This window comes from Salmo trutta, chromosome 3, assembly GCF_901001165.1.
Source record: "Salmo trutta chromosome 3, fSalTru1.1, whole genome shotgun sequence".
In the NCBI taxonomy this organism is placed as follows: domain Eukaryota; kingdom Metazoa; phylum Chordata; class Actinopteri; order Salmoniformes; family Salmonidae; genus Salmo; species Salmo trutta.
The window spans coordinates 54,092,280-54,164,368 of NC_042959.1; the positions used below are offsets into that span (position 1 = coordinate 54,092,280).

The 72,089-nt window shown below is 41.6% G+C and overlaps 4 protein-coding genes across 8 annotated transcripts in view; 2 read left to right on the forward strand and 2 right to left on the reverse strand.

Annotated features, from left to right (window-relative positions):
• The window catches only part of LOC115178891 (hepatocyte nuclear factor 6-like), an 8,680-nt gene extending 5,160 nt beyond the window's left edge, over positions 1–3,520 (reverse strand). The window contains exon 1 of the mRNA XM_029740301.1: positions 2,290–3,520. Within this exon, the coding sequence (XP_029596161.1) occupies positions 2,290–3,325 (1,036 nt within the window). The 5' untranslated portion in view covers positions 3,326–3,520. The remainder of the gene's footprint in view (positions 1–2,289) is intronic.
• Positions 3,521–26,057: 22,537 nt separating this feature from the next.
• Positions 26,058–35,040, reverse strand: LOC115178906 (HORMA domain-containing protein 1). 5 transcript variants are annotated; one of them, XM_029740342.1, is made up of 16 exons: positions 34,950–35,040; positions 34,410–34,473; positions 34,094–34,238; positions 33,919–33,982; positions 33,747–33,783; positions 33,632–33,652; positions 33,514–33,540; positions 33,303–33,370; positions 29,694–29,836; positions 28,163–28,320; positions 27,967–28,056; positions 27,757–27,814; positions 27,551–27,612; positions 27,285–27,368; positions 26,900–26,968; positions 26,058–26,662 (listed from the first exon to the last, which is right to left on the reverse strand). In XM_029740342.1, the coding sequence occupies exons 2-16, from the start codon at positions 34,440–34,442 to the stop codon at positions 26,573–26,575; spliced, it is 1,149 nt and encodes a 382-aa protein (XP_029596202.1). In that variant the 5' UTR covers positions 34,443–34,473; positions 34,950–35,040; the 3' UTR covers positions 26,058–26,572. The 5 variants fall into 5 exon arrangements, with proteins under 5 accessions (XP_029596202.1, XP_029596186.1, XP_029596195.1 ...); XM_029740326.1 differs by having other exon boundaries at positions 26,058–26,665; XM_029740335.1 differs by lacking the exon at positions 34,950–35,040 and adding an exon at positions 34,736–34,942 and having other exon boundaries at positions 26,058–26,665.
• A 220-nt stretch (positions 35,041–35,260) lies between these two features.
• On the forward strand, positions 35,261–50,028 carry LOC115178926 (alpha-endosulfine). Its single transcript, XM_029740367.1, has 3 exons — positions 35,261–35,453; positions 45,053–45,175; positions 47,848–50,028. The coding sequence occupies exons 1-3, from the start codon at positions 35,400–35,402 to the stop codon at positions 48,016–48,018; spliced, it is 348 nt and encodes a 115-aa protein (XP_029596227.1). The 5' UTR covers positions 35,261–35,399; the 3' UTR covers positions 48,019–50,028.
• Positions 50,029–52,868: 2,840 nt separating this feature from the next.
• LOC115178942 (induced myeloid leukemia cell differentiation protein Mcl-1 homolog) lies at positions 52,869–56,804 on the forward strand. Its single transcript, XM_029740368.1, has 3 exons — positions 52,869–53,524; positions 53,701–53,951; positions 54,079–56,804. Exons 1-3 carry the CDS (start codon positions 53,035–53,037, stop codon positions 54,193–54,195), a joined length of 858 nt encoding a protein of 285 aa, XP_029596228.1. The 5' UTR covers positions 52,869–53,034; the 3' UTR covers positions 54,196–56,804.
• Positions 56,805–72,089: the final 15,285 nt, after the last annotated feature.

The window sequence follows — 72,089 nt, forward strand, 5'->3', positions numbered from 1 at the left end:
TCTCTGACTAAAGCCTGATTGCCTCCTCCACAGCCTGAGGTTGGCCTGAAGATCAGGGGCGGTTCTGGGGGGGGGGGGGGGGGCAGTGCCCCTGTGACAACAATTTTGGACCCCCTTGTGGCCACCCTAAATGTGGAGTATGAAATAATTTTTACATTACTAATTTTTGCTATCGTTCTTTTTTTACATCCGTTATTAGACAGTGGCAACGCGGAACACTAATGATAATGAACATGGTCATTTGCCTGCTAATGCCTGCAATGCAATGAAGAAAACGATATGACAACAATAACGTCTAATGTAACTGGCCCCTCTAACAGTACAACTGGCCCCAGCTTGGCCCCCCCAGTTGAAATGGTCTAGAACCGCCACTGCTGAAGATGCATTTAATATACAGTGCCAGAGAGCATAACCACTAAACAGGAGAAAGAAAAAATAACCTTCTCGGTGTAAGCGCTTCAGAATGTCTCCACATGAAGAGGAATATTAAAAGACGAGGAAATTACATAATCAGGTCCACCATTTATCCTAAAGCTTTGCATAATAAAACATTTTCTCGAGGGAAGATAACTGGCATGATAAAAATAAACATGGAGAGCTGGCTGAGACACTGACATGCTGAAGGACCTGATGGGTATTTAAGGAAGTGCTGCATTAAGGTAGATCATCTTAAAACTTGAGGCGTGACGGAAAGAACACTTGAGCTATCTTCAGAATAGGGAGCACAGGGCACTGTGCATTCTAATTCCTGTCTCGATCTGCCGATGCGGTCGAGGTATGTGTGGGCATGGCGTGCTGCTCTTTCCCATGGAAATCAATAGAGGCTTGTAATTAAACAAAAGGGGGTTGGCTGGGAAGGGAAAAACAACCCCTTCAGAAAGTAGGTTATTTAGAAAAGTGCAGAGCTGTCCAAATTGTGCCTTTGCCAATAACTAAATATGCAAGTTTACATTGTCAAATGTTAGTACGCTTGCAATACATCCCCCATGTAAGCTCCTTAATTTTTTATGACTAGGATTGATCTGCTCCTTGAATTTTGAGCAGTGAGTCGTGAAAAAAAAAAATCTATGACCGTTGAGGTAAAATAACAAGAATACTGCAAGATAATCCAAATTGTTGGTTCATCTATCATAAAAAGGCGGCGTTTCCACAAAATGAAAAAAAAGATCATGTTTACAGATGGCACAACACCTCAGTGGCAGGGGGACAACATTTCCTCCTTGCACAATAACACTGCTTCAAGTAAAGATTGGATGCATCGAAGATATACTGTAGACAGCAAAGCTGTCACATAACAGAAACTCTGCAAATCTAAACAAGATAATTCATCACTTGTAACTGGGCTGAGTGTGATTAGTGTAAAATGTTGTCAAACTGAGGATGTACACGTGTGTTCAGAGAGCTAAACAATCAAAGATCAATAATTGTAAGAGGATTGCAAGAGTGCACAATCATTACTTATGAGCCCTATTGTGCTTTTGGGCTTAATCAGTTGGGCTGCTGACAGATAGTGAAAAGCTGTGATCAACTGTGCTTGCTTACACAGCTCACAGACCCCTGCCAACATATACACACTCCGCTCAGCCCATATCATATTACTGTGTTCACTTGGATCTCTTTCTGTGCTTCGTGTATCAGATGGGTTCTCAGTCTCTATGGAGCGACAACACTGTAACACAGCGCTGTACATTGTGCTATCTTCTTCAGTGCATATCCGCAAAGAATATCAAATGTCAACCAAATCATGTCCTGCCTTTTAAAAATACAGATTTTTTTTTCATAATGTTGTTTTATCTTGTACTCCCATTTCACAAATATTCATTTTAATTTTCTAAGATATGGGGATTTCATATGAAGTGTGGGTGAAAGCACAGGTGTATATTTCCACAACAGAAACAACATTTCCTAACTATCTCCCCAACTCTTAACTTCAGCCATGCAGAAACAAATAGTATTTTATGGCGGATTTATGGCGGTATCACCAACAATAATCCTTGTAATTATGATCTCCATGGTTCATTTAAGAAGGGAAAATGTCCATTCTAATGGTTAACTAGATCACAATACATTGTGTACCCTGCTCCTTGAATGCTTTGTAACATGTATTTTGTGAGAGGCCTAAATGTGAAAGACATGACTGTACAAACTATGGACCTATCATTGAAATCTATCCTTTAGGAACATAGGAAAGGCACAACTAGTTTTTCATTCCTCTGAGCAGCATACAGATCTTGTTGGATTTTTGGAGAAAAACATGGAGAGGTGGAGAGAAATGGAAAGAGATCTTACCCTCCAGCCGCAGTGAGGCCATCCTTTGAAACTCGGGCTCCTGCAGCCAGCGGGACATCCTCTTGAAGGTCTCGCGGCCAGACTTGAGCTTGCCCCAGGGCTTGGGGTTCCTTAGGAGGTCAGACAGAGTGCCCTGTGACCTACACAGCACCCTCTCTGCAAAGATGGCCTGGGGGATGCTGTACCTCTTCAGCTCAGTGATGATCCTCTGGGCCACGTCCCTGGTGTCGATCTCCTCTCCAGCCCCTCCACCTCCACAGCCCTGGGAGCTGGGCAGCATGCCCTCACTGCTGGGCGAAGAGGACGAGGAGTGGGGGAGCTCCCCGGCCTTTGAGGACTGTTGGCTGGGGTGGTGGTGTTGGTAGTGCTGGCTGTAGATGTGAGGATGGTGGCTGGGCGCGTGTTGGTGAGCCTCCATCTTGTTCAACTGATGGCTGACCGACGAGTCGCCGCCCAGCCCTGGAGGGGACATCTCCCTGCTGAAGTCCGCCGTCCTGCAGAAGATGTTGCCTCCATGGACCTCGTAACCACTTGGAAGCATCTGGCCACCATTGCCGTTGGGGCTGTTTCCCAGGCTCCCGTAACCGTGCATGGGTGTCCCCAAGCCAGAGCCTGTAGAAGGTGGCGAAAGGCTCTGTGTCATCCCCAGATCTTTGCCGTAAGGGTTGTAGAAGTTGCCACCCAGGCCTCTGTCCTCACGCATGAGAGTAAAGCTCCCGATGACATTGCTGACCGGCAGGCAGGGATGGTGGTGGTGATGGTGGTGGTGAAATTTGTCATCGAAGGGCTGCAGGGGGGTTAGTGTGGTGTACGTGCTGCCACAGCTAGATGGAGCATCTCCTCCATAGCCCAGGGCTGACATGGAGTGGTCGAAACCTGGAGGTCGGTGCTCAGGCTCCAGGGACATGGAGTGCCCCCCAAGGGAGGGCCTGGGGAAAGCAGCTGAAAGGTCCCGTGAATGCAGCATCGCTCTGCCATCCTGACTGTGGAGCTCAGAGTGGATTTGGACAGACATCTCCCCTAGGCTTCCATCCATTTTGAATTCAGTGAATTTACCTTTTTTCTATCTTGATGGTGTTGTTTCAGTAGCCTAGTTGTTGTTTAACAGTAGCCTAACAGTCTGAATGGCCCTTCTCCTGTTGCACAATACTATGGATTTATTGATTTCTGAATGGATTGATTTATGAGCTTCTATACTGTCTAATTAATTATCTGATAACAACTTAAGTAGTCTCTTTAAACTCCTTCAAACTCCAGGAAATTAAGTGTGAAGCAGCTTCAGTAAGATTAACTATCACATTATTTGGATTTGAGCTACGACACTCTTCTCATCCGTTCTTTGGGGCTCAACTGTGTTCCTCCGCAGAATCGTCGCTCTTTTGCCTGCGGGAGATCAAATGTTTACTCGTCTGTATTTTAGTTAGAGCCTGCTCATGCAATAGTGACGTCTAAGCTATTGTAGACTATAACCACAGTCACAAGCATTTCAAACATTAAGAGTATTTTTTAATTCCTACGAGAGCCGATCAATGCATATGTAACACAAAAAAAAGACATCGAGATGTCTTCACAGGCAAATCCACTCTTACAAATCACATTACTGCCTCTCATGCAAAGTTCTGAATACTCAATGAGCGCGCACACGAATATTTGGACATTAACGTGCGTCATGCTTGCATATTTCTCAACACAACACGGACAACAAATGGTGGTATTATGTTCTATTTAGGAAATGTCTGAGAATTTAAGTTGTTTTGAGATATAACGACACCAGAAATAAACAGATATGTGGCCTCTTAATTGTATTATTCCTACCTTATTCCGTTATATGAGCGCATCTGCGTCTGTTGTCGGTCCTCTGCATCTCTCCGATTGTGTCGCTTGTCTCTTGTCTTCCTGCCTGTCGGCGCAGATTCACACAATTAGTCAGATGCACGGAGGGATGCTTCACACAATAAAACAAGAGGCCAAACAATTGGCGGTTAGGTATACGTCGTCTTTTCCCTGTCCTTTCGTATTTTTTTAAGTCAAACGTCCAACTGTAGCCTCGCTCTTCTCTACCTAGCAGCTCTCCTCTTTTTCTTTCATTATCTCGTGAGATTTTCCTCCTCCTCTTCCCTCAGCCTGCTACTTCATCGATTTCAGCCCCACCAACTCTTTCGCTTCTCTTCCTCCCCCCGCTCACACTCGCTTCTTTCAGTAGGCTACGTCACAGTCTTAAAAATCTGACAGATGTGCAATGAAATTCCAACTCCAATTAACCCTTTCGCTTCGGCCAACGTCTCCAGGGAGGGGGCAGGGTTTGACCAACTAGGTGAAGACGAACCCTTTCTCACAACCCCCAAGTTAAGCCTTTTGTATCTAATAGCATGCAGAGCTTATGAATTTTGCGAACATCCTGACCATGGCTCAGCTATTTAATTCACCTGATCCTGGACTGCAACGGTTAGGCTACTGTAGCTCACTGAGATAGCTTACTGTGTTGTGCTTTTGTGTCCATCCATGCTACACAAACCTATTATTATCTTTAGCCTGATGCCGGACTGCAGATATAACTGTAAACAATTGTTTGTGTCCATATTTTCCTTTATTATTATTATTATTATTATTGCTAGTAGTGGTAGTAGTAGTAGTAGTAGTAGTGGTTGAATTCTTATTATTATTTTGTGATTATTATAATAGTACCCTGTTACTATTATTATTAGGCATTGTGGCCTATTAATAATAACAAAAGTTATTAGTCATGAATATGCAATTATAAGAATCGCATTACAGTCTTATTGACTATTGAAAATATATTTATATTGACTACATGGTGTAGACTCTCACCACCCATTTTGGGATACCTAAATCTGCATCTCTCCATAGGGCTCATCTGAATTATATTATAATGTCCTCCTGCTTTAAAGCTTCTTTTTTTAATCTTATTTTGGAGATTTGAGGAAAATGTGAATTCAACCACTTACAAATAAACGTTGTCAAGTGACACGCTTGTAGCTGATTCATTTAGGGAACCTGTTATTCAGCACTCAAACCACGGTTGAGCTGGCCCATTGACACCAGATTGCGTACTTCAATCTGTAGTTCTAAACAAGATCAATGAGGCCATTCGTTTAAATGCGACCTTTTTACATAAGATACTCGACCTATAGCAGATATTGCTCTGGCTTTTCATTTAACACAGCACATATTTGGTGAGGCCACTGTGTGTGTGTATGTGTCTGTCTGTATTGTGTGTGTGTGTGTGTGTGTGTGTGTGTGTGTGTGTGTGTGTGTGTGTGTGTGAGTGTGTGTGTGTGTGTGTGTGTGTGTGTGTGTGTGTGTGTGTGTGTGTGTGTGTGTGTGTGTGTGTGTGTCAGATAGAGAGATTTGGGAGTTGAGAGAAGGAGATGTGGTTGATACTAGGCATACTAATCATATCTAACTGTCAGTTTAATTTTCAGAGATGAGCAATTCTGGCGTTTGAAAAAATTCCGTGTGCGGTGGGACCGATGCCTTCCCGGAGCAGATGCTGCCCTATCGATCCGCGCAGAGAAAGCCTGGATGGTGAGATACATGTATGGATAGCAAGTAGCTGGAGGTAAAACGGTCATCAGCTATAGAGCGAAAATAAAAAGGTCTTTTAGGAGGTCGGGGTGAAAGTTCACCTTCTGTGGCTGGAAAACTCGAGTAGGCATGCTGACACCCGAGCTTCAGCACTCAGACGCTGGCCTGGAGTATGTGGCCCTCAACTCCGCGTCTTATCCGTATTAACAATATATGTCATTGACAGAAAGACAAACAGTAGGCTACTGTTTTTATTTTTGTCAAATCCGCACATTGATTAAGATTATACAAAAACAACACCAGGCTATTCTCGACGAAATCAAAAAGAGACTGTCCGGTTATTTCTCTCTTTGCCAAAAAGCAAATCAATAGCCTATATATCGTCATATGGACATTGTTTTGTTTTTGACCTATGCTGCTATCTGACTAAAACGCAAGTCTACTGTCATTTTCTTTAATGATTTTGTCAAGGCTACTGCTCACATAAAATGCTAAACTCATAGATTTTTCTCAAAATCTATCCACTTCCCTTACCTAAATTGTATTAGCATAATAATCACATAGCCTATATGTTTCACAGACGGAGCTCTTGCTTTGAAGGCCTACCAAACTGGATGCCACTTTCACCTCAAATAGCACACAATCATACAACATTTAGCCAGTTGTCTAAGACAATATATTATGTTATAGGCCTATTGTAGGATACACAGGCCTATTGCCGGCTACATATGGCTATTTCCATTATAATACCAACAATGACAAGCATCGTGATGACAATAATAAACGTGGGGATTAAAAAGATGTCACTGTATTATATTTGTTGCACATTCAAATATCGTACCTGACGCAAAGATCTGATGAGTTTAATCAGGCTATGTTGAGGCACAGATACATATTTTAAAAAACAAATGTTTACTCTTATCATACATTGTCATTGTATCACAGATTTTAAGTTGACCTTTTTCAGCACCACTAAAGGAGAACAGTTCCTCAATGGCTGCATGAAATCTGCGAGGAAGGAAACTAGGCCACAACTCCCTTGCTGATCTATATCTGTAAGATTTTCAATCTTAGAACTAGCTTCAAATCGCTCTAGACCTTCATACAAATCAGTTTTTGCTTTGCATTTTTTTTATTTTTTAAGGACTATGTGATGCATAGCCTACAGGAAAAGACATAAGCTTTTCCTACCCATGAAGAGTTTCAGTTTTCTTTAGGATTTATTTATATTTCCTAATGTAGGCTAGTCAACATATCTGGCATTTTTCAAATAATTGTTTGAAGCATAGGCCTATATGCTTCTATATTACACAATAGCCTACTGAGTTTGATATGAGTCTTGGGGATTGTAGCATTATGATCTTATTTGATGGTGCTTTCATCTTGAGATGATGCATTATTAAATCCGGCATGATTTCACTTGAAAACAGAGGCATTTTTCTGCGCAAATGATGGAACACGTGAAACCTGAAAGCGAAACCGTGTCCAGTGCCTTGGTTGTTTGCCTTCCAGCCCATAAGGGACAGGGCTTTGAGACCATGTCTGTTTCCTCTGCTTTAACCATTAAGCAAAGACTCCTTACCAGACTAACTTTTCCTCGAATCCATTGAAGATAAGGATAAATAAGTAAGCTACAGGCCAAGTGGATGAAGATTAAATATCACACACACAAACATGTACACGCACACGCACGGCTTACACTTACATATTTACTTTTAAGCTAACCTCAAGTTTCGTACACGCACAGTGAAGATGTTATGTGTGGAAATATTAAGGCTGAACATGTGATCTGTAGGCATATTGTCTCAGAGTTATCAGATTCCCTTTTTTTATTGAGAAAACATCATTTACAATATGTATGTACTGAATAGACTAGTTGAGTCGAATACCTAATAGGCAAACCATAAAACAAAAATGAAACACAAGGCCTTGCACTATACTTCTGCCGATCCCTGAACACTCAGTTAGGCCTATTCTGCAAGAGAAACACAGAGGAACACATTCGAGGTTATTACATTTATTAACGTTTTACTCTGTATTATGAACTTTATTTATTTCATCATTATTTATGCATACCCTACTTCTCGTTTATTCGTAAATGCAGCCAAACCACACAAACGTTACATGCTCTCCTGTAACAGCTTGTGATTGTTCAACAAAACCTTGCATCCAAAAGTTACTTTCCATTTTCGTTGTGTCAGTATAGGCTTATGTAGGCCTATCTCACCATGTGCATGGGACAGACTAACTTTTATTTTAACGAGTTAACAAACCATACGCTAATAAACTGAAAGATCTTGACATTTTTACATTGTAAAAACTATTCCAAACGTTCATTGTGCAGTCCATTGGATATATATTTTGATAGGCACAACAAATATATTTTTTCTGTTGTCTATTCTCTTACTAAATTATCACTTTCATTACACCAATCCCATTTACACGAACTTCAGCATTTCCACTTTATATAAGGTCATTAACATGTCTGCTACTTGAAATAGGCCAGAGCATGTCAAAAGTTGAAATAGTTTCAATAGTTTAAATCAAGAAAATGTCGCCAGTTTGTTGGTCTGTTTAGGCATTATGCGGTGACGTAGAGGTGTATGGATGGCATTTGGAGTTGAGTTTGGGATTTGCATAACAAACTGTAGGCTTCCTTTTACATTATGTTTATTCCAAGTATATCATAAATGTTCGTATATTTGGTCACATATGGGAGTGCATTTGGCCTATAAATGGTAGACTATAGGCCTATTGGAAAAGTATAAACTGCTAATGCCATAAATAGACAAAAGTTAGGCTATAAAGGTGATAGGCCAACTTGTAAATTGTAAATATCTATTTATTTGTATTGTTGTGCAATGTGTTTGTCAGTTTCAAGATAAAATGTAAATAAAGATAGCTGAATAAAAAGGTATTACGAAGTAGCCTTCATTGTAACCACATTGCTGAGTGTTTTTTAAACCACAGAATCATTTTAAAGCAATTATCTAATCTAATTATTTCTGAAATGATTAGGACTACCTCATGCAACATTTTTTAAAGTAAGAAAATACTCATTTGTCTCTAAAATATATATATTTTTTCGTGGTCTTTTTCTCCCCCCGAAACTGTAGGACCTAATTTTATTGTGTTTATTTCATTAGGCCTATATATTAATTCCTTAAAGGAAAACACACCCATCAACCAATCAATAAATAAATTACTACCATGATGCTTGATGCAAGAGAATAATCAATAATTGAATTAATGTGACTTGATTAGATTTTTAACATCAGAAAATAAAATTCTAGGCTATTGATCTATTCATCAATGAAAAGTCTGCATCATATTCGTGTAACTTACAACTTAAGACAATGCAGGTGTTTTTAGTGAGTCAATACATGAGTGAGTCAATAAATCCGATAGACATATAACTTGATGATCAATTGTGGATGTACTTTTAGTTGTGGATAACGCATCCATACTTCCCTTAAAAATGTGTCATCTTGGAAAGCAAACTCATATTTGCTATCCAATTATGATCCAATATTTTGATGAGATCCAAAAGACATATCAACTGCGTTGAATGACAGGTTGACGTCAACATAGGCTCAACATGTAGCCCAGGGGTTCACTTAGGTGCCAAAAGAGCGCGAATATAGGATACTTACCCATTTAGAAATGAATATTTTTGTGTTCTAAGATTTTTTATTTTATTCTAAAAGTATAGCAGCATATCTTACGTTAACTGTATTCAGTCATTCGCCTACCAATGCCAGTAATGATATCCTACATGTCAGGGTCAGAACAACTTTGTGCACTTCTGATTTTATGCCTTACACTATTTTCTCTATGAACAGATCTAGTCATTTGACTTTAGTCTTGACTTTTTTTTTTACAGTTTAATATTGAACTTAGACGTCCTATAGGCAATAAAATATGTTACACGTAGGCTATTTGTAACCTGTCAAACAATTTAAAAAACATTTTGATTCAAACGCCCAATAAGATAAACAATTAGCCTAATTACTGTACTTTTGTTTACAGTGGTCTCAATTAAATTAAAATAGTAGATTATAATACATCGCAGATAGTTTTTGTCCTAGCCTAGGCTAATAATTGAGGAGTATCGATTTTTCGATGCATCGAGTTTTCAGATTAAGACTCGTGTGTGCAGCCAGGTGCAGCTGTTGGCTAAAATTATGGCATAAATGTTATCAACATGAGGGTCTTCGATAAAACCACATTCTGAGATGTTTTAGCTTAGTTCAGTTAACTTAGTTCAGCGTAGGCTAAGTGTTCAGTGTGTGCATATTGTTGATGTTTAGCCTAATCAATATAGGCATCTTGCATATTTACAAATGTAGACCTAAAAATCACATCGCTGTTATAATTAGAATAATTACAGGAATCCATTCTTTATGTTAATGACATTATCTTATTGCTAATGTTTGCTTCCCGAAAGAGGGAAAAACGATTTTATATGCAACCTTCTGCTCGACGGGTTAGAAGGGTCGATATAGTTGCGCTTTGTTTTACTCCCTGGATCTGGTACACATCTTACCTTAACTTTGTAGGAGTTCTGTAAAGTTTTCACATTAGCATTGGGCTACTCAACAACTGACTTTCCTTGTGCAGTTTCTGCAGGTGGCAACATAGGCCTACAGGAACGTATGAGTGCAGTAGCATTAAACACAGTCAAACTGATCTTGTGTAACTAAAACCCCAAAGTTGTATGAAGAAAATTGTCAAAGATAATGGGATATAAATATTGCCTTTAGGTCATGGTTACAATCTCACCTTATTCCTCTTGGTCAATAAAATATTTAGAGCCATCTTTAAAGCCACAGTCTGGGATTTGGGAAGCTGTTCACCAGTCATTTAATGAGCTTAAAGGCCCAATGCAGCTGTTTTTGTATCAATCTCAAATAATTTCTGGGTAACAATATTAGTGCCTTACTCTAATATATTACAATGGGCAAAGATTTTTAGCTACAACTGTCTGGGAGTGGTCTGAGTGGGGAGGGGGAAACTGAAAACTAGCTGTTATTGGCAGAGAGGTTTGGAACGCTCTTTCTTATTTGTCTACTATCTATTATTATTTGTCTGTAAACCAATTTATGATGTCACCATGGAAAGCCCATACTCCCAGCCTGTCACAGTTCTTGCTTCTCGAGCGCTGTGTGAATTTGAGAGGGGTTACATTCCCCTAGTCCCATCCCTCAGCTGTATACCAAAACAACTGTCAGGGACCCCATTTTGTTTGTTTTTCAAATCCCAGAATATAGTTTTATAGAATCTATGCATAGTACCTACTGAAATTATTCCAAAAATACCTATTTAGGATTCTTCTACAATAAATCTCATAGAATATCAGAAAATATTCTGATTGCGCAACACCACATGTTTCACTGCAACCTATTGCGGCTAATGCCTTTTGATTGTCTTGTGATACCGATGACTATGTTGATGCAATATGTTTTGGTTCTTGCATATTGTATTTTATTTTCTGTTCTACCTATAGTTCAACAGATTTGATTCCAAAGCAAACTAACACGAACACCCCCTCTCCCCCTCTTTCTTCCCGATCCCCCTCCTTCTCTCGCTTCTCTTCTCTCTCTATCCCTCTCTCTTCTCTCTCTGTCCCTCTCTCTCTCTCTCTCTCTCTCTCTCTCTCTGACTAGCTCTCTCTCTCAATTCAATTCTCTCTCTGTCTCTCATGCTCTCCCCCCCCCCCCCCCACACACACACACTCACACAAACAAACCCTGCCGTTCTATCATCTCCCTCCTTGCATGCCCTCCACACCTTTCAGTCCCGCTTGGAATAAAAAACCATTTCTCAGAAATATCCATAACCATCTTATGAATTCCCTAATCATAACTGCTTAACGATGTATGACCATTTGCCACTGTGCATTAGAGATACCACTTATGAAACATTTACAAATAGATTAACATCATACATACTGTTCTATTTTCTATCGTGATAATGCTTGCCTTGGCCTGTCAGCATGAGAGTGTGTGTCTCTTACAGCCAAGAGTGTATGAGTCTTTGCGGGTTAGCTCAGTGTTGTCCAGTCGGTGCTGTTTAGGGTTTGAAGCCGGCAGCGTCGCTCTGTCAGGTCAGCACCTGCATCCATTTTCCCCTCCTCTCCCATCCTCCGTTCCGCAGCCGCAGCCTGCTCCGGAGCTCTCCTCTCCTCAAATTATCCCCTGCTTTCCGTTCCTTGTCCTGTTTTTTTAATCCGTTCTGCATCCTCTGGCTGAGCTCTGTCTCCCTGCTTGCGGCAGGGCTCTTCTGTGTCCCAGCTGCATATGTGCGTCTCTCTCCTGCCTACCGGTTCTCTCCCTTCTCTCTTTAATCAGCATGTTAATAAGAAAGGTAACTAATCAATACATTCAATGGCCTGGCCTGGCGATTGATACTATCTCAAACACCCCCCTCACTCTCCCCAGCCAAACACACACACACACACAAACACACAGAGTTCAAGCACTCTTGCTACAGGGGCTCTCTGTGGTAATTGTAATAAATTATAATTTTCCAAATGTTTGGGGCAAATTTGTCACATCAATCTAATTACACAGAGTGAAAGGCTGACTTTTCTTTCTCAGTCTTTCTTTTTTCTCTTCCCTATCAGTGAACTTCACATTTGGATGTTCATACTGTAGCTTTTAACCCATATTTTTCCTTTTTTTGTAGGCTAGTACTGTAGTGTTGTTTCAGTTATTCGGGCTGGGAGGCCTACAGAATCCTCAGGGCAGAAAAAGGTTGGTCTCAGAAGGGATACAAATGTTTAAGAGAAAATATACTCATACAGCTCAGGGCTTTTAAAAAAAGACTAAAGAACATCCTGCCTTGTACCAAAGCAAATGCATAACCACATTCCCACCCCCCAATATTATTAATAGAAAGAAAAACTTCCAAACCGTCCTCAGGATATGGACTCAAACACAGAAATAAAACATGTCTCTGCAACTACTGAGGCTCACATGAGAGACATGGCAGAAGATAAAGGGAAAGGCTTCACGCAGGGAGGAGGCAATGCTACGTTGGCAACTCTACAATACAAGGTGGCCTTTTATGGCTGACAGTATGGGCTTATCCCCCTGACCTTAACCCAATGTGGTTTTGCCTTCTGGTAACTTCACTGCCGAGGCCAGAATGGTGTAGATCCATTTACATCTGTCTGTGAGTTGAAATGTTTCCCTTTTTTCCCCTCCGTATCATTTTACCCTCTCACGATGTGCAATCAATAAGAAAAAGGCTGCAATGGCACCTATTGTATGAATTATTACTGACAATGTGTTCTGAATCTATTGCAAATATTTTATTATCATTGAGTCAAGATAATAACTATATTATTAGTTGGGGTAACATGTATTTATGCCGTACAATGTATTTTAGAGCTTAGAGTTTTTAATTATTAAATTACCTGCCAAAAGGGTCTCGTCTGATTTATTTATTTGACCATTTTAGAACAGAATTTAGGTATTGTAAATTCCCACTTCAGATTGTTGTGTTATGTGGGTGGAGGGTGATTGTTATTACATTGATTTAGAAACGCCACAAAGGAAACGGAATCCTAATAATGTCCGCCTTAATGTTTATACATTTTGAGTGCATTCCTAACAAACAGTGGCCACTTTTTAGTCTGGATAGAAACACACTTACATTGTATGTGCAACATGCATGTTTGAAACCTTAAAAGGCTGAAGAGAACATATCTAAATGTTCAGTAAATAAGCTACCTTCTGGTTGCTTGTACATTTGGAAAATTGTTCTTATATTAACAGTTTCCAGGTAAATGGCTGAACAACAGAATCCAGGCGATGGATAGGTATCAAACCTGCCTCAGCCATGTTTATGCAATATCCTTGTTTACAAACAACCTGCACATTCATGTCTGATTCAGAAAACTGGAAGCATCTACTTGAGAGGGGGAGTCCATGTTGTATAGATGTACCCTAACCCATTCTGCAAATGCATTAGACCAGTGTGGAAAACCTATGCTGCATAAACACTGCAATGCGTATTCAATTGATTTGAGCCTAATGTACAGAAAGCTGTGAATATCACTGGGAGATTCCACATCTAAGGCATTCGACGCCTTATATCACCAATTCATGCTTTGCAGGATACCTCTATAGCCCATGTAGCCTATATCCTGTTTCATTGCATTATCTGCATGTCCGAAGCCTCCCACAGGGGCTCAGAATGACCACTGGCCCCAGTGACCCTCAGCTCTGCTGTCACCCTTCATCATCCCGTGCTTCATCTTGGATGGTGTGGTCACCTAGCAACGGAGGCCAGGGTTCGCGGCTCATGGACCAGAGGCTATTGGGAAATTAATCGATACTCCTCGGCCAAACTCGGCTCATCCCCTTCCCCCCCTTATTATGGCCAAATGAGACGAGGCATTTCTCACTTTTCTACACCTCTGTTTGTGAGGATATCCTGTTACAGAACAAGAAATGGCTCTGCTTGCCAGCAGCCTTCAACGAGGATGCTTATCTATGTATCTGTCCCTTCATCCACCATCCATTTCACCAATGAATGGTGGAAGGGACAAATAAAGCAAATTTGTAAGGATTTTATTATCTTTGAATTGAGTATGACTTTCAGTCATATAATGCTGACCGGAGATTGTTTTGGTGCAAGATCCTCTGCTATGTACAGTATGGTCAGCACAATGTTTCTGACGGCATTTAGTGCCTGCACTCCATTTTAGAGTGTTTGGATTTTCAGTTCGATTCATGAAATCGTATTAAACAACTCTCTGATATGAACACAACGATCATTTCCAATAAAGCAGAATTAATAAATGCTAATAGGATATTGGATTCGGAAATAAAGGTGAAGCTGAAGTGTAGACATATAGCTAGTGCTATCTAGCAATCCAGATCTGTTTAGCAGGATCCCTGTTTATTATGAAGGTCCCCAACCTTTATAATCAGGCAAGGGTCAGTCACCTTTGATCCCCTCCGACCATACTGGGAGGATGGGCAAAATTCGATCACCTTAAACAGTTTAAGACAGAAGGGCAGAGAAGGAGAGGAAGTAGGAGGAGGAGGAGGAGGAGAGGGAGGAGGTGTAACAAACCAGTGCTAATCTGTTCCCTGATCAGAGCCATCAGACTGAATGGGGAGACTAAAGTAGATCTGGTAGGCCATCTGTGCTGATTTACCTCCATTGTCTTCCACACTAAAAAGAGGAACACCATTTTTTGCCATTCCTGTACAAATGATTTCACAACGATTCAGAGATTTCACGCTAAAATCACTGCAGCCGATGTTGAACATTTTAATATGGTTTTGATCATATTTATGTCTTACATGTGGGATACATGTGTGACAAAACAGAAACTATCTTCGCACAGTAATAGTTGTAGTACTGAAAGCACCAAAGCATACTGCAGAGGCACACACCGAGGCACACACCGAGACACACACCGAGGCAGCTGTGGCGGTAGCCATCTTTTGGAGATTCTCCACAGATCAGGCAAACAGCTTTCGTAACTTTTGTTGGTCATCCCGATAAGAGGATGCCGCGTACACACAGATGGCTGTCCAGCGCGTGGCCGGAGGTGGGCCGTGAAATTACCCCCCCCCCAGCTGGACACTGTGGACAGGTCACTGATCTCCAATCCCTTCCTTTTGAGCCAGCTGCCAGCAGGCCATGCTAATGGTGAACCCCTCCCCCTCAGAGGCCAGGCCACAGGGAGTGTCCAGCTGCACCCCACTCCCCGGCCTTTCACTGGACACCATAGAGCCTGGGGGGGTGGGGACAGAGGCAGGGGTGGAGGCCCACAGGAGAGGCAGATGAGAGCAACAGCCACAAGGATGAAGCATGGAGGCATGACAAGAGAAGAGAAAATAACATTTTAACCATAAAACTGAGTCGCCGCCTCTGGAAACTGGTGAGACAGTATGTGTTTGTGTGAGAGTACGGCTCCCATTGTCCCTGTTCAATGTCCAGTTGAGGATAGAATGGTGGAGGATACAGAATGGATGGAGGAGCTCTGGAGGGGGCATTGGCTCAGCAACACATTACATTTGGATGTGTCTGATGCTAATGCGATGCTCTTACAGCCAGTACTGTTTCCAGTTCGATGACTTGGCATGGGCCCATCTTGCACAGGGGGTGGTAGCTCTACTGAGCTGGAGCCTGGCTGCCTACTGAGAGAAGGCTTTTGGGTTTGGTTGCCTGGAGTAATGTCGATAAATCAATAGGACACACGTCACTGCGGGCCTGAGAAGCCACATGAAACTGCCATTGATCGGCATAAAGTGTAGCGGAGGGGAGGAGGGTTGGGGGGGCTGAACCGAGGTGTTGGGATGGGAGGTACGAGGAGTCGAGAACCCGACCTCCACAATGAAGGCCCGGGTCAAATGTCAGGGCAGTGGCCAGTAGCCCTTGAACAACACCGCAGAGCCACGTGCCCATCAACACCACTATGTCACAGCTTACAAAACAGGAACAGCTCCATCTCAGCAATACACTGCAATGGTGCACTCTGACACATTACTTGACTGACTGGCCCTGTACAATACAAATATATATTTGTAGCTGTTTCCACTGAAATAGATCATGTAATAGTCTTAGGAAATACATAATCACGTAGGAATTTCCTTGTGATTTAATTGTGTTTAATTTTAGTGAACGGAAAGCTTCATCAACTTAAACCAAACCAAATTGAAGGAAAGTCTTAGAAAAGGCACTCAATACACAGAACATGGTTTTCCATAACCACTGTTTCCTCCGACTCAATGTCCATGACCGCAGCATTGTATACCAGATCCACTGTAGCAAGTCCCCACAACCAATTCCCTTCTCCTCCTGCATTTTCAGCAGTAGTTTCGATTGCCGATCAATACAACAACACATGATCAACACAGACCAGATCATGATATCCATCCCCCTCACTTAGGGCGGACCAGTGGAGCACCAGGAGCCAATGAGTCCCCTTGTTTAAAGTGTGATAAGTTCAATGCACACTGCAGACAGACAAGAGTATGTCTGGTGTCAAGTTCTCTTGACATTCTGTCTGGCTCTGGTGCAGCGTTTTGATCTTCAATGCTGACCAAGAGGAAAGCCTAGGCAATCCCTCAGCCACTCCCTCTCTCTCTCATCCAATTTCTCTTTGCTCTCTGGCCTTGCCCCTACATTTGCTCATGGTGAGCTAATGGCCAGCACATTGATCATGCTTGTTCGACCTCCAAATTGAGGTCAACCACGAAAGAAGCCCTCTCCAATGTCAGGAAACAACTGCTGATTTCAACAGTAATATGTGCATTATTAGCTTTTCTGAAATGATCGAATGTATTTTCTTTTTTTTCTATTGCCACATGAAACGTCTATTGTTAAATATCTGTCCCATTACTATTTTTTTTATTTAGGCCTACTCAACGTTATTACACATTGTATAATTTCTTTAAAAGTGGAATATATATATCCAACATCGTTGCATTCATTTCCCGGGCACTTTCATTATCACCATAGGTACATGAAATAGGCAGGTGTAAATAAATACATGGCAGCCTCTGTCCTTGCTCTGCGAGTTTCCATGGAAACGGCTGATAGAGTATCTTATCGATCGCGGTGTCGTCTGAATTGTGTAGCCTCCTGAACCGACTTTTTTTCTGCAGTGATGGGCGTGGATCAATATCCCGATATTGTATGCTTTTTCGCCTTCCGTCCTCCATAATAGCAAAAGATAGAACAAATAATTGGAAAATGTCAGAGATACTATTTCTAGAAAAGTCTAATGATCAACTGAAATAATTTCATTGACATTAAAAAGAGCATTTAAATGTATTTTATCAAAAAATGTGACGGATGCTCTTGTATGGCGCGCGCATGTTTTGGGGGGCAGAATAATGGTCGCGCAGCCCTCAACATTCTGTCACAGCCCCTCCATAATCACCCATTTCCTTTAGTCTCAATATTTACGCATAGCCTACAGTCAGGGTGCATTCACCCAAATTTGTATCCATTTACCCAAATCGTCTCTCTATAGTCGAATGAGTATATTTAACCAACTGCTAAATAAAAGTCTATTCATCTGTTCTGAACGTAATGGCGCGAGAAGAGCCGCAGCGGACCTGGGGGAGCTCGTTTAAATCTTGCCTGAGGGATCCCCCCAGCTAGGGGTCATGGTTGAAGTCATGGAGCATCGGATTTAAAGGTGGGCGCTCCTCAAGGTGTCTCTGTCGCCCCGAGGCACGGTCATCACAATTCCTAGATTGGTGGAAATGGAAGTGCAGAGTGGACAAAGGCTTTGAACACTTCTAGAAATGTTAGCCAAGGAGCTTGGTGATGGTCAACCACCTTCAATAAAAACACCTTGCCCTTACCAATACACTATAGGCTTGTACTGTCTCACAATTTATCTTGTCTCCAAACCAACATTTTTTCAGGACCTATTGATATGGGGGGCAAATTATTATTCTAGTGTCAGTTTCATTCAGTGTGAGGCTACTAATAAACAGACAGATATGATATTAGGCTTTGAAAAAAATAGTAAAATGTCATGTAGTCAATGAGAGTGTGTTATGGATGTCCATGTTTACAAAACAAGGGAACATGGAATGCATAGAAGCAGACTGAAGGTGGTTTGTAAGTGGACTGGTGTCATGCTGCTTATTCTTTCTAGTCCAGCACCAACCTGATATATATACAGTCTCTCCCCACACAGAGATGTCAATATGTTTGGTCTTCACTGGGTGGAATGCGCCCTCAGGCACCCATATGAAATTAGCTGACCATTCCCATGTTGGTTCCTTTCATGCCCCCTCTTAATGCTGTGTATACTACTGTATCAATAATTCAGCCACAATTTAGTTGTAGTTGTGCCACATGTTACAGGTCAATTGTAATGGTTAGATTGCACTGTATGCCTGCTATACTCTAGATAGAACTTTTGTGGCCAACCCATATCTTAGAAAAAAAGGAGCTAAGTAGAACCATACAGGGTTCTTCGGTTTGTCCCCATAGGGGAACCCTTTTTGGTCCTAGGTAGAACCCTTTGCAGAGGGTTCTACTTATAACCTTCTATGTAGGGTTCCTCGTAGAACCCACCTTTCTTATTAGCCTTTAAAATGAAACAATTTATGACAATACCTTACATATATCATAAGGCCTTTCATTGAGGGACTAGTTATACCCTAACACAGAGGTGTTATGAAACTCATGGTTTACAGGCCACATCTGGCCTGCAAGTCACATCACTACATTTTTTACATTTTAGTAATTTATCAGACACTCTTATCCAGAGAGACTCACCGTAGCAAGTGCATACATTTTCATACTTAAAAAAAATATTTAATGCTGGTTACCTAATAGGGATTGAAGCCACAACCCTGTTTTTTCAAGCACCACGCTCTACCAACTGAGCCACACAGGACCATTGTGCTGGCTTGCAAAGTGATGTCTAATTCCTATTGGAATCCAACCAGTGAGGATATCCAACAACTTGAACATTTAATCACCCACAACCTGCATTCAGAATGACTGCCAAGGTAGGGAAGATTGATAAAAGAGACTAATTAAACCATCTCAACTGGAACAACCATCTCAGTAATGGGTGCATTCAGTCCAACTACTAACAGATTTGATTAGTTTAGAAAAGTGTATCTTATTTATCTTTGTGTAGCGTAAGATCAATCAATCAATCAATGTACATGCAAAAACACAGATATTGAAACAAACAATTCTAAAAATCAACCTGCTATAGAGCATGCTGGGAAATATAAGAAGGTTTGGGAATGGTTTTGAGTGTTTTACTCTATACAGAGTAAAAATGACACAATCACTCTCACCTTTGGTTATTAAAACCAACACTATATTTAAAACGGAAATATCTTATTCATATAAGTATTCAGACCCTTTACCATGAGACCTGAAATTGAGCTCAGGTCCATCCTGTTTCCATTGATCATCCTTGAGATGTTTCTACAACTTGATTGCAGTCCACCTGTGGTAAATTCAATCGATTGGACATGATTTGGAAAGGCACACAACTGTCTATATATAGTCCCACAGTTGACAGTGCATGTCAGAGCAAAAACCAAGCCATGAGGTTGAAGGAATTGTCTGTAGAGCTCCGAGACAGGATTGTGTCGAGACACAGATCTGGGCAGGGGTACCAACAAATGTCTGCAGCATTGAAGATCCCCAAGAACACAGTGGCCTCCATCTTAAATGGAAGACGTTTGGAATCAGAAAGACTCTTCCTGGTCGCCCGGCCAAACTGAGCAAACGGGGGAGAAGGGCCTTGGTCAGGGAGGTGACCAAGAACCTGATCATCACTCTGACAGAGATCTAGAGTACCTATTTGGAGATGGAAGAACCTGCCAGAAGGACAGCCATCTCTGCAGCACTCCACCAATCATATATATGTTTTTATAAATTAGCAAACATTTCTAAAAACCTGTTTTTGCTTTGTCATTATGCGGTATTGTGTGTAGATTGATGAGAATAAAAAAAACAATTTAATCAATTTTAGAATAGAGCTGTAACATAACAAAATGTGGAAAAATTCAAGGGGTCTGAATACTTTCCGAAGGCACTGTAGGTACAGTTTAAAACATTCTCATACCTATCCTTTTAATAAACTCTGAAGCGTTAAAGTTTAAACATTGAGATAAACACTAATGCTTAGGCACTGTTTAAAATACAAAAATAAAAAATACAATGAAAACGTACTCAGATTCAAAAGGGTTCTAGGTGGAACCCTTCTTGCCTTCCAAAGAATCCTTCTTCCAAAAGCGGTTCTTAGGATGAGAAAGGTTCTAGGTTGAACCTTTTGCCTTACAAAGAACTCTCGTCTTCCAAAAAGGGTTCTTCAGATGAAAATGGTTCTTGGTAGAACCTTATCCCTCTGCAAATAACCCTTTACAAAATCTTTTTTATAAGAGTGTATAAGCTTCACGCTAAAGTGGCTTGTCAAATTCATCATATTGTAGGCCTTCTGTGCTTTGTGACACGGTTCTGACACCAAGTAGCTGAGCCTGAGGTCCATGCTCCACAAAGGAGCGAAAGGCTGAGTGTGTGTCATATGAACACACTTAACTGGGGATGTATCCACTATCCACAGGACTGGTGGGTCCAGACAGGTCTCAGGGGTTCTTCCTATGCCGTCTCCATCGCTGTGTTGGATACTTGCCGTTATCTGGGCGGCTAGCTCAGCCCCGGGTGGTTACTGTTAGCTCCACACACTACAACAGAAATGGAAATCACTGTAGTGTTTGTGCGTGCTGGATGGGAGGAGGGAGCAAGAGGAGGAAAGTGTCTGCCCTCGCATCCCGCTGAGATGAAAACCCTTCAGCCTGGAGAGGAGGAAACGCTACCAGGGCAGAAGTCAGCCTCCCCGGGCCTCGGCATGTGGGAGAGAAGGAGAATCAAGGAGTCAAACTTTTCTCTCCCTCCAGCAGATTGTGTGTGAGAGCTGTCAAAGTGAGAACCTGGTGCTAAACTTCAGCTGCTCAACTTCATTTGTAAATGTAAACGGAACTTCCTGAACATATTACAGTTTACTATAGAATACTACAGTACTTACTATAGAATTCTGTATTAAACTGTAGTGTACTGTACAATACTATACTACACACTACTATCCCTCAATCATGTATAGTGCTTAGTATAGAATTTGTAGTATAATGTAGAATACTATAGTAAATACTACAGTATTATCCACAAAACAAAACTGTAATAAATACTACAGAAATGTCAGCAAAAACACTATAGTATTTCATTTGCATATACCCTGCCCATTCCCCTCGCCCATAACCCAATTTGCACCACCCATATATTGTGTTCCCTACAGGTTATAGAAAAGAGCAGAATCTCTTAACTATCCTTTCAGAACCCAGTCCTACCTACTTACACGTTATGGAATATTTCTCCAGTAGGTTTCCTCAAGGAGAAAGCCTCCACTTCTATATCAAATATAATAAAAAGCAAAAATTGTTTTACAGTAATGTCCCCCAAAACACTACAGTTAATACTACAGTATACCGTACGGAAGTCCGTAAAAACACTATAGAAAATACTACTATATACTACAGTCGTTACTTAAGCAATAAGGCCTGAGGGTGTGTGGTATATGGCCAATATACCACGGCTAAGGGCTGTTCTTAAGCACGACGCAACGTGTAGTGCCTGGACACAGCACTAACTGTAGTATATTGGCCATATATCACAAACCCCTGAGGTGCCTTATTGCTATTATAAACTGTTTACCAATGTAATTAGAGCAGTAAAAATAACTGTTTAGTCATACCTGTGGTATAAGGTCTGAAATACCACAGCTGTTAGCCAATCAGCATTCAGGGCTAGAACCACCCAGTTTATAATTTAGTATATACTACTCTTTTTTTCACTAGTATTTGTACTATAGTAAACTGTAAATACTACAGTATACTACAATAAATGCTAAAAAAGCAAAAACATTCCTACTATAGTATACACTATAGTTTTCTTTCATGTGGGATGTACTGTAGGTCCAGTTTTCTACTGTTACGCATAAAAGAAGACGTAGCCTACACCTTCAAGGGCCTTACTGTGTGTTAGATCTGTGCTGGCCCTGTTGTCGTGGCTCTATAAAACTGGTATAAGGGATGTCGCCTAAGTCATCTGACCATCAGCATGCGTTGTCCTGCCTAGCCTTGGGTACTGTATAGGTACAGCAGTCAGTAGTTATTCATCATCCGTAATGTTAACGATTACAGCATGTCGATAGCAAACCCAGGAGTTAAATGAGTTTGTGCACTCAGCTACGCCTGTGCTTGCAGTTCAAGGTCATTCCCTTGATCCTGACAGAGGGATGATTCTCGGCTATGTTAGAAGCACACACATCTCGCCCAAGGTCAAGTGTGCCACTATTTAGAACAAATAGATACATAAAACACTCAATCTTGTGAGTGGGTATAGCGTGGGCTCAGACCTTGGCCAGCGTGAAGTCACCAGCCCGTCATATATTTTGTCCGATGCTTGTATTTCAAGTTGAAGTTGTTCTCATCAGTTAGCCTTTTACGTTTCCAAGTCGGGTTGAATGTAATTCAATGGAAAAGTTTGCATAGATTTTTGTCACGTTTAAGGACATGCTAGAGTGTAATGTGCAGAGAGATCTCAAAGGCTCCAGGTGACATACAGAGCATTTTTCATGCACCTGCTGACCAAATGTACATCCGATTTCCTTAAATCTTTTCAGCAAAACGTACCATGACCAAGACTGCTTTTTCATAAGGCTTAAAGCATTGTGTTTGACCAAGTTGGACAGGCAGTTCACGTGTGGAGAGGATACACTTGATTTGGAGTCAGTTAGCAGCTCATGCCTATCGTAATGGACAATGGTGAGGGCAAGTGTCTCTCCCTCCCTCCCCTTTCTCTCCTGGCGTGTTCCCCCCAGAGACACGAGCCTGGCCGGGCGCTCTGATGACCAAGCGTGACATTTAAACCCCTGCCCTCCGGTGGCTTTGGGGGAGGGTGAGGTCCATCTAAGCACAGAGAAAAGGGGTACAAGGCAGAAGCTCTCCCTTCAATCTGCCCTCCTCCTCCCTCCCACTCCCGCAGAAATCCTCAGTGTCAGAACTTAGCCATTGTAAGTCTCCTGAACTGAAGAAAGGGCCTTTGGTAAACAATTCAGCTGTCTACTCGGATCACAATGGAAGCACATCCCATTGCTTTGAGCATCTGTTTCAAGTAGGTAACACTACTGCTCAACACTGACCATATACACATACTCAATCTCAGAATCTGTTCTCCCTGGAAACACCTGCTCACATGGAATCTTATTTAACTTATTTTATGCAAATCAAATAGGAATAGGCTATCACTCTGCATACAGTACTTCCTATGTTACCACAAAGCAAATCATTTTAGAGTTTTATTTGTGATTAAAATGTAGTGCAGTTGGAAGGGAATACAGTAGAGAAAGAAAGAAACCTGTTTATTGGTGCAAGTACATGGAAGTATTTGTCAATCCTCACATAGGTCTACAGATACTGCATCCTTTATCATATAGGCCTGAGTCTCATCAAGTTCTGCAGCAACCTATCGCCCCCTTGTGGTCGTTTTCAAAACTACCAAATTGCAAATTATAGTACAGTATGTTTTTTAAATACTTGTGTAATACATATTATTTATACTAGTTCAGAGGTATTCAGTGTGTTTTCCTCTAATTTAGTTCACAGCTCCCCTATTGTTTATTTTTTTAAATTATTATTATTATTTTTTTACATCAGGCTTTCCCTCAAATTGTTATTGTTCATAGTCATGCTCAGATACAATGTCATCTATATTCCGAGGAGACCCCCAGTTTCCTTTTACCTTATAGCAAAGGGTTAACATCAGCCACAATGCTCTGTTGAAGAACCGCTAATCAGCTAGGAAACATTTGCTGCCCTTCTGGCAAGGTCGAAGGGGTCACAGTCCCTGGCTGAATGTCCAGTCCTCTCCCCCGCTTGCCTCTAAACTCGAACCGCCTCTGGAGCCCACAGGCCCTGCAGGCATAATCACAGCACCCCCTACATGCAGCCTGAGTGTCTTTCTAATCTAAGGCCCAGGGATGGGCCAGTCCATCCGTCTATCAGTCCGTCTGTCTGTTTGTCTGACAGGGCTTCCCTCCTCATCACACGAACTGCCTCGGACGGCTCATATTGACTCAGAGACCAGGGCCTTGGCTCCACATAGGGGGAGAGACGGCCTCTGAAACCAGCCTCATGTTTGACCAGCTGATTGATTTGTTAACACTTGCCATTCGACGTGTGTCCCTGAATTTAATTTCAGAATTCATTTCTTGAGACGCGTGTAGTACAGGCATAATGTTTGAGGGATAGGGGGTGGAGGTAAGTAGCATTGCAATTCAGATGTTGTCTGCTGATGTTGGCGTGTCGTTTTTGATTAATTTGTGCACTTTACCTCATTGGAGTAGGCTAGAAGAGCTTCAATCATACTGTATTTTCTCTGATGTATTACACACCTGATATACACTGCAATTCAGCTTTTAGACACTAATGTGTACAAGAGCAAATAAACCTTACTAGAAACTACACATGGTAAAACTGTAGCTACATTTTAAGTCCCATCAATGTCATCAAGTAGCCAGTTGCCAATAATTACTAAGCAGTGGAGGCTGGTGAGGGGATAGTAATGGCTGTAATGGAGTGGCTGGAATGAAACACGTTTCCATGTGTTCACTCCATTCCAGCTATTACTATGAGCCATCCTCCCTTCACCAGCCTCCACTGTTACAAAGCTATAGGAGTTAGATGAATCTTAAATTATAAAAGCCATCTGTTCAATGTGTACTATTGGATTAAGTATTGGTTAGAATAATCAACCTGGATACACAGGTACTGTAACTACAATATAGTATAACATGACTAGAAAGAGACTTTCTTACTGTCTTTTTATGACAGTGGGCTGTCAATATAATAAAAATGGTTGAAATATGCTTTTTACAGCTCATAAAGATTGTCAATTCACTGCTGAGTGGGTATTGTCAAAGGCACAGAGGGCATTGCACTAGATTTTTCAGTCCATTCCAATTTCCACTTGAATGTTATCTCCAGTGCCTATAAAAAACAAGAGACAATGAAATGAGGTTATTCTCCAGTGCCGAAGACAAGCCCTGTTTGGATGTAGGAGCTGATTTGATGGACTCTCCCTCTCCCGCCAGCTGGTGTGGTGGAGAGAAGAGAGAGGGCCTGTTTGGATATGCATCACAAAGGCTTCCTGCAGTATTGATCTGCAGTGGGTTAAGGTAGTCTATCAGCAAATGTCCCTCTCTCTGGGAAAAACAACAGCTGATTAAAAGCACACAGCAGCCAGGCAGGAGGCTGCTGATGGCCGGTTATCTCAGCCCAAAGGTCAGTGTGTACAGATATAATCCACTTTCACTTAACAGCTTAATTTAAGTCACACCTCATGCTAATGCCGCCATTTGGCAGTCCCTTTGTTTAAGGTTGGCTATTATTTAACAAGAAGATGATACAGTATTGTATAGATTTTTTTGCGCTCATGCTAATAGCTTCAGGTCTCGCAGACAGGAAGCTGAAGCTCTTTGATCTTGAATTGTAGCAAGAACTTGCGTTTCCTTTTTCCAACCGCGACACTAAAACAGGTGCACCCAGGTTTGCTGCTGATGGAAGCAGTTATATCTGAGGTTCAGCACTAGCGTGTAGAACTATCTGCTCTTAACCATACAGACCGAAATAACAAACCTTTTCCAAAACTGAGATAAGGCACTTTAATTTATTAGAAACATAAATTTAATCAAATAACTTACAACTGGAGGGTACTGTATATTGATACTTTATATAACAATATAAAATATAAACACAATTTTGCACAGTATAAAGTTCATGGTAATCATAAGACAAAAACAAAATAAGGAATTCTCACAATGAAAATGTCATCCTTTGAAATAAATAAAACTGTGAGTTTCGCACTTCACAGACCCTAATATACAATTGTAGAAAATATATTTTCCCCAGTCTCCATATCATACACTAGCATGTAACTCAACAATGGAAACAAAAGTATAAACACAAAAAAGGTGGACTAGAAAGAACCATTTCCTTTATCCTTTCCATTGTAACAACAGAATGCAGAGGTACTATTGTGGTGTTGGCGGTATGCACCACACTTTTTCTTTTAAAACAACTAAAAAGGCCTAGAGGCCCTCCAAATTAGGACATCGGTTCTTGTCTTGACAGGTGTCTTATAGGTAAGGTGGAAAGGTCAGGGGTCAGTAGCGTTCCTTGGGTTCGCTGAACTTACGTTTCTTCGGCACAGAGGCCTGGACATCCTGACTGCAGGGGAACTCGAACTGCGATATCTGCTAATCAGAGAGTGACAGACAGTTTACTAACTAATGCAAGACTCTAAAACAAATAATGATTGCCAAACAATATTCTGTATACACCTAGATGGGACAGACTGAATGAGTCATATTGACTTGTTAAAAAACATGTAGGTTTTATCTTTAAGAGACAATTTGCACATTATTATCACTCCTTCCGTGAGTAAGACTGGGGGCTGAAATCTATGATGCTCGAGGGGGCGTGTCTCCCACCATTTTGTCTTCGATGGGACAGGGCTTCTTCTTGCTGACGCTGTGCACCTCAGTCTCAGCCTTTCTCTCCTGCACACACACACACACACACACACACACACACACACACACACACACACACACACACACACACACACACACACACACACACACACACACACACACACACACACACACACACACACACACACACACACACACAAACAGAACAAAGACAGTAAATCACAGACTGCAGGGAAGTGCTTGTGAAGCTAGTCAGATACACTAGTTTTATAGATATACATCCTCCGTGGTCATTTTTACATGACGTTATACAAAGATGTCTTCCATTTGAACAGAACCAGTAGGAGTTAGATAGGGTTGTGCGTTTTTGGGGGGCACTGACCAGGGTGGACCTGGTGACGCGTCCGCTCCTGGTCCTCTTAATGACCACTTCCAGGTCAGATGTCCTCTTTCCCAAAGTGTCCATCTGAGACAGACGGGTCAATCAAACCAGACCGTTCCCTTCACAACTGGAGCAGCCCCTATATTACTTTAAATTCACAGTACTATCCCACCTATGTATTTATATTGTTCTGTACTTGCATTTGGTTGATACAAAGCCTATCTTAGTCGTGACTATGCAGAATGTACATTTTGCTGTTATTTTACCTGAGAGTTCTCTGTGCTCTCCTCACACACCTCCAACTTCTCCTGGCAGTTCACCTGGACCTCTTTGAGCATCAACACGATGAAAACACAATAAAACAAAACATGGATTTCAGACTGCATTTGACTTCTTAAAATAGAAAATAGCACTACTGTTATCACGTTTAGTGAAACTTCTTTATACTAAGTTTTGAGAGAGGAGGTCCTACCGGAATTGTCCAAGTAAATGTCGTTGTCTGGATTTTCCATTACTTTTACCATGCGGGTCTGAAAGTAGAAACCCCATTACAAATGTTATATACTGTAGATATATCCCATGGGATAGAGACAGCAACGCCCCCTACTGGGTTAAAACAATAGCGCCCTGCCATAGGCACCCAGTCAAATTAGCCCAGATGTATGTCAGCCTCAGGTCTCACCTGCTGACCGCTGATCTTGGTCACTGTCCCCCCCTCCTCCATCTTCAGCTCCCACTTGTCCCTCACGCAGATGGGCTGCTCGTCATCAACCTACAGAGAAAAGGGGACAGCTGTTAGTTAACGTGTCACCCACTAGTCTGGTTGACATTACTCTGACTCTTTAGTTATTTCCCCCCTTTCCTTCATTCCTTCATACCTGCTCCAGCCTTTCTCTCTCTGTGGTCACGTCCACCTTCAGGGTGTGGAAGGGAGTGACCACCTCGCCCATGGTCAGGTTGACGGGCTCCTTCTCAAACTGCATGCTATCGCTGTCCCCCTCCATGAAGCCTGGGGGATGGTAGTCCTGGGGAGTGACTGAGATATATACACACACACACACACACACACACACACTCTTTATGTGGTTTTAAAAAAAAACATATACTTGTTATATCCTATGAAAGTTGCGCTTCAATTTTACTTCCGTACTCCGTCCAGGTTTTGTCGGCTAAGAATGGGCTTCAAATGTTGATTGTCAAATTCATAAAAATGGGGTCATTTAAGATATATTTATTGTATATATGCCAGTTTTCAACGTATTTGACGCTCAAGAAGCACGAAGCTGAAAAGTTTCATTTGAACTACACACATGAACTACAAATCAAAAGGCAGTGATTGGCAACGTTCAGTGAAAAACACTCCCAGCCTAATCTAATATAAAACACATCAAACAGCCTGCAACTAACAGGTTGTTACCTTCCTGTAAGTCCTCAGCTCCAGCAGGCATGCTCCAGCATGCTAACAATGCTGCAGGAGATGTAGTTCAAATGAGACTTTTCTAACTTTTGTAATGTCTTACTTCTTCAGCGTCAAATATTTTGATAAAAGGCATCGGGTATGAGCAAATCAATACACAATTATAAACTGGGTGGTTCGAGCCCTGAATGCTGATTGGCTGAAAGCCATGGTATAGCAGACCATATACGATGGGTATGACAAAACATTTATTTTTTACTGCTCTAATTAAGTTGGTAACCAGTTTATAATAGCATTAAGGCACCTCTGGGTTGTGCTAGGACACAGCCCTTAGCTGTGGTATATTGGCCATATACCACACCACCTCGGGCCTTATTACTTAAATATACGCTGAGTATACAAAACACCTGCTCTTTCCATGAGATAGACTGACCAGGTGAAAGCTATGATCCCTTATTGATGTCACTTGTTAAATCCACTTCAATCAGTGTAGAAGGGAAGGTGACGGGTTAAAGAAGGATTTTGAAGCCTTGAGACAATTGAGACATGGATTGTGTATGTGTGCCATTCAGAGGGTGAATGGGCAAGACACAAGATTGAAGTGCCTTTGAACTGGGTATGGTAGTAGTTGCCAGGCACAGCGGTTTGAGTGTGTCAAGAACTGAAACGCAGCTGGATTTTTCACGCTCAACCGTTTCCTGTGTGTATCAAGAATGGTCCACCACCCAAAGGACATCCAGCCAACTTGACACAACTGTGGGAAGCATTGGAATCAACATGGGCCAGCATCCCTGTGGAACGCTTTTGACACCTTGTAGAGTTCATGGCCCGATGATTTGAGGCTGTTCCGAGGGCTCCTAATGTTTGGTATACTCAGTGTAATTAAATGAATTTGATCATTCAAAAGACCCGAGACATGACCCCGGAACAGCGTATTGCATCACATCATCCCTTGTCTTTTAGCTTACTCTACATCATTGTGTGGTCTTTACCGTCGTCGTAGTAGGAGAGTTTCATGTTGAGACAGACATTGTCTGGCAGAGGACCCAGGTTCTGCATCAGTGTGTAGAGTTTACGCACCAGGAGGATGCTGGACTTTTTTGTGCTGCTGCAAGCCATCTTTCCCAGATTCTTGCTGTTTTTGTGAAAGCAAAAATAAATGTAAACATTTTTAAACGATTTAAAGTTTCTTTCTTCAATGTTTCTCAATGAAATTCTGCCATGTTATCATTATGTTATACACATTAGGGTTGAATATTTTCCCGGTATTTTACAAATGTTCCATCCCGAGAATAAATCACATTTGTCCCGGGTAAGCCAGTATTTCCTGCCAAAACCAGATGTGTCATTCAAAAGCATTACAAAGCATATAAATAGGCCTATGTCTGGATTTTATTAGAGCTGTGATCGAAAATTCATGCCTGATGCAACCTAAACCTGATTAAATACATTTTATGAGCCCTACATTAAAGACATTTAATGAGCCCAAGCCCAAATGATTGAACCGTTATCCAATACAGCTACTGCACATTACATAAGACAGAAAAACATAAAAGCACATAGATGTAGCTAGCTATATGCTCTCTTGGGTAAATAAATGAAACAAGTAGTAGCTCCAGTAATCTTTTTGAGTGTGAACTGTATTACTGTACTGCATTGTATTATACTGTAGTATATGGACTGGAATTACGCAGCTCGTTCAAACCATGATAAAGCAGGGAGAGAACATGCGATTCTGGTGCAGCACATGCGGTCTACAAAGTTACAAGTATAGGCTAGTGAACTTGATTGACATTTTTCATAATATCTCCCCTAATGTTATTAGCCAACCTCCTCTTTCTCTCTCTAGTGTTTCTTCATTCCTTCCTTCCTTTCAACAGTTAAATGTAATACGTTTTGTTGTCCTTATCTTTATCATTCTAATATCATGCTTGAATAATATAGGACCTGAATGAGATGCAGAAGGCTTTCACTTCTCTTCATGAGGATTGGATGGTTATGGGTCTGCATAAATAACTGCTATAGCCTACCACCATCGCACATTCGCTCTTCTTTCAAACTACCCATGAGTTCTATTGGCTGCTGTATTTAACATTCAGCAAACAAGAGCTTGTGTCCCTCTTCGAATAGTCTATTGGTATAAGAAATGCAAAAACAATAATGTCCAGCAAGCTATTCTAGTCTAGGTTTTCCTGCATGGGATTCCAAGAGCTGAGGAGCATTTTTTACAGAGAGGACAGCGGAGTACAGGTGTGTGCGTATTGCACAAGAGACAGAGGCTATAAGTTAGAAGCTTATTATGCATTACCCATCATCATTTATTACCTAAATATAAGGCTAATACTGCATTGGATGTATTACCTGAAAGAGGTAGGCTAGCACATCTAGAGTGCATTCGGAAAGTATTCAGAGCCCTTGACTTTTTTTTTTTTTTACATTACAGCCTTATTCTAAAATGTATTAAATAAAACATGTTCCCCATAATGACAAAACGAAAACAGTTTATTTTAAATTTGGGCAAATTTATGTAAAAAAAACAAAAAACAGAAATACCTTATTTAAATATGTATTCAGACCCTTTGCTATGAGACTCATAATTGAGCTCAGGTGCATCCTGTTTCCATTGATCATCCTTGAAATGTTTCTACAAGTTGATTGGAGTCCACCTGTGGTAAATTAAATTGATTGGACATGATTTGGTAAGGCACACACCTGTCTATATAAGGTCCCACAGTTGACAGTGCCTGTCAGAGCAAAAACCAAGCCAAGATGTCGAAGGAATTGTCCGCAGAGTTCCGAGACAGGATTGTGTCGAGGCACAGATCATGGGAAGGGTACCAAAACATTTCTACTGCATTAAAGGTCCCCAAGAACACAGTGGCCTCCATCATTCTTAAATGGAAGAAGTTTGGAACCACCAAGACTCTTCCTAGAGCTGGCCGCTTAACCAAACTGAGCAATCGAGGGAGAAGTGCCTTGGTCATGGAGGTGACCAAGAACCCGATGGTCACACTAAAAGAGATCCAGAGTTCCTCTGTGGAGATGGGAGAACCTTCCAGAAAGACAACCATCTCTGCAGCACTCCACCAATCAGGCCTTTATGGTAGAGTGGCCAGACGGAAGCCACTCCTCAGTAAAAGGCACATGACAGCCCACTTGAAGTTTGCCAAAAGGCACCTAAAGACTCTCAGACCATAAGAAACAAGATTCTCTGGTCTGATGAAACCAAGATTGAACTCTTTGGCCTGAATGCCAACCGTAATGTCTGCAGGAAACCTGGCACCATCCCTACGGTGAAGCATGGTGGTGGCAGCATAATGCTGTGGGGATGTTTTTCTGCGGCAGGGACTGGGAGACTAGTCAGGATCGAGGGAAAGATGAACGGAACAAAGTACAGAGATCCTTGAAGAAAACCTGCTCCAGAGCGCTCAGGACCTCAGACTGGGGCGAAAGTTCATCTTCCAACAGGACAACAAACCTAAGCACACAGCCAAGACAACGCAGCATTGGCTTCAGGACAAGTCTCTGAATGTCCTTGAGTGGCCCAGCCAAAGCCTGGACTTGAACCTGATTGAACATCTCTGGAGAGATCTGAAAATTGAACCTGATTGAACATCTCTGGAGAGACCTGAAAATAGCTGTGCAGCGACGCTCCCCATCCAACTTAACAGAGCTTGACATGATCCGCATAGAAGAATGGGAGAAACTCCCCAATACAGGTGTGCCAAGCTTGTAGTGTCATACCCAAGAACTCGAGACTGTAATCGCTGCCAAAGGTGCTTTAACAAAGTACTGAGTAAAGGGTCTGAATACTTATGTAAATGTGATATTTCAGTTTTTTTTTATACATTCGCAAAAAACAATTAAAACCTGTTTTTGCATTGTCATTATGGGGTATTGTGTGTAGATTGATGAGGGGAAAAAACTATTTAATCAATTTTAGAATAAGGCTGTAATGTAACACAATGTGGAAAAGTCAAGGGTTCTGAATACTTTCTGAATGCACTGCATATATAGGCCTATATATGTCAATCTTGAACACGATTATCTATTTTGGATGCAATTTGAATGGAATTGATGGAAAGAAAGACTGCGAGAGAGCATTCACTCATGCAACGATTTAAAGAAACGATAAAGGAGTGTTTTAACCACTGCAATTAAAGAAATATATAATCTTTACAATAAAAAAATAAGGTGATCCCGAAAGCCAGATGGAGATGTGCAAATTAGATGCGCATTCGGTCTTTATATTACTGTAGCATAGGCTATGCTGCAGCAAATGTAGGTCTACCTATCACAATAAAAAAAGTTTCAAAGTTACCAAGGGAGGGTCTACATACTGAGATGGGTTGTCGGTTCCCACCCTGAGCGTTGATGATTCATTACGCAGTGACCAGAGGGAAGGCCTTACTGAATCCAGATTTAGACATCGCATATAATTTAACAGTTCCATTTCACGTCATGCTGTTCATATAAATAATTTATTATAATTTACCGGTCTCCCAGTTATTTATCCCGGGTAAAGGGAGTGGTTTTGAGCAGTAAATCTCTGTAACCGAGTTTCTGACATTCAACCCTAATAGACATTCAGAAAGCTATACCTTTCAAAGTCAATTTTGGGTCCCTTTTCAGTGTATTGGACTTTGAACTGGTAGCATTCAGTAACCTTCTGGAAATTGTAAAGAAAGACCAGTGTCACAATGAGAAAAGGCTTGATTCAAGAGGTTACACATACTGTAGAGTTTGTTCTAGTCCAGAGAATCAAAGCATTACTATGATCGATGCCTATGGGGTTAAAAAGTAGTGTATTACCTTTGGATTCTCTGGGTCTGTGTATATCTATAGAAAGTGGAAGGAGACTACAAACTTTAGCAACGGAAAATGTAAATGCTTTATATGCTGAAGAAAATATTCGATAAGATATACTCACAGACATAACGACCGTCCGCAACTGTTGGAATACAATACATTCATTATTTGTAATTAATGAACATTAATAACATGCAGATAATGAATAAACAACTAAATGCTAGCATCTCACTTACGTATTTTCTCTGAAGGGCATCAAAGCATCCCTGCATCCTGGGAGGTGTATAAAAGAGTCTTAATTAATCAACACTGAATTAATAATCTAACTAGGATAAAGGGAAAGGATTTGGCCACAGAGTACTGCACTGTACTGGAATTTCCCACTGAGGCTTGGTGGTGTATACTAACCACTGTACAATCTGACTGGCACCAGGGCAGGTGCGCTCCTCCCTGAGGATCATAACTTTCTGCTCTGTGGCATAGAGAGAGAAGTGTAAGGCTACTTCTTGAAGATGTCGGCTAGGGTATCATCATTTAAATAACAATTGAGTTCATTTAAAAATAACATAAATTGTGTTTTGACCTTCAACATATTTTCTCCCATAAGCTTTTTCTGGGAAAAGACCCCTGAGATAAGTGATGCTGGAGACTGCAATGGCCAGCAGTTTCTTCACAACAATCAAGGACTGCTGCTCTGTTGAAACTACATTTGGCAGCAACTGGGTGCCCTATAAAATATAACAAAGACATGCGCTTACACCAAGACAATTTGTAGATGTCTGAATAAATACACGCATGTAGATATTCATAGAATATGCTATTAGAACATGTCATTTGCTAGCTATAAAACAGCAATTCAATAGGACCAAGGTCTGGCTATGGATTGCCAGAGGTTTTACCTGAGCAGCCCGCAAACGTTGTTCACAGGCCATGGTAGTAATAGTTGATAACAAGTTGTCAAATCTACAAAATTAAGATTAATCAGAAGCCAGGTAGCTAGCTATCAAGGTAAAGCTATGGTGAAATATGTAACTAGCTAGCTAAGTACTAGTTTACACAGACAGATACAGAAATATGTTATACTGATCTGGCTAGCTACGTTAGCTAACTAGCTATCTACATTACATTTGTTAGCTAACGTAGCTAGCAGTACACACGCCTACTGATCATGACACTGACTTTACTCTACAACCCATTGAGAATAGTATGAAATTGCATAACTCACATAGCTAGCTATTACTACCTAGATAGAGCGCAGTCACTCAATCTGTTTTTTTTTGTTAAAAAAAGAACAACAAAAATACAATCTAGCTAGCTAGCCAGATCGAATTTACTAAGAAACTGTTGGATGGTGAGCCAAACTCGCGCCAGACACACACATTTACCCGCCAAACCTGACAGCTAAAGTAGCCAATCAGAGGGAAACTTAGATAACGTACATTTTCTTGCCACCACAACATGCATTGAGTGATTAGTGATATCAAAGGTCAAATATGTCCTGGCCTAAGTAAACACCAGTTCTAAATTAAGTTGATTGTGTTGTGGCTCTGTTGTTAGTGTAGTTTGATGCAACGCTGCGCACAGATTGAATATCCGCACTCTATTGGACACAGCTCTGTCAATCAGCATCTCTCTATGATTAGTAGCATTTCATTGGCTCTCCTGGTATCTAATACAACGTGTTTCCTTATACCATTGGTTACTGTATATGTATGTCACAAATGGCAATCCCACACGACGGCGTCACAAATTATTTAGCTTTTTTTTTTGTCGAGGAGCCTTGTTCACAAGAGGCAGGTTAGATTTGTGGAAGCTAGAGGAGCACCCCTGCATACATTCTAACCTGGGGTTTCAAGCAAATCGGACTTCCAGTCCATTATAGCTGCGTAATGTCGTCTGAAAATCTATCAGATACTCAGATGGAATATGAGGATGAAAAACAGGTGGGTTTAATATCATGACACTATCTTGAGTTGGCCAGCTAACTATAACGCTCGCTCGTTGTAACGCGTTACAAGTAAAGTGTTTGAATTGATAGCTAGCTAGTTAGCTTTCGTTATGGCATCAAACCTGTAAACGTCTCGTTTACCAACAATGACAGTGTGTATACATGTTATGTAAAGGTTTTGAGTAAGATTTACGTGTCTCCCGATAATCAATAATAACGTATTATTGAGTTATTTATTCCGTTTTCCCTTGTGCCATTGTGGCTCGCTGGTCCATAGGTTATAAAATATGCCTGGGCCGTATTGGTCTATCCTGACACTGCAGTAGTTGAGGTTGAGTCTTCCGGCTTTCGAGACAAATACAAACAATACTACTATAGTCTATCCTTTGAAATCTGTGTTTCAATGGAAACCAGGGTCAATCATCACAGTCACTTATATGCTAGCGGATCAGTCACACAAAGCTTTTATGATGTATAAGCTAGATCTATTGATTCATACTCATTTTCAGTCCCATATGCCTTGTGAATGTTATTTGAAGTGTTGCACTGATATTAGGCTTCCCTATATATACAGTTGAAGTCGGAAGTTTACATACACTTAGGTTGGAGTCATTAAAACTCATTTTTCAACCACTCCCCAATTTTTCTGTTAACAAACTATAGTTTTGGCAAGTCGGTTAGGACATCTACTTTGTGCATGACATAAGTCATTTTTCCAACAATTGTTTACAGACAGATGTTTTCACTTATAATTCACTGTATCACAATTCCAGTGGGTCAGAAGTTTATATACACTAAGTTGACTGTGCCTTTAAACAGCTTGGAAAATTCCAGAAAATTGTGTCATGGCTTTAGAAGCTTCTGATAGGCTAATTGACATAATTTGAGTCAATTGGAGGTGTACCTGTGGATGTATTTCAAGGCCTACCTTAAAACTCAGTGCCTCTTTGCTTGACATCATGGGAAAATCAAAATAAATCAGCTCAGACCTCAAAAAAATTGTAGACCTCCACAAGTCTGGTTCATCCTTGGGAGCAATTTCCAAACGCCTGAAGGTACCACGCGCATCTGTACAAACAATAGTACGGGAGTATAAACACCATGGGACCACGTAGCTGTCATACCGCTCAGGAAGGAGACGCGTTCTGTCTCCTAGAGATGAACGTACTTTGGTGCGAGAAGTGCAAATCAATCCCAGAACAACAGCAAAGGACCTGGAGGAAACTGGTAGAAAAGTATCTATATCCACAGTAAAATTAGTCCTATATCAACATATAGGCTGCTCAGCAAGGAAGAAGCCACTGCTCCAAAACCGCCATATAAAAGCCAGACTACAGTTTGCAAATGCACATGGGGACAAAGATTGTACTTTTTGGAGAAATGTCCTCTAGTCTGATGAAACAAAAATAGAACTGTTTGGCCATAATGACCATCGTTATGTTTGGAGGAAAAAGGGGGAGGTTTGCAAGCCGAAGAACACCATCTCAACCGTGAAGCACAGGGATGGCAGCATCATGTTGTGGGGGAGCTTTGCTGCAGGAGGGACTGGTGCACTTCACAAAATAGATGGCGTCATGAGGAAGACAAATTATGTGGATATATATTGAAGCTAGAGGTCGACCGATTATGATTTTTCAGCGCCGATACCGATTATTGGAGGGCCAAAAGAGCCAGTACCGATTAATCGGCCAGTTTTTTTTTTATATATATTTTTTTTATAATGACAATTACAACAATACTGAATGAACACTTATTTTAACTTAATATAATACATCAATAAAATCAATTTAGCCTCAAATAAATAATGAAACATGTTCAATTTGGTTTAAATAATGCAAAAACAAAGTGTTGGAGAAGAAAGTAAAAGTGCATTATGTGCCATGTAAGAAAGCTAACATTTAAGTTCCTTGCTCAGAACATGAGAACATATGAAAGCTGGTGGTTCCTTTTAACATGAGTCTTCAATATTCCCAGGTAAGAAGTTTTAGGTTGTAGTTATTATAGGAATTATAGGACTATTTCTCTCTATACGATTTGTATTTCATATACCTTTGACTATTGGATGTTCTTATAGGCACTTTAGTATTGCCAGTGCAACAGTATAGCTTCCGTCCCTCTCCTCGCTCCTACCTGGGCTCGAACCAGGAACACATCGACAACAGCCACCCTCGAAGCAGCGTTACCCATGCAGAGCAAGGGGAACAACTACTCCAAGTCTCAGAGCGAGTGACGTTTGAAACGCTATTAGCGCGCACCCGCTAACTAGCTAGCCATTTCACATCAGTTACACCAGCCTAATCTTGGGAGTTGATAGGCTTGATGTCATAAACAGCGCAATGCTTGAAGCACAGCAAAGAGCTGCTGGCAAAACGCACGAAAGTGCTGTTTGAATGAATGCTTACGAGCCTGCTGCTGCCTACCACCGCTCAGTCAGACTGCTCTATCAAATCATAGACTTAATTATAACTTAATAACACAGAAATACAAGCCTTTGGTCATTAATATGGTCGAATACGGAAATGATCATCTCGAAAACAAAACGTTTTTCCTTTCAGTGAAATACGGAACCGTTCCGTATTTTATCTAACGGGTGGCATCCCCAAGTCTAAATATTCCTGTTACATTGCACAACCTTCAATGTTATGTCATAATTACGTAAAATCCTGGCAAATTAGTTCGCAACAAGCCAGGCGGCCCAAACTGTTGCATTTACCCTGACTCTGCGTGCAATGAACGCAAGAGAAATGACACAATTTCACCTGGTTAATATTGCCTGCTAACCTGGATTTCTTTTAGCTAAATATGCAGGTTTAAAAATATATACTTCTGTGTATTGATTTTAAGAAAGGCATTGATGTTTATGGTTAGGTACAGTCGTGCAATGATTGTGCGTTTTTCGCAAATGCGCTTTTGTTAAATCATCCCCCGTTTTGGCGAAGTCAGCTGTCTTTGATAGGAAGAAATAGTCTTCACAGTTCGCAACGAGCCAGGTGGCCCAAACTGCTGCATATACCCTGACTCTGTTGCAAGAGAAGTGACACATTTTCCCAAGTTAGAAGAAATTCATGTTAGTAGGCAATATTAACTAAATATGCAGGTTTAAAAATATATACTTGGGTATTGATTTTAAGAAAGGCATTGATGTTTATGGTTGGAGCAACGTGTAGCAAAGCGATTATATGCAACACAGGACAGGCTAGATAACTACACATGATTGATGATATTACTAGTTTAATTAGTGATTATGATTGATTGATTGTTTTTTATAAGATAAGCTTATTGCTAGCTAGCAACTTACCTTGGCTTCTTACTGCATTCGCGTAACAGGCAGGCTCCTCGTGGAGTGCAATGTAAAGCAGGTGGTTAGAGCGTTGGACTAGTTAACCGTAAGGTTGCAAGATTGAATCCCCAAGCTGACAAGTGTGTCGTTCTGCCCCTGAACAAGGCAGTTAACCCACCGTTCCTAGGTCGTCATTGAAAATAAGAATGTGTTCTTAACTGACTTGCCTAGTTAAATAAAGGTAAAAATATATATATACAGTGGGGGGAAAAAGTATTTGATCCCCTGCTGATTTTGTACGTTTGCCCACTTACAAAGAAATTATCAGTCTATAATTTTAATAGTAGGTTTATTTGAACAGTGAGAGACAGAATAACAACAAAAAAATCCAGAAAACCACATGTCAAAAATGTTATAAAATGATTAGCATTTTAATGAGGGAAATAAGTATTTGACCCCTCTGCAAAACATGACTTAGTACTTGGTGGCAAAACCCCTGTTGGCAATCACAGAGGTCAGACGTTTCTTGTAGTTGGCCACCAGGTTTGCACACATCTCAGGAGGGATTTTGTCCCACTCCTCTTTGCAGATCTTCTCCAAGTCATTAAGGTTTCGAGGCTGACGTTTGGCAACTCGGACCTTCAGCTCCCTCCACAGATTTCCTATGGGATTAAAGTCTGGAGACTGGCTAGGCTACTCCAGGACCTTAATGTGCTTCTTCTTGAGCCACTCCTTTGTTGTTTTGGCCGTGTGTTTTGGATCATTGTCATGCTGGAATACCCATCACGACCCATTTTCAATGCCCTGGCTGAGGGAAGGAGGTTCTCACCCAAGATTTGACGGTAAATGGCCCCGTCCATCGTCCCTTTGATGCGGTGAAGTTGTCCTGTCCCCTTAGCAGAAAAACACCCCCAAAGCATAATGTTTCTACCTCCATGTTTGACGGTGGAGATGGTGTTCTTGGGGTCATAGGCAGCATTCCTCCTCCTCCAAACACGGCGAGTTGAGTTGATGTCAAAGAGCTCCATTTTGGTCTCATCTGACCACAACACTTTCACCCAGTTGTCCTCTGAGTCATTCAGATGTTCATTGGCAAACTTCAGACGGGCATGTATATGTATTCTTGAGCAGGGGGACCTTGCGGGCGCTGCAGGATTGCAGTCCTTCACGGCGTAGTGTGTTACCAATTGTTTTCTTGGTGACTATGGTCCCAGCTGCCTTGAAATCATTGACAAGATCCTCCTGTGTAGTTCTGGGCTGATTCCTCACCGTTCTCATGATCATTGCAACTCCACGAGGTGAGATCTTGCATGGAGCCCCAGGCCGAGGGATATTGACAGTTCTTTTGTGTTTCTTCCATTTGCGAATAATCACACCAAATGTTGTCACCTCACCAAGCTGCTTGGCGATGGTCTTGTAGCCCATTCCAGCCTTGTGTAGGTCTACAATCTTGTCCCTGACATCCTTGGAGAGCTCTTTGGTCTTGGCCATGGTGGAGAGTTTGGAATCTGATTGATTGATTGCTTCTGTGGACAGGTGTCTTTTTTACAGGTAACAAGCTGCGGTTAGGAGCACTCCCTTTACGAGTTACCTGTATAAAAGACACCTGGGAGCCAGAAATCTTTCTGATTGAGAGGGGGTCAAATACTTATTTCCCTCATTAAAATGGAAATCAATTTATAACATTTCTGACATGCGTTTTTCTGGATATTTTTGTTGTTATTCTTATAGACTGATCCTTTCTTTGTCAGTGGGCAAACATACAAAATCAGCAGGGGATCAAATACTTTTTTCACCACATATATATATATATATATATATATATATATATATATAAAATGTAAACGGCCAAATCGGCGTCCAAAAATACCGATTTCCGATTGTTATGAAAACTTGAAATCGGCCCTAATTAATCGGCCATTCTGATTAATCGGTCGACCTCTAATTGAAGCAACATCTCAAGACATCAGTCAGGAAGTTAAAGCTTGGTCACAAATGGGTCTTCCAAATGGACAATGACCCCAAGCATACTTCCAAAGTTGTGGCAAAATCACTTACAGACAACAAAGTCAAGGTATTGGAGTGGCCATCACAAAGCCCTGACCTCAATTCTATAGAACATTTGTGGGCAGAACTGAAAAAGCATGTGTGGGCAAGGAGGCCTACAAAACTGACTCAGTTACACCAGCTCTGGCAAGAGGAATGGGACAAAATTCAGCCAACTTATTTTGGGAAGCTTGTGGAAGGCTACCTGAAACGTTTGACCCATGTTTAACAATTTAAAGGCAATGCTACCAAATCCTAATTGAGTGTATGTAAACTTCTGACCTAATGGGAATGTGATGAAAGAGAAAAAAGCTGAAATAAATCATTCTCTCTACTATTATTCTGAAATTTCACATTCTTAAAATAAAGTGGTGATCCTAACTGACCTAAGACAGGGAATTTTTACTAGGATTAAATGTCAGGAATTGTGAAAACTGAGTTTAAATGTATTTGGCTATGGTGTATGTAAACTTCCGACTTCAACTGTGTATGTGTATATACACTGCTCAAAAAAATAAAGGGAACACTTAAACAACATATCCTAGATCTGAATGAAAGAAATAATCTTATTAAATACTTTTTTCTTTACATAGTTGAATGTGCTGACAACAAAATCACACAAAAATAATCAATGGAAATCCAATTTATCAATCCATGGAGGTCTGGATTTTGAGTCACACTCAAGATTAAAGTGGAAAACCACACTACAGGCTGATCCAACTTTGATGTAATGTCCTTAAAACAAGTCAAAATGAGGCTCAGTAGTTTGTGTGGCCTCCACGTGCCTGTATGACCTCCCTACAACGCCTGGGCATGCTCCTGATGAGGTGGCGGGGGATCTCCTCCCAGACCTGGACTAAAGCATCCGCCAACTCCTGGACAGCCTGTGGTGCAACGTGGCGTTGGTGGATGGAGCGAGACATGATGTCCCAGATGTGCTCAATTGGATTCAGGTCTGGGGAACGGGCGGGCCAGTCCATAGCATCAATGCCTTCCTCTTGCAGGAACTGCTGACACACTCCAGCCACATGAGGTCTAGCATTGTCTTGCATTAGGATGAACCCAGGGCCAACCGCACCAGCATATGGTCTCACAAGGGGTCTGAGGATCTCATCTCGGTACCTAATGGCAGCCAGGTTACCTCTGGCGAGCACATGGAGGGCTGTGCGGCCCCAAAAGAAATGCCACACCATGACTGACCCACCGCCAAACCGGTCATGCTGGAGGATGTTGCAGGCAGCAGAACGTTCTCCACAGCGTCTCCAGACTCTGTCACGTCTGTCACGTGCACAGTGTGAACCTGCTTTCATCTGTGAAGAGCACAGGGCGCCAGTGGCGAATTTGCCAATCTTGGTGTTCTCTGGCAAATGCCAAAGTCCTGCACGGTGTTGGGCTGTAAGCACAACCCCGACCTGTGGACGTCGGGCCCTCATACCAGCCTCATGGAGTCTGTTTCTGACCGTTTGAGCAGACACATGCACATTTGTGGCCTGCTGGAGGTCATTTTGCAGGGCTCTGGCAGTGCTCCTCCTGCTCTTCCTTGCACAAAGGCGGAGGTAGCGGTCCTGCTGCTGGGTTGTTGCCCTCCTACGGCCTCCTCCACTTCTCCTGATGTACTGGCCTGTCTCCTGGTAGCGCCTCCATGATCTGGACACTACGCTGACAGACACAGCAAACCTTCTTGCCACAGCTCGCATTGATGTGCCATCCTGGATGAGCTGCACTACCTGAGCCACTTGTGTGGGTTGTAGACTCCGTCTCATGCTACCACTAGAGTGAAAGCACCGCCAGCATTCAAAAGTGACCAAAACATCAGCCAGGAAGCATAGGAACTGAGAAGTGGTCTGTGGTCTCCACCTGTAGAACCACTCCTTTATTGGGGGTGTCTTGCTTATTGCCTATAATTTCCACCTGTTGTCTATTCCATTTGCACAACAGCATGTGAAATGTATTGTCAATCAGTGTTGCTTCCTAAGTGGACAGTTTGATTTCACAGAAGTATGATTGACTTGGAGTTACATTGTGTTGTTTAAGTGTTCCCTTTATTTTTTTGAGCAGTATATATTAGTGTGACATCTATCAAATGGAGTACACTGATGAAAAGTAACTTGTACAGGCAGCATCCTGAGTGGATGCTGGTGAAGGTCAGTGGTCTGTTGACAAACCCACTGGTCATATCATCAATATTCATTGACTAGCAGGTATAGGGAAGGTACTGATGCTATACTTTGTTTTATCAATGATAATGGGTGCTTTTAATACAATGGTATTTTGATATAATGACAAGAAGCGAAACCGGTCATGTGAGAAAATAACATTTCATGGTAGCTAGCTACTATGGGTCTAGCAGTTTGGAACCGTTTGAGGGAGTGAAAAGTATCCAGTCCACTCTTGCATTTTCCCTCATTGGGGCTGAATATAGCAACTTTTAAATGTTTGTAATGGATCCAAGGGAATCAGCAAGGGAATCTGTTCATCTGCTTCTCTACCCTGAGTCACCTGTTATCCCTGCTCCAGCAAGCTTTGCGTTTACTGTCCTCTGCATGGAATGGCAGATATTCTCCTATACTTCGATTGCAGTGTTTTGTGGGTTTCTCAATGTTTTCTTAGCTTTATTTAGCCAGATAATTTATGTGTAAACAGTGATGTTGAGACTCAGATTTTTCCAATTAAAATGCATGTCAAACTAAAAAACAATGATTGCATAGTAAAAAAAAAAAAAAAACATGCATCCACAAGGACTACTTTTAACAGTTTCCACAAAAAAATTGACAAAACACATTTACTTGAAGAACAGTGCAGATACAAACAGAATGATGGTTTGTGCTGTCATTCTGTTACCAAACTTCGCATCTGCACTGTTCTGTAAGTAAAAAAATAAAATAAAAATTGCAACATTTTCTGTGGAAATTGTTATAAGTAGTCCTTGTGCATAGAGTTGTATGGTTTGTTTAACTTTGTAATCATTAGGTTTTGTTTTGACATTTTAAAGTGAAAAATCAGTCTCAGCTTCACTCTGTTACTGTGGAATTGCCCCAATAGAGAATACATGTTTTGCTGACTTCTGCCCAGAGTCTCTGGACTGTGGGCAATAACAAGGTGTGTCCTGTTAGCCTACTTTCCACTGGCATCTGTCCATGGACTCCACACTGGCAGTAAAGGGTAAACCAGTTTGTCTAGTGCAGGAGTCTCCAGTAAACCATAGGCTTACACCTTACAAACCGCTTTAGCATGAAGGTGTCATGTGAACACTAGAACCACTCTGCAAGCTCTGTGTACCTAGACTTTGGTCAGCAATTACTCAAGGCCTGTTTCTGTATAATATTTTTCTCAATAACCATAAATAACCATGGCTTGTACATATTTGCAGACAAACTGTTTTCCCCTCATAAAGCCATCTGTTTTTATGGCACCAATAACATGTCAGGGATGGGGAAACGGGTAACAAGGCTGTTTTGTCCACATCGGCTGAGGAAAAGTGTGAGAGATATGGGGAAATAATGGATGTGAAGCTGATTTTTAGTCACTTAATTCTTACTCAATCATAACACTCGTCTCCTGAGTGAGTTGTTTATCGCAGGCAACCATGAGGGCGTGAGAGAGAGTGTTGCAGGAGAGCATGCAGATTTTGACTCATACCATGAAGACGCTTCAACTCCCTCAAGTCATTTTCATGGCGTCAGCCCACTTCACAGCTGAATATGAGTAGGGTTAGGCTATATGATTCAGATGCAATCCTTTCTGAAGTACACAGTGCCAGCCCTGTAATCTTGTTTTGTCATCATCAGACCATCTTATAACCTTATTAGTTTCAAGTTTTAATGTCACAAGTACAGGGAAATGTCCTTCTTCTAAACCCAACAATGCAGTAATCAATAACAATGTAATACTAAAAATAACAAGGTAGAACATAAACACACAAGAAATAGAAATAAGAATAACACGAGAAAGTAAGTAAGCATACTATATACAGGGTCAGTCAGTTCCAGTACCATATTTACAATGTGCAGGGATACTGGAGTAATAGAGGTAGATAATTGTAGGGGTAAGGTGACTAGGCATCAGGACAGTTAAATGGAGAATGTCTATTTTAAAAGCCTATGCTTGTTCTTCTCTGCGCATCATGGCTGACATTATGATGAAGGATATATAGGCGTAGGCTACATAAGCCTATTGTTTAGATGTTTCTCCTCTTTAGCTAAATTCCTTGCACATAGCAAGTAGCACCCATATGACGGCACATCGAAATACTTTCTTTGTCTGGACAGGACTCTCAGGAAAAGAATGCCAACCTTGTGAAGGGTGAAGAGGTCAAGCTGAAGGCCAAGTACCCCGGCCTGGGCCAAAAGCCTGGAGGCTCCGACTTCCTCATGAAGAGGCTACAGAAAGGGGTAGGTGGAACCCTTCTCCTGGAGAGCCACAGATAATATATGCTTTTGATTCAGCATGTTAGTGAGCCTGGAACAAACGCCTACACACCCTTGTTTACCACTTGACTAGGAAATCGCATAGGCTTCGAATACTCCTCTTTAAGACATTTCAATACGTTCTGCATTTATGAGGATCTCAGATTGCCTTGGTATGTCTGTGGCAGTAGCGATGTTTCAATTCATTTGTCCAGATATTTTTATTTTTTTTGTCAACATTTTAGAAAGTTCACAAAGAAAAGAGATTTAACTTTCCGTTTAACTATCTTGTGTCAATAAATACAGCTGGACGTAATGACCTCGCACCTAAAAAAATATATATATAATATTTTTAGCAAAACCTACAGTGTCGAATAACAATAGTGGTTGAAGTGTTTCCATTACCCATTTAGGCAAATTGCGCAGTAATAAATTGGCGACAGCCTCTATGCCCTCCCACACATCTGTTTCATATCTCGGGTATAGCCAGTGAAAGCCAGCATGTATAGAATGCAATATTTGACTAATTTCCATATTCTAAAATTCTCATGTGCCAATGTATCGCCATGGTGAAACTTGCACTCCTGTAGAGCTGAAATAATTGGATATTGAAACTTACATCCAGAAAAGCAAGGCGAAGCAATTTAGGCATTCTTGAAAGTCAGGACAATCCTTGTCCTGCAAAGAAACATTATTTTATAGTAGAAAAAATAGATTTTGCAAGCAGTAGGCATTTAGAATTAAAATGTGTAGTGGCGCTTTATAGTTACGTGGGACATACAGTGGCAAGAAAAAGTATGTGAACCCTTTGGAATTACCTGGATATCTACGTTAATTGGTCATCAAATTTGATCTGATCTTCATCTAAGTCACAACAATAGGCAAACATAGTGTGCTTAAACTAATAACACACAAATTATTTTATTTTTTGTGTATATATTGAATACATAATTTAAACATTCACAGTGTAGGTTGGGGAAAGTATGTGAACCCCTCCCTGTGCTAATGACTTCTCCAAAAGCTAATTAGAGTCAGTAGTCAACTAATCAATGAGACGAGATTGGAGATGTTGGTTAGAGCTGCCTTGCCCTATAAAAAAACACTCACAAAATTTGAGTTTGCTATTCACAAGAAGCATTGCCTGATGTGAACCATGCCTTGAACAAAAGAGATCTCAGTAGACCTAAGATTAAGAATTGTTGACTTACATAAAGCTGGAAAGGGTTACAAAAGTATCTCTAAAAGCCTTGATGTTCATCAGTCCACGGAAAGACAAATTGTCAATAAACGGAGAAAGTTCAGCACTGTTGCTACTCTCCCTAGGAGTGGCCGTCCTGCAAAGATGACTGCATGAGCACAGCCAGAATGCTCAATGAGGTTAAGAATAATCCTAGAGTGTCAGCTAAAGACTTACAGAAATCTCTGGAACATGCTAACATCTCTGTTGATGAGTCTATGATATGTAAAACATGAAACAAAAATGGTGTTCATGGGAGGGCACCACGGAAGAAGCCACTGCTGTCCAAGAAAACCATTGCTGCACCTCTGAAGTCTGCAAAAGTGGATGTTCCACAGCGCTACTGGCAAAATATTCAGTGGACAGATGAAACTACAGTTGAGTTGCTTGGAAGGAACACACAACACTGTGTGGAGAAAAAAATGCACAGCACACCAACATCCAAACCTCATACCAACTGTAAAGTATGGTGGAGGGAGCATCATGGTTTGGGGCTTCTTTGCTGCCTCAGGGCCTGGACAGCTTGCTATCATGGACAGAAAAATGAATTCCAAAGTTCATCAAGACATTTTGCAGGAGAATGTTAGGCTATTGGTCTGCAAATTGAAGCTCAACAGAAGTTGGGTGAAGCAACAGGACAACGAGCCAAAAAACAGAAGTAAATTAACAACAGAATGGCTTCAACAGAAGAAAATAGCCCTTCTGGAGTGGCCCAGTCAGAGTCCTGACCTCAACCCGATTGAAATGCTGTGGCATGACCTCAAGAGAGCAGTTCACACCAGACATCCCAAGAATATTGATGAAGTGAAACAGTTTTGTAAAGATGAATGGTCCAAAATTCCTCCTGACTGTTGTACAGGTCTGATCCGCTACTACAGATAACGTTTGGTTGAGGTTATTGCTGCCAAAGGAGGGTCAACCAGTTATTAAATCTAAGGGTTCCCATACTTTTCCCACCCTGCACTGTGAATGTTTACACGGTGTGTTCAATAAAGACATGAAAACGTATAATCGTTTGTGTTATTAGTTTAAGCAGACTGTGTTTGTCTATTGGTGTGACCTAGATGATCAGATCAAATTTTATGGCCAACTTATGCAGAAATCCAGGTATTTCCAAAGGGTTCACCTACTTTTTCTTGCCACTGTAACTACATTTATCCCAAAAACATTGTTTCCATTTGTTGCAATAAAGAAAGTTGGACAAAAGAAAATCCACCCATCGAACGGATAAAAATGTAAGATCTTTAGAACGTTTCTACTATTTCTGCCGTTTCCATGACACGTCGCAATTTTTTTGTTGTTGCGACATTGCTTTTGTTGAATAAACCAGCATCAATGAAAATCTGCCTATATTAATTTTAACTAGCAGAACTACTCAAGACAACCTGAAATGGATTCCTTCTTTCTTGCCCCCACCTAGCAAAAATACTTTGACTCAGGTGACTACAACATGGCCAAGGCCAAGATGAAGAACAAACAGCTGCCCGTGGCGGGCCCCGACAAGAACCTCGTCACGGGGGACCACATTCCCACACCACAGGACCTGCCCCAGAGGAGGTCCTCCTTGGTGACCAGCAAACTAGCAGGCTAGCCTAGCCTCCACCCATCCACCAGGCCCCCAGCTAACGTTCCTCACCTGTTCCCCAACAATGTTCCCCCCTAGTCATCTCCAGGCTCCACTTGGCTTTAACATATCGGGGAGAGCTGTGAAAGTCAGTACATATTGCTTGTATGTGGGTATGGTGGGGAGGGGAGGTGAACTGGGACCTTTTCTACCATCTCTCCACACAGCTCTGCCCTCTGCGCACTCTGCTCTACCGCCTCCCTTATGTATTGGTTTGGTGTTCAGAGGTACATAAAGTAGATGTGCCATCGGGGAGGCTGAATTCAATGCACTTTGTATTATGTACAGTACGTTTTTGCATCCCGAACGACACCAAAATATGTTGTTGACGAGGGAGTTGGGAACCATGATCGCTCCACATTTTTCGATGTTCTCGTTAAAGCTGGGGGTAGATGTTTGCGTATTTTGCTTGCACACCAAATCTGGGAGGGAAGGGAACCATGGAAAAGTATCCAAAGGAAGGGAGCGGTAATCAGAGGGAAAAGTGGAAACTGATTTGTGGTTTCCTTTATCTCATGTTCTGTCAAACAAAAATCCAAGGTTGTCCACGCTGACCTGAACAAACAGATATGAAACTGCACATTTTCTGCTCATGTCGCTTTAATTCTTGACTCCCTGTTGCTCTTCTTTTTTAAATATGCTGCATGATTGTAACATGTATCGAAATGTGCAAATCTGGAGGGGTTAGACGACTGATAGGAAGTAGCAAGCAACCAAATGGAGCCCTGGAATGTCCATGGTCACTCTCCACACCTTCCTTCCTTTCCTCTCAATGTCCTGACAATCCACACACTCTGTCTGTAGGCTGCCCATGGTGAAAGCAATGGCAAAGCAAACTGAATACCCATGTATCATTTTTAAGGCTGGGAAATGAAGCAACTGTTTAATATTCAAGTTAAATCTCAGTTCTGTGGCAATTACATCACATCAAAAAGCCTAAATGATTTGTAGGGGATCAATTCAGTGTATATTTCTGTATTGTGTTGAGAAATTTGACATTTGGTATGATTTGTGTCTTCATTAAAGGGTTGTTTGTTCATTGTCACGTATTAGCCATTTACTACAATCTGGCTCTTTTCACTGTTAATGGCAGTTCCTGTTGAGAAACTCTTCCAGTCACAGAAGATTATTGCCTAGTTCCCAATTACATTAGTTGCTAAACCTCTCCTCGGTCTCTCCTTCAAATTCAACATAGTAGGAGCCTCCTAGTGTACTGCTAAAGCATATAGCCTTACGTATTGACATTCTAAATATAAAAATCTGTAACGTCAGTAATGGGGTAAACAGTCGGCCACCGGATAAACTGGCCCTGACTGGCCCCTGGCTCACACAGACCTAACTGGGACACAGCGTGTTTTAGAGATATGCTCACTTGACGCCTGGCAAAGGGAAGGGATTTTATGACAGGAGAGGGGGGCAAAGTGTGAGTGTGGACTTAGTTGACCCTGCTCACACCTGTTGGTATGGTACAACTTGCCAAATAATTATGGTCAGAGGTGTGTTTAGATAAATCATACAAAAGTAAAATGCTTGTACTCTGGTTTAAAGGTCAGAGGTTGTAGGCTATGTTATCACCTGAATTAGTTATCCTATCTCAATGTATCACACAATACACACTTGATCACTCCTATCTTGGCACCTTTTGAATATTCCCTGTGTCTAATTGCAGGGAAGAAGATCATTGGCATTGAGTGTGCTTGTCTGGGTTAGTAGGAATGTGCTACTGTTGTAAATAGGCTTTTGGGGGTTGAGGATTGTTTTTTTTCTGTTGATTTCACTACTTGTAGTTCTCTGATTCAATGTTTCCTTTCTCCTGTCATTGAATACACTACTTCAGCTTTATATATTTTTTTTTTTACTACAGAGACATTAATCTGTATAATATGAATGTGTAAATGCTGCTGATTCAGTCGATGACAAATCTTTGAAACTGAGATATTACCCTAATAAAGAACGCCTGTCCTAGGATTCAAACAATCGGACCCAGTCCTACCATGAATGTCTGCCAATGGGAGACTCCCTAACCACTCCAGGGTTGGGTCTAATTCCATTTCAATTAAGATATGAATTGAAATTTTACCCATGATCAATGCAATCCATTTTGGGAACTGGCCAGCTAGAGTTGAAATTTAATTGACACCAACTTGGTACTTGAATTTGAACAGAAAGACCGTGCAGAATCCTAAATATTTGTAGCATGGCTTATTAAAGTGTCAAATAATATAATTGGATATGGTGAAATGAAGGTTGTTGAAACAACAGCAATCAAGATTTCCTCTCCTAAGTTTTTGTGCACTGTCTGGCTTTGCATGGAGCAATGCAATGAGAGATATATACAGTTGAAGTCGGAAGTTTACATACACCTTAGCCAAATACATTTAAACTCAGTTTCACAATTCCTGACATGTAATCCTAGTAAAAAATTCCCTGTCGTAGGTCAATTAGGATCACCACTTTATTTTAAGAATGTGATATGTCAGAATAATAGTAGAAAGGTGTATTTCTTTCATCACATTCCTAGTGGGTAAGAAGTTTACATGCTACCAAATACTAATTGAGTGTATTGCCTTTAAATTGTTTAACTTGGGTCAAACGTTTCAGGTAGTCTTCCACAAGCTTCCCATAATAAGTTGGGTGAATTTTGGCCCACTCCTCCTGACAGAGCTGGTGTAACTGAGTCAGTTTTGTAGGCCTCCTTGCTTGCACACGTTTTTTTCAGTTCTGCCCACAAATGTTCTATAGGATTGAAGTCAGGGCTTTGTGATGGCCACTCCAATACCTTGACTTTGTTGGCCCTAAGCCATTTATCCACAATTTTGCCACAACTTTGGAAGCATTGTCCATTTGGAAGACCCATTTGCGACCAAGCTTTAACTTCCTGACTGATGTCTTGGGATGTTGCTTCAATATATCCACCATTTTTCTTCCTCATGATGCCATCTATTTTGTGAAGTGCACCAGTCCCACCAGCAACAAAGCACCCCCACAACATGATGCTGCCACCCCCGTGCTTCATGGTTGGGATAGTGTTCTTCGGCTTGCAAGCCTCCCCCTTTTTCCTCCAAACATAACGATGGTCATTATGGCCAAACAGTTATTTTTGTTTCATGAGACCAGAGGACGTTTCTCCAAAAAGTACGATCTTTGTCCCCATGTGCAGTTGCAAACCGTAGTCTGGATTTTATGGTGGTTTTGGAGCAGTGGCTTCTTCCTTGCTGAGCAGCCTTTCAGGTTATGCCGATATAGGACTCGTTTTACTGTGGATATAGATACTTTTGTACCTGTTTCCTCCAGCATCTTCACAAGGTCCTTTTGATGCTCTCCTGGGATTGATTTGCACTTTTCGCACCAAAGTACGTTCATCTCTAGGAGACAGAATGCGTCTCCTTCCTGAGCGGTATGACGGCTGCGTGTTCCCATGGTGTTTATACTTGCGTACTATTGTTTGTACAGATGAACGTGGTACCTTCAGGCGTTTGGAAATTGCTCCCAAGGATGAACCAGACTTTTTGAGGTCTACAATTGTTTTTTCTGAGGTCTTGGCTGATTTCTATTGATTTTCCCATGATGTCAAGCAAAGAAGCACTGAGTTTGAAGGTAGGCCTTGAAATACATCCACAGGAACACCTCCAATTGACTCAAATGATGTCAGTTAGCCTATCAGAAGCTTCTAAAGCCATGACATCATTTTTTGGAATTTTCCAAGCTGTTTAAAGGCACAGTCAACTTAGTGTGCATAAACTTCTGACCCACTGGAATTGTGATTAAGTGAAATAATCTGTCTGTAAACAATTGTTGGAAAAATGACTTGTGTCATGCACAAAGTAGATGTCCTAACCGACTTGCCAAAACTATAGTGTGTTAACAAGAAATGTGTGGAGTGGTTGAAAAACAAGTTTTAAAGACTCCAACCTAAGTATAAGTAAACTTCCGACTTCAACTGTAGGGAGGGTATGTTAAAATACCATGTCTCCTGTTCAACCATGATAAGTATGTGCCAGAATGTAAACAAATGAAAATGACTGTGTGTTCTAAAATACCTTGTGCTACTTACCTAACCTGTTTTTGTTTAGCATACAGTAAATATGTTTTAATGTTATCTTACTCACTGCATAACTACAACAAAAGTTTATCCTGGCCCAAGATAACTGCAGGGATATCTGGAGCACCCTTGCTCCCAATAACTGGGGGTTTACATAAGGATATGCTGATTGTGGAGCTGGAGACAAAACAAAATATTGATTTTTAAGGAGTTTGAAAGTACATGAGTACTAATAATGTTTCAGTTGTGTGGAAGTAATGGAGTGAATTTGTCAGTATTTGAAATAAACTTTTACATGAATATCAATTACTTTTTGCTCTTTTCAATGATCTTCTCACATTATTGATTTGATCACCAGTCCTGTTGACGTTTACAACAGAAACCAATAACCAACAAACTGTCTCTAGCTACACAGGGCAGGATACCTCCACTTTATGTTGATAAATTACATACAAAGTATATGATCACAACCCGTCATTGGCCACCAGGGGACAGCAGAACTCCGCATTCACTATTTATCAATGGTCTCTGAAGGGATATAGCAAAGTGTACACTGTCCCCAGCCAATCAAAACGTAAAATGTATTTATCTGTACCGCTCAATGCAGAGAAAATTCATTTTTATATCCTCTCCTCGTGGATGTATTTATCTGAATGTTATTAGAAAAACATCCCAGATAGATATGTAAATCTAATTCAAGGAAGAGGGGGCCCAATGGGAGAGGCAGTCGAAGTCCCTCCCACTTTCGTCTTTTCAAAGGTTACAAGACAAAAGGTTGGTCATTTCCGCACCAGACTCACTGGTTGTAGTTAGCAGTCAACGATGGGTGGTATTTGAGCAACAAAATAGCTCACCACTAGCTTTTCGTAAAATAACAGCTAGAAGTGTATATTTTATTTATTTTTCAAAAGCTTGTTTCTTTATCTAAACGTTAAGCCAAGATGAGTCTGTCGAACTCGATTACACGAGCCACAACTACGATGTTGCATTTTCAAAATGGAGGATCTTCGTACCTAGCTGATGATGCTAGGCCGTTGTACTATTTCCACGGGGCTGGGGCCATATGTGCTGGGGCGTCACCGAAGTCTAAAGTGGACATGGGAAATGGGACTGGCGATACTCCACCACGACCCACGACGTTAGGAGTGAATGTCGTGAAAAGCAACGGCCTCGATAATCATTTGTCAGACCGAAGCAACAATGACGACTCTTTGCCGTGCACTCCCCAGATGGCGTCAGAATGTGGGCCTGAACTATCGAATTGTCCATCGGGCGATGAAGTATTGGAAGATGATACCAGACAACTCATTGAGAATTTTTTGGGGGACTACACAGGACTGTCTCACCCTCGATGGAAACAAAGCAAGCCTCTTACGACGATGAAGCGAGTGGTGGAGGACGTAATAGCAAAGCACCGATACGCATACAATGGTACGTAGATTTACAGTAATGATCTCCATAGATCCTTATGGCACTGTATATCCTAATTTTCTGTTTAAAGATGGTACTGAGCTCATGCGCTAACTTGGTTAATAACATAGCAATATTATCAGTAATATGTTTAGTTTGTTTTACTCAGACCTATATTTAAAAAAATATATTTTTAGGTATGGTCGCCAAACTTGACTTGGATGACCGATGCGATGACATGGGCGTCATCAATTCTGTGGCCAAGACCATGTTCAGTGATGGGATCACAAACTGGGGTCGCATCGCCAGCCTGGTGGCATTTGGAGCAGTGGTGAGCCAGCACCTGAAGGAGAGGGGCAGGGGACACTGCGTTGAGTTGGTGGGCCAAGAGATTGCCAAATATCTCCTCTCTGACCAAAGTGACTGGCTGATCAAAAACAATGCTTGGGTGAGTCATCTATGTGGTCCATGAGTCATTTGAAAATGTGAGCTAATCTGAGGACAGTTCATCTTATTTAGTCTAGTTGTTCAATAGCTAATCATGAACCTAACTTTGCCTTTTGTCTCTTTCTCAGAATGGATTTGTAGAGTTCTTTCATGTACAAGATCCTGAGTCCTCAGTAAGGAACACCCTCCTAGCCATTGCTGGAGTTGCTGGGATTGGGGCAACACTCGCCATGTTCATCAGGTGAATTGAACTATAAAAGACTTACCTGTTACTTTTTTTCAAAGAAGAAAATGGACTATTCCTGCAAGTTCTCTGAAATCCTTATATCACCATGGTTGGAATGACTACCCAGTGATGTCCTGCTTAGTCAAAGAAGAGGGTCAGTCTGTTGGATTATTATGACGGACTGAATTGGGACGGTGCTTTGTTGTCAAGCTCAAGTTTGCTTTCTTTCCGCATCAATATTTTGGTGCCTTTTTTGTTTGAGGGGTCATTTGAGGATATTTGGTAGTTGTCGGCAACACTCTCCAAATATATTCATCTGACAACTTAAATCTAATGGACTTGTTAAATTGCGCTTTTATTTAATGTAAAAAGTACAGACATTTTATTTTTGTAATAAATGTATAGTTGAATTTAGACTCGTACAAAGTTAATTCATCTGCAAATTGTCAACTCTCTTTTTAAATAATCAAGATGGAAAAGCACTAGCTAATAGCTATAATTCACAATGACAAAGATCTGCCTCTGACCATAAAGTTGGCTCAAATGACTTGTTTCTATTCCTTGTGATATTAGTCATACATGTACATACAGGGATTTGTGTAAGAAAGACAGAACCTGCATTGAACTGACCACTGAGGGCCTTAGAATTCAACTAAGAAGGTATACCCAGGTTATGGGCATTGAAAATGGAAAGTGCTTACAGCAGAAAGGCTGTATTTTACATGCAATTAATTGTCTTATGACATGTATGTATGTCATAAAGCCCCTATCTCGCCTACACAACATTCAGAAGTCCATATTCCTGTTCCTTGGGGTAGATTTGCCAGTCTTGCCTGGCAATGCATTTGCGTGGATGCAATGCGACTTCCTGGTTAAGGAAATGTTGTGGCTGTTGCACTAGGCTTTACTGGGAGGGGGAAGGGGGTACTTGTTTGAAAGTCAATTGAAAATCCCATTCTCAAGACTATGCTGATTTGTATTTGAAGTGTTTCATTTCCAAATTATATCCATGTAAATGAAATGTGTTCGCAGGTATACGTTTTAAATATGAGCATAAAGATTGCACATGGTATCTGGCATTGGTTCAATAGAGGCAAGATCATCTGGACAGTGAACGTGTACAGCAGTTCCACCCAACAAACTAGTACTAACCCTCCCGATGCATCTTGCTGGCAAATTCCTTTAATTTCCTGAAGTTAAATTATTTAAAGGATAAAATCATGCAACTTTATTCACTTTTGTAACCGCTATGAATGAAGGATGTGACTTTATTCACTTTGTGGCTGCAATTGTCTCAAAGCAGAAGTTTGACTGTTAACCTGCTGTGAACTTTGAGACTACTTCTCGGAAGGGAGGGAGATTTTGTGAAAAGACAGCAGTGACGTCTGCGCTGTGCTAGTTTCTGGTGCTGAAAAGTAAACCCATACACAAATGAATTCCTGTGTTGTACATAGTCATCTACATACACACAGTCAAATGTGTTTATTCACACCATATCCCCCGAACATGCACTGTGAGGTTATTTCCTAGAAATTAAGCTTCTGTGGTAACCACGCCTGTATGTGTGTCATAGGCAGACCTCCACCACGGTATCACTTCAGCTGCAGCGTCAGTTGTCAGAAACATCATTATTAAACTAAGTCCAGCAGAACCTCTTGGGTGCCTCAACCTCTGAGTTCCCAATAAAATAAGTTAACAGCAGTCCAAAGATCTTTCACAATGTTGCATAACGTCAGTGACCACCTTTTTAGCTTTTAAGTTTTAGAGTTTTTTTTCCACATAATGCATCTGACAGCTCAGTCTACGCCACAATCATAGCGTTGCAGCTGTTGAAGCAAATATTAACCACATCCTGTTACTCACACTAATTTACCAACTTGACTTTCTTCTGCATATTTAATCATGTCTTGATACCAAAGCAGTATTTTATCTCCGAGTGCCACAAGATGTAATGCATCCAGTCTCAATTTATTTAATGATATGCAAAATAAAATGACATGTCATTGAAACCCTCTTGCATGTAGGCCATAAAATGACTGAGCGACAGTGCGGAAATTACCCCTGTTCTTTCTTTGCATATGTCCGTCACTGATGGTGTATACATGTAGAACGGTCAGAACCAGACTGGTTAAGGAGAACTGGAGCAGATGATGGGGGGGGGGGAGCTCATGGCGGAAGGAAGCATTGCACATTGCTGGCCTATCTAATCAGGCATGCTTTTAGACAGCTATGGAAATCAGCCACAGAGCAGGTATTGTTTGACCTCTGCTGGGCCGCGGGAAGTTGGAGATATCACAGAGGGTAGTGACGCAAGTTGAGGGGAAATGAGAGTTCACTTTTGTGTTTGCACTCCGTCTCATAAGAACAGTTCTCCAAATGTAATATGTGTAACTTCTGAGGTTGTCAATGAGAAAATGACATGACTACACTGTAGAAGACTCACTAGTCTCACCAAGGCTAATCTTGGAACAAATTCACATTACCTGTGTCAGAGAATGCCATACTTCGGATAAAGAGGATTTTCTTTGGTAATGAAAGGTGGTATGGAAACAACAATATGCTAGTGCAGGTATGCTCAATGCTGTCAGGGGTACGCCAAATAAAAATGGGATTCACATTAACAAAAAACAAGTGTGTGTGTGTGTGTGTGTATATCTATGTGTGTGTGTGTATATATATATATATATATATATATATATATATATATATATATATATATACACACACAACTGTTCAAAAGTTTGGGGTCACTTAAAAAGTTTGGGGTCACTTAAATGTTCTTGTTTTTGAAAGAAAAGCACGTTTTTGTCCATTAAAATAACAAGTTGATCAGAAATACAGTGTAGACATTGTTCATTTTGTAAATGACCATTGTAGCTGGAAACGGCTGATTTTTAATGGATTATCTACATAGGTGTACAGAGGCCCATTATCAGCAACCATCACTCCTGTGTTCCAATGGCACGTTGTGTTAGCTAATCCAAGTTTATCATTTTAAAAGGCTAATTGATCATTAGAAAACCCTTTTGCAATTAAGTTAGCACAGCTAAAAACTGTTGTGCTGATTTAAAGAAGCAATAAAACTGGTCTTTAGACTAGTTGGGTATCTGGAGCATCAGCATTTGTGGGTTCGATTACAGGCTCAAAATGGCCAGAAACAAAGAACGTTCTTCTGAAACTTGTCAGTCTATTCTTGTTCTGATAAATGAAGGCTATTCCATGCAAGAAACTGAAGATCTGGTACAACGCTGTGTACTACTTCCTTCACAGAACAGCGCAAACTGGTTCTAACAAGAATAGAAAGAGGAGTGGGAGGCCCCGGTGCACAACTGAGCAAGAGTACAAGCACATTAGTCTCTAGTTTAAGATACAGACACCTCACAAGTCCTCAACTGGCAGCTTCATTAAATAGTACCCGCAAAACACCAGTCTCAACGTCAACAGTGAAGAGGAGACTCCGGGAGCACATCCAATGCTAGCATCAGTAATTCTACATTTGTTGTTAGCCTAGCTAGCATGTACACTGACAGTTGTGAATCTGATGCAACCAAAGCGCTACTGCCCCCTTACCCGGGAAGCACCAAACCTGTTGGGACGTTGGACCATCGTAGAGGCGCAAATATGATGAGAACTTCCATTGATTTGGGGTTCACTTATATTGGGAGTAGTGCCTTTCCTCAGCCACAGTGTTATGTGCAAAACTACTATCTCACAACTCGATGAAACATTCACTCTTGTGCGGACATTTAGAAACAAAACATGCCAATTTGAAAAATAGGCCACAAGTTTTTTGAGCTAGAATTAAGACTACTTTTGAGTAGTAAGACGTGTATAAAAGCAACAGATACCATTAATAAGAAGGGGCTAGAAGCATGTTATATGGTGAGCTACCGAGTGGCTAGGACAGGCAAGCCCCATACTATTATGGAGGACTTAATTCTTCCTGCTGCCGTGGATATGGCTGAGGGAAAAAGCCTATACAGACAATGCCTTCATCAAACAACGCTGTTTGACGACGCATCAGTGACCTGGCAGGAGATGTTTTGAAACAATTACTGCTTGGCATACAACCAGTGAATTCTATGCGTTACAGCTGGATGAGTCAACAGACGTGGCGGGCCTGGCACAGCTCCTGGTATATGTCTGTTACGTTTATGCGGGGTCAGTTAAGGAAGACATCCTCTTCTGCAAACCACTGGAAACCAGGACAACAGGAGAGGATATTTTGAAAGTACTGGACAGCTTTGTGTCATCAAATGGACGTGTTAGTATCTGTACTGATGGCGCAAAAGCCATGACAGGGAGACATAGTGTAGTGGTAACGTGCGTCCAAGCAGCTGCTCCCGACGCTACTTGGGTACACTGCAGCATCCACCGAGAGGCTCTTGCTGCCAAGGGAACGTTTTGGACATTACAGTGAAAATGGTTAACTTTGTTAAAGCAAGGCCCCTGAACTCTCTTATATTTCCTGCACTATGCAATGATATGGGCAGCGACCATGTAACGCTTTTACAACATACAGAAGTGCGCTGGTTATCAAGGGGCAAAGTATTGACACGTTCTTTATTTATTTAGAGACGAGCTTAAAGTTTTCTTTACTGACCATCATTTTCACTTGTCGGACTGCTTGTATGATGATGAGTTTCTCACACGACTGGCCTATCTGGGTCATGTTTTTTCTCGCCTGAATGATCTGAATCTAGGATTACAGGGACTCCCTGCAACTATATTCAATGTACGGGACAAAATTGAGGCTATGATTAAGAAGTTGGAGCTCTTCTCTGTCTGCGTTAACAAGGACAACACACAGGTCTTTCCATCATTGTATGATATTTTTTTCAAGCTTACGGACAATGTCAAATGTGATATAGAGAAGCACCTGAGTGAGTTGGGTGCGCAATTACGCAGGTACTTTCTCGAAACGGATGACACAAACAACTGGATTCGTTATCCCTTTCATGCCCTGCCTCCAGTCCACTTACCGATATCCGAACAAGAGAGCCTCATTGAAATTGCAACAAGTGGTTCTGTGAAAATTGTATTTAATCAGAAGCCACTGCCAGATTTCTGGGTTGGGCTGCGCTCAGAGTATCCTGCCTTGGCAAATCGCGCTGTTAAGACACTTTTGCCCTTTGAAACCACGTACCTATGTGAGAGTGGCTTCTTGGCCTTCACGAGCATGAAAACTAAATATAGGCACAGACTGTGTGTGGGAAATGATTTAGGACTGAGACTCTCTCCAATACAACCCAACATTGTGGAGTTATGTGCATCCTTTCAAGCACACCCTTCTCATTAACCTGTGGTGAGTTATTCACAATTTTTGATGAACAAATACAGTTTTATATGTAAGATGGTTAAATAAAGAGCAAAATTATTGATTATTATTTGTGCCCTGGTCCTATAAGAGCTGTTTGTCACTTCCCACGAGCCAGGTTGTGACAAACTCACACTCATTCTAATGTTTAATAAATGTATTGTGTGTGTGTGTATGTGTGTGGCAGGCTAACAATGATGGCAAAACATCATTTCAGACTGCGCAGACTCTGTTGCTAGAGGGGGTACGCAGCTGGAGCTTGAATGTTTGAAGGGGTACGGGACTATATAAAGTTTGGGAACCACTGTGCTAGAGTAAACATACTATGTACTTTAATCTAATTTAATGTGAACAGTGTTGTTGGGGAGGGCTGCAGCTATATCAAGCCTCAATTATGGGAATCCTTTCAAAGGGTTATGTTGCGCTTAGTCATTAATGATCCCTCTGTGTGTGTGTGTGTGTGTGTGTGTGGTAGTTCTGTTTGTTCAGATCTCCTCTGTCGTCTCTGGTTACAGCACAAACACACATCCATAGAGGTCTTATGAGGAATCATAGTAGGCCCTCTCCATGGTGACTGGTGCTCACGTCAGACCTCGTCTAATCCTCCTGATGATGACGTTGGCAGCCACCATGTTTACCGTCACCAAAGGGCTAGTTCATGTGGGCCTTGCCAAGCACTTGCTACTCAGGCCTGGGCAACTCCAGTCCTCGGGGGCTTGATTTGGTGTCACACTTTTGACCCAGCTCCAGGTAACACCTGACTCTAATAATCAACTAGTCATGATTTTCAGTTAAAAATGCAATTAGTTTAAATCAGTTGTGTTTGCTAGTAGGGCTGGGCGATATGGCCAAAATCTCATATCCAGATATAGGTCATTTCATATCCCGATAACGATACATATCACGATATAGCACATTTTCTGTAAATTCAATGAATAAATAGTTTATATAAAATGACCAAATGTAAAGGCCTATTTATTATTACATTTTGAATTATACTCAACAAATAAAAAGGTAGTTACTTATATTTGATTATTTTATTTAGAACCTGTGCAAATGTTCAATTAAGCATGCAACAAAATATAAAATATGAATGTATCAAATCTAAAAAGGTAAATAGGAAACACTTCAACTATAGTTGCAAACAAAATAAATATATATAATATAGAGTTTAAGTCGGAAGTTTACATACACTTAGGTTGGAGTCATTAAAACTCGTTTTTCAACCACTCCACAAATGTCTTGTTAACAAACTATAGTTTGTCGGTTAGGACATCTACTTTGTGCATGACACAAAGCATTTTTCCATCAGTTGTTTACAGATAGATTATTTCACTTATAATTCAATGTATCACAATTCCAGTGGGTCAGAAGTTTATATACACTAAGTTGACTGTTGACTGAAAGTGTTAAACAAATCAAAATATATTTGAGATTCTTCAAAGTAGCCACCCTTTGCCTTGATGACAGCTTTGCACACTCTTGGCATTCTCTCAACCAGCTTCATGATGTAGTCACCTGGAATGCAGGTGTGCCATCTTAAAAGTTAATTTGTGGAATTTCTTTCCTTCTTAATGTGTTTGAGCCAATCAGTTGTGTTGTGACAAGGAAGGGGGGTATACAGAAGATAGCCCTATTTGGTAAAAGACCAAGATACAGACACCTCACAAGTCCTCAACTGGCAGCATCATTAAATAGTATCCACAAAACACCAGTCTCAGCGTCAACAGTGAAGAGACAACTCTGGGATGCTAGCCTTCTAGGCAGAGTTGCAAAGAAAAAGCCATATCTCAGACACACCAATAAAAATTAAGATGGGCAATAGAACACAGACTCTCGACAGAGGAAGATTGGGGGAAAAAACGTGTTATGGACAGACGAGTTTGAGGTGTTCGGATCACAAAGAACAACTTTCGTGAGATGCAGAAAAATGAAAAGATGCTGGAGGAGTGCTTGATGCGATCTGTCAAGCATGGTGGAGGCAATGTGATTACCTGGGGGTGCTTTGGTGGTGGTGGTAAAGTGGGAGATTTGTACAGGGTAAAAGGGATCTTGAAGAAGGAAGGCTATCAATCCATTTTGCAACGCCATGCCATACTCTGTGGACGGCACTTAATTGGAGCCAATTTCCTCCTACAACAGGACAATGACCCAAAGCACATCTCCAAACTATGCAATAACTATGTAGGGAAGAAGCAGTCAGCTAGTATTCTGTCTATAATGGAGTGGCCAGCACAGTCACCGGATCTCAACCCTATTGAGCTGTTGTGGGAGCAGCATGGCCGTATGGTACGTAAGAAGTGCTCATCAAGCCAATCCAACTTGTGGGAGGTGCTTCAGGAAGCATGGGGTGAAATCTCTTCAGATTACCTCAACAAATTGCCAACTAGAATTCCAAAGGTCTGCAAGGCTGTAATTGATGCAAATGTAGGATTCGTTGACGAAAGCAAAGTTTGAAGGACACAATTTATTATTTCAATTAAAAATCATTATTTATAACCTTGTCAATGTCTTGACTATATTTCCTATTCATTTTTCAACTCATTTCATGTATGTTTTCATGGAAAACAAGGACATTTGTAAGTGACCCCAAATGGTATGTATGTATGTGGAAGTGTATATTGGTTATGGTGTCTCAAAATGGACAAACATAATTGCCACGTTTCTCTTTTCTAGCAAAGGTTGTTTAAGGGAGTATGTGAGCACACTCGTTCAGTTCACTTGGCTATGGTGTCTCAAAATGTACAAACAGTATTGCCACGTTTCTCTTTTCTAGCAAAGGTTGTTTTAGGGCGTATGCGAGCACACTTGTTCAGTTCACCTGCCAAGATCGGCTGATGTGTGCGGAAGTCTTAGGGCAGTTGAAATCAGTGAGTGGCATAATTTTTGGAGTTTCTTGCATTTGGAATTCTATTGAATTCTACTTATCGCGCTATGCCACAATAAACATAAAGTTCAAATGCCGAGACTCCGAGACCATCGAGTGCTTTTGAAGTGACAGGTTGGCGTGAAATCTGTAGCCCCCGCTGTGTTGTATCAGCACAATGGACAGTGCCCTATACACTAAAGCGAGGCCGTTTTGGTAATGAATATTTATATAATAATTCACCTATTACATACAGCCTATGTGAATGCAGCAGTACACACAGCTGTCTTACCAAAATATTACAAACTAAATGCTGAAAGTAGTAGCCTAGTTATTCATGCATACAAACATGCAACATGCAAACTTTTTTTCTAAGAGTGTAGACTTACCTGGGCTGGCTTCTCTTCCAAGATCGTCAGGAACAGTCAGAGTTGGAGGGGGCTATGGAGCCATTATCCTGGTGGAGCTTGTGGAATGGTGGGTAGTCTTTGCACGTGGCGCTCGGTAGCATCATTGCTGCTGGGCTTGGTGGCAGCTTCGGTGGTTTGATGCTGCTGCTGGTCCTTGCTCTCCTTTTCCCTTTGGCGAAGCCAATTTATAATATCCATTGTGGCAGTGGCAGATTATCTGGTTAGACCTAGCTAAATAGGCTAAGGCAAATAATACTGATGCTTTTCACAGCTAGCTTAGAAGCTAACTAAACTGTGGTGGTGGGGTGTGAGGCAGAGATGAGTGAAGCAGCTTCAATGGTAAATTAGACCCTGCCCTTATAAATCAAAATCTAATATTACAGGCAGAGGAGCATCACGTTATTCACTTAGCCTACCAGAGATGAGAAGCATTTTCCACGCTTTTTATGGAAACCCAAAGGAGGCGAACCTAACCACCCCAGTGGCTTTCCATGGCCCCCCTATACACACCGCGGTGCGATGTGTCCATTGTGCAGCAGAGACACATTTTCTGCCAACCTGTCAATCAATCATTTGACCTTTTTTGTTATTTTTATATAGGGACATAAAACTGAGGGGGGGCACAAGTTTCAACTGAGGGGACTGAGCCCCCCCCCCCCCCCTCCCCTTGTGGAGACGGGCCGAGTTCCCATGAAAGTCCTACCCACCGTGACCAGGCTCATTGTTAAGGTTGGGCAAGGAAGTTTCAGTGTAACTTGTAGCAGATTGGCTTCACATCACACATACTTCAGTGTTCAGGCAATCCACCCTACGCAGTCCTGGCCTGCCTGATGCGACTCAAGTGGTAGACAGCTAGGGAGAGCTGTGACACACTGATCTGGATAAAAGTCCTAAAGTTGTTTTGGAAGGGGGCGGCGCTCGGGGGGCTGTGAGTTGATGGCCATGTTGGTGTTTGAGTGAGAAAGACACAGAGACTTTCCAGACTCTTAAGTCAGGAGGACTTTGCAGACTAACACAGTCCGCCCCCTCAAACACTGTTGGGATCTAGCCCTAACGTTAACTAACTCGCATGCAATTCAAGCGTGAGGCCGAGACATTATCTGGAAACAACCATCTAGCTACCTATTGGCCAGTCATGGCAGCATTTGAGAAGAAGCTGCTCATAGTGGGAGATGGAGCGTGTGGAAAGACCAGTCTGCTCATCGTCTTCAGTGTAGACCGGTTCTCCGAGATCGACGCGCCCACTGTCTTTGTGCAATCTGTACTTGTATATGAGTGAATTTGCTATATGAACACTTCCCTTGTGAACCTGTACTGCAATGTAACTGAAGTGCTCAGTCAGGTGAAATGTGGTGTCATACCTGCCAATTTAGTGCACACACTGTGACCTATAGTCTTTATGATTATTTTGAATGTTTGATCATACAGGCATAACGTTTTCTGAAATAAATGTGCGTCATATAAAACCCTATGTGCATCTTCATATGCACGCACAAGGACCAGCCTGGAAAACTCTTGTTAACATAATGTTAACAGGTATCTTTTGGTATTTGTGTAATAATAACTGTGTTATCTGTTCTTGCTTTGTCTAAGGTGTTTCTTAATCATGCTTCATCTCTGCCTGGTCACACCCATGAAACTAGCCAACTACTAACACAGAATCAAATACCTGTAGCTCAGGAGTGGACTACTAGCATATATGTGATGTTCTTCTCTTCACCCAGTGGTTGCAAGGGAAGCATTCTATAAATGTGCCTTTTGAGGGCATGTTTACCTAAAGCAGACTTTACCGGAGGAAAGAAAAATAGGTAGTGCACTGGATAAGGTGTCCCAGATTTTACCTTTGTTCTCTATCGCCATTTCCTGCCTGTGCATAAAGTCAACACTGCACAGCAGAGGTTTGTCACCTGTAAAGTTGTAAACCGGTTTGTTTCTATGCCATCAACTACTTTGTATTTTACATTCTTTAAATAGTTTGTAGTCTTCTGGAATGTGGACGTTTTACCCTCCCCATTCAGGCCTACCTTTAACATCAAGGAATGTCTCAGACTATAACCACAACAGGCTAAAAGCTTCTCTCTTTTTTTTAAATCAGGTCACTAACTTTAATTCACTAAAGCTTCTCTCACAATTTTTTTTCTTTTTCTCAACAACAAGATTGGGATTTAGGTTATTTGCAAGTTTATGTAACTTCTACAAGTGGGCTGGCTTTAACTGCAGTTTCAATAAAGCAAAGTTGTGGATTGGCTGAAAGTTTCTCCACTTCCCCTTAGCAACAGCCAACTGAGTCCTGCCCCTGAAACTTAAAAAGCAACAGTTTCCCAGAAGTCAGCTGACACAGAAGTTTATCTGTGACAGCAGAGAGAATGGAGACTAATCTTCTACGCAGTCCATTTTACTTCTGAATCAAATGGTGCACTGGTACTTTGGATTAATAGGACATGAGATGTAGTGCAGGGCCAGAGTATAGCCTTGGGAATTCTAGAGTTTGCCCAGTTCCCGTAGTGCTGTAATACATGCCACCTCAGTGTGAACTCTGAACCCAATCCCACACACTCAGAGTTGCATGGCCATGGGGCTGAGCTCACATCTCATCCACATGGTACACTGTGTCATGTCCTCAAATGTAAAGCACATTCATTGTCTGTCAGTTGAACTGTTAATCTTGCATTGGACTGTCTTGCCTTTGTAGGAATAATTTGCTGTTCCACTTTTGGACCACCTTGCCTTCAACTGAATAACTTGTTCCACATTTACCAACATTAAGGCCAAATGAATTTTACACTGAACAAAAATATAAATGCAACATGCAACAATTTCAAAGATTTTACTGAGTTACAGTTCGTATAAGGAAATCAGTAAATTGAAATAAATGCATTAAGCACTAATCTATGGATTTCACATGACTGAGAATACAGACATGTATCTGTTGGTCACAGATACCTTAAAAGAAAGGTAGGGGCGTGGATCAGAAAACCAGTCAGTATCTGGTGTAACCACCATTTGCTTCATGCAGCCTGACACACCTCCTTCGCATAGAATTGATCAGGCTGTTGATTGTGGCCTGTGGAATGTTTATCCACTCCTCTTCAATGGCTGTGCGAAGTTGCTGGATATTGGCGGGAACTGGAACACGCTGTCGTACATGTCGATCCAGAGCATCATAAACATGCTCAATGGCTGACATGTCTGGTGAGTATGCAGGCCATGGAAGAACTGGGACATTTTCAGCTTCCAGGAATTGTGTACTGATCCTTGCGACATGGGGCCGTGCATTATAATGCTGAAACATAAGGTGATGGCGGCGGATGAATGGCACGACAATGGGCCTCGGGATCTCGTCAAGGTTTCCCTGTGCATAAATTGCCATTGATAAAATGCAACTGTGTTCGTTGTACGTGGCTTATGCCTGCCCAAACCAAAACCCCACCACCACCATGGGGAACTCTGTTCACAACGTTGATATCAGCAAACCGCTTGCCCACTCGATGACATACACGCTGTCTACAATCTGCCTAGTACAGTTGAAACCGGGATTCATCCATGAAGAGCACACTTCTCCAGTGTGCCAGTGGCCATCGAAGGTGAGCATTTGCCCACTGAAGTCAGTTATGACGCCAAACTGCAGTCAGGTCAAGTCCCTGGTGAGGACGACTAGCACGCAGATTGGCTTCCCTGAGACGGTTTCTGACAGTTTGTGCAGAAATTCTTAGGTTGTGCAAACCCACAGTGTCATCAGCTGTCCAGGTGGCTTCTCAGATGATCCTGCAGGTGAAGAAGTGAGATGTGGGCTGGCGTGGTTACACGTGGTCTGCGGTTGTGAGGCTGGTTGGACGTACTGCCAAATGCTTTAAAACAACATTGGAGGCGGCTTATGGTATTGAAATTAACATTAAATTATCTGGCAACATCTCTGGTGGACATTCCTGCAGTCAGCATGCCAATTGCACACTCCCCCAAAAAACTTCAGACATCTGTGGCATTGTGTTGTGTGACAAAACTGTATATTTTAAAGTGGTCTTTTATTGTCCCCAGCACAAGGTGCACCTGTGTAAGGATCATGCTATTTAATCATCTTATATGCCACACCTGTCAGGTGAATGCATTATCTTGGCAAAGGAGAAATGCTCACTAACAGGGATATAAACAAATTTGTGCACAAAATTTGAGAGAAATAAGATTTGTGTGCGTATGGAACATTTCTGGGATCTTGTATTTCAGCTCATGAAACATGGGATCAACACTTTACATGTTGTGTTTATATTTTTGTTCAGTATAAGTTTACTTTTCCAAACCTATTGGCGCAAGAGATACATTTTAACTGTCCCTTTTCTCAGTACATTGTAGTCTCAGGGAGGGCGGAAACCTCAGATATGAGGGCATAGTGGGCCATTCCAGATAGGGCCTGTTTTCCCACCCTCTGTGAGAGGACAACAGTGCAGTCCAGAGACAAATATTCCCTACAGTAGGGGTGTAACATGTTCCCAAGAATTCCAACTCATAACATACCGGAAGGAAGCAGTGGGTGGTGCATGTTATGTTACTAAGAATACCAATCCAGCCAGAACACTGCGTTCTTTGTGGATTCTAACTTGGAGACCAGGCAACACCCATCTTTGAGGACAATTCCACCCCTTGCAGTGGTTATAGGCTACTCTAGTGTTTTGACATCCACCATTGTGTTTAATGTTAATGGTTTACTTTTACCTTTAATAATTAGTTTCACGTTGCATGCATAGGTGGTCATTCTATTTACTGTGTAACTATTTTGAGAGTCACAATTGCATTCTTTCAATTGCCACAGTGTAATGTGTGTCTATACACAGTCAAATCAAACTTTATTTGCTACATGCACCGAATACAAGAAGTGTGGACTTTACCGTGAAATGTTACTTACAAGCCCTTAACCAACAGTGCAGTTCAAGATGAAGAAAATATTTTCCAAGTAGACTAAAATAAAAAGTAATAATAAAAAGTAACACAATAAGAATAACAATAACGAGGCTATATACAGGGGGCACCGGTGCCGAGTCAGTGTGCAGGGGTACAGGCTAGTTGAGGTAATCTGTACATGTAGGTTGGGGCGAAGTTACTGTACTGTACAGCGAGTAGCAGCAGTGTACGGGGGGGTCAATGTAAATTGTCCGGTGGTGATTTTATGAATTGTTCAGCAGTCTAATGGCTTGGGGGTAGAGGCTGTTGAGGAGCCTTTTGGTCCTAGACTTTTGGTCCTAGACTGTGCGGTAGCAGAGAAAACAGTCTATAACTTGAGTGACTGGAGTCTCTGACAATTTTCTGGGCTTTCCTCTGACACCGCCTATTATATAGGTCCTGGATGGCAGGAAGCTTGGCCCCAGTGATGTACTGGGCCGTTCGCACTACCCTCTGTAGTGCCTTACGGTCAGATGCCGAGCAGTTGCCATACCAGGTGGTGATGTCAGGATTAGGTGATGTCAGGATGCTCTTGATGGTGCAGCTGTAGAACCTTTTGAGGATTTGGGGACTCATGCCAAATCTTTTCAGTCTCCTGAGGAGGAATAGGTTTTGTTGTGCCCACTTCACGACTGTCTTGGTGTGTTTGGACCATGATAGTTCGTTGGTGATGTGGACACCAAGGAACTTGAAACTCTCGACCCGCTCCACAACAGCCCCGTCGATGTTAATGGGGGCCTGTTCGGCCCGCCTTTTCCTGTAGTCCACGATCAGCTCCTTTGTCTTGCTCACATAGAGGGAGAGGTTGTTGTCCTGGCACCACACTGCCAGTTCTCTGACCTCCTCCCTATAAGCCGTCTCATCGTTGTCGGTGATCAAGCCTACCACTGTTGTATCGTCAGCAAACTTAATGAACCATGCAGTCGTGTGTGAACAGGGAATACAGGAGGGGACTAAGTACACACCCCTGAGGGGCCCCAGTGTTAAGGATCAGCATGGCAGACGTGTTGTTGCCTACTCTTACCACCTGGGGGTGGCCCGTCAGGAAGTCCAGGATCCACTTGCAGAGGGAGGTGTTTAGTCCCATAATCCTTAGCTTAGTAATTAGCTTCGTGGGCATTATGGTGTTGAATGCTGAGCTGTAGTCAATGAACAGCATTCTCACATAGGTGTTCCTTTTGTCCAGGTGAGAAAGGGCAGTGTGGAGTGCGATTGAGATTGCGTCATCTGTGGATCTGTTGGGGCGGTATGCAAATTAGAGTGGATCTAGGGTGTCCGGGAGGATGCTGTTGATGTGAGCCATGACCTACCTTTCAAAGCACCTCATGGCTACCGACGTGACTGCCATGGGGCGGTAATCATTTAGGCAGGTTACCTTCGCTTCCTTGGGCACAGGGACTATGGTGTTCTGCTTGAAACATGTAGGTATTACAGACTTTTCAACGTCAGGGAGAAGTTGAAAATGTCAGTGAAGACACTTGACAGTTGGTCCGCGAATGCTTTGACTACACGTCCTGGTAATCCATTTGGCCCCGCGGCGTTGTGAATGTTGACCTGTTTAAAGGTTTTGTTCACAACGGCTACCGAGAGCGTTATCACAGAACAGCTGGTGCACTTGTGCATGCTTCACTGTTGCTTTCCTCAAAGCGCTCATAAAAGGCATTTCGCTCATCTGGTAGGCTCGCGGCACTGGGCAGCTCACCTCTGGTTTTCCCTTTGTAGTCCATAATAGTTTTCAAGCCCTGCCACGTCCGACGAGCATCAGAGCTAGGATTCAATCTTAATCCTGTATTGACGCTTTGCTGTGTGTACTTGTTAAATACCAGAGAATTACCATGAAACTAGGTGAAAATGCAGTTTTTAAACTAGACAGCGTTTGACTTCACAGAAACTCATATGAACCCATTGCACTGTAACAGTTTGTGCCTTTGTAATGGTGTCTTGGTGTCATGTTTGCATAGAGATTATATGGCAAACATTTAAATAGACTTGTAGACCCTTTCCATGGCTTTTAGCTTCTTAAGGTCAAGCTGCAACAGGCCAAGACCTGTTTGCCCTCGACGCTCTCAGGTGTGATGTTCTTTTATATGGTGAGTCCATTAAGTGGGTGGGGGTCAAAGGGTTTTGTGTCTCTCCTCGCCTGTGTTTCAAAACAGTGATAAAAACCACCCACAGCATCACCAGGGATTGATTGGGATCAAATGGTCAGGTTTGATATTATTTGCCCCTAGCTAACATTCCTAGCTTCATTCTATCTATGGAGCATGTATGACACCAACTCATCCAATTGAATAGGGCACATTGTGATAAATAACACCTACGGAATTGCCCACATGGCCAAGGGAAAAAAGTTGTGTGACGGTATACAGTGGTGTAAAGTACTTAAGTAAAAATACTTTAAAGTACTACTTAAATAATTTGGGGGGGGGTTATCTGTACTTTACTATTTGTATTTTGGACAACTTTCACTTTTAGTTCACTACATTCCAAAAACAAATTCTGTACTTTTTACTCCATACATTTTCCCTGACACCCAAAAGTACTCGTTACATTTTGAATGCTTATCAGGACAGACAAATGGTCCAGTTCACACACTTACAGTTGAAGTCGGAAGTTTACATACACTTAGGTTGGAGTCATTAAAACTTGTTTTTCAACCACTCCACAAATTTCTTGTTAACAAACTATAGTTTTGGCAAGTCGGTTAGGACATCTACTTTGTGCATGACACAAGTAATGTTAACAACAATTGTTTACAGACAGATTATTTCACTTATAATTCACTGTATCACAATTCCAGTGGGTCAGAAGTTTACATACGCTAAGTTGACTGTGCCTTTAAACAGCTTGGAAAATTCCAGAAAATGATGTCATGGCTTTAAAAGCTTCTGATAGGCTAATTGACATCATTTGAGTCAATTGGAGGTGTACCTGTGCATGTATTTCAAGGCCTACCTTCAAACTCAGTGCCTCTTTGCTTGACATCATGGGAAAATCAAAAGAAATCAGCCTAGACCTCAGGAAGAAAATTGTAGACCTCCACAATTCTGGTTCATCGTTGGGAGCAATTTCCAAATGCCTGAAGGTACCACGTTCATCTGTACAAACAACAGTACGCAAGTATAAACACCATAGGACCACGCAGCCGTCATACCGCTCAGGAAGGAGACGCATTCTGTCTCCTAGAGATGAACGTACTTTGGTGCGAAAAGTGCAAATCAATCCAGAACAACAGCAAAGGACCTTGTGAAGATGCTGGAGGAAACAGGTACAAAAGTATCTGTATCCACAGTAAAACGAGTCCTATATCGGCATAACCTGAAAGGCCGCTCAGCAAGGAAGAAGCCACTGTTCCAAAACCGCCATAAAAAAGCCAGACTACGGTTTGCAACTGCACATGGGGACAAAGATCGTACTTTTTGGAGAAATGTCCTCTGGTCTGATGAAACAAAAATAGAACTGTTTGGCCATAATGACCATCGTTATGTTTGGAGGAAAAAGGGAGATGCTTGCAAGCTGAAGAACACCATCCCAACTGTGAAGCACGGGGGTGGCAGCATCATGTTGTGGGGGTGCTTTGTTGCAGGAGGGACTGCTGCACTTCACAAAATAGATGGCATCATGAGGAAGAAACATTATGTGGATATATTGAAGCAACATCTCAAGACATCAGTCAGGAAGTTAAAGCTTGGTCGCAAATGGGTCTTCCAAATGGACAATGACCCCAAGCGTACTTCCAAAGTTGTGGCAAAATGGCTTAGGGACAACAAAGTCAAGGTATTGGAGTGGCCATCACAAAGCCCTGACCTCAATCCTATAGAACATTTGTGATCAGAACTGAAAAAGTGTGTGCGAGCAAGGAGGCCTACAAACCTGACTCAGTTACACCAGCTCTGTCAGAAGGAATGGGCCAAAATTCACCCAACTTATTGTGGGAAGCTTGTGGAAGGCTATCCGAAACATTTGACCCGTTTAACAATTTAAAGGCAACGCTATCAAATACGAATTGATTGTATGTAAACTTCTGACCCACTAGGAATGTGATGAATGAAATAAAAGCTGAAATAAATCATTCTCTCTACTATTATTCTGACATTTCACATTCTTAAAATAAGTGGTGATCGTAACTGACCTAAGACAATTTTTACTAGGATTAAATGTCAGGAATTGGGAAAAACTGAGTAAATGTATTTGGCTAAGGTCTATGTAAACTTCCGACTTGAACTGTATCAAGAGAACATCCCTGGTCAACTTACTGCCTCTGATCTGGCGGACTCACTAAACACAAATGCTTTGTTTGTAAATGATGGCTGAATGTTGGAGTGTGCCCCTAGCTATCTGTAAATGTAAAAAAAATAAGGAATTTGAAATTATTTTTATTTGTAATA

Coding starts and splice junctions, on each gene's coding strand:
- LOC115178906 (XM_029740326.1), bottom strand. CDS start 34,442: ATGGCCTGTGAACAACGTTTGCGGGCTGCTCAG. Junction 33,371..33,513: donor CAGACCCAGAGAATCCAAAG/GTAATACACTAC, acceptor TACAATTTCCAG/AAGGTTACTGAATGCTACCA. Junction 26,666..26,899: donor GTCCCATCGAAGACAAAATG/GTGGGAGACACG, acceptor CTCTCTGATTAG/CAGATATCGCAGTTCGAGTT.
- LOC115178926 (XM_029740367.1), top strand. CDS start 35,400: ATGTCGTCTGAAAATCTATCAGATACTCAGATGGAATATGAGGATGAA. Junction 35,454..45,052: donor AATATGAGGATGAAAAACAG/GTGGGTTTAATA, acceptor TTGTCTGGACAG/GACTCTCAGGAAAAGAATGC. Junction 45,176..47,847: donor TGAAGAGGCTACAGAAAGGG/GTAGGTGGAACC, acceptor GCCCCCACCTAG/CAAAAATACTTTGACTCAGG.
- LOC115178942 (XM_029740368.1), top strand. CDS start 53,035: ATGAGTCTGTCGAACTCGATTACACGAGCCACAACTACGATGTTGCAT. Junction 53,525..53,700: donor GCACCGATACGCATACAATG/GTACGTAGATTT, acceptor ATATATTTTTAG/GTATGGTCGCCAAACTTGAC. Junction 53,952..54,078: donor TGATCAAAAACAATGCTTGG/GTGAGTCATCTA, acceptor TCTCTTTCTCAG/AATGGATTTGTAGAGTTCTT.